We start from the raw sequence: 72089 nt of genomic DNA on the forward strand, positions 1-72089 counted from the left end.
ACCGCCACAAAAACACTCCCAGCTCGGTCGGTGAGTCCAACTCCATTTGGCACGCCGTAACAAGAGCCCACCGCCAACGGCCACCGCCACCAACGCGAAACATTGATTACACAACTCATTACGCGACAACTCAATTTGACATGTTTTCCATTAAACGCTACCAGCCAGACATGTGCACACATCAATCAAGCGGACGGATGAGAGACGGCGCCTGAAATGGAGACGTCTTCCTTTTATTAGAGGAAGCTGGTCTAGCCTGACGCCGACCCACCGCCCTGCAGGGGGCGATGGTGGGGCGGAGTAATCGGTTTTCCTCCAGGCCTCGCCACCGGATCAGTCGTTAATCTAATTCACTTTGTCTCAATGTCAGCCGCGTTTGTCGCTACTTTCATCTTCCGCACGGTGCCGGAAGTGTCTCCCACGGTGGCCCACGGATGTAGTGATTTCCGCCACTCGGGGATTCCTGAAGGGTGTAAGATTTTTGTTCATTTGCTCGTCCTTTCCGTACCGCACAACGATGACGTCCCTCGGCGTCCGATACAATTCCAATACCTCCAGGACGCTGTTTGTTGTTTGCTAATTCCGCTTTCCGTCGTCCACGCCGTTTGACAGTTGCCCTAGCGACGCTGATTCTTCCCGGATCGCGTGGTGTGGAGCGGGATTTAAAAGCATTCCACCACCACCAGCACCGTCGCCGCCCCAGCTGGAGGGCGGAAAGGGCTTCGTTGTCATTTCCATCTGCTCGTCTGGGCTAGGACCGTCTTAAGGAAGAGCTTTTCGCTCAAGTACCATAAGTCTGGTGGGGTGGCCGGGCACCCCACTCTGACATATACGCATATCCGCCCCGCCTCGCACTCCCGCTCGCATCCACCCCGCGTTGTCCCTAGTACGCGCGGGGCATCATCAATCCACGGACAGAATCCATTTATCTTCACCGGGTGGATGTGGCGAGTGTTCCCCGGTCTCTCTGGCGTTCGCTCTGTCTGCCGGTGTCTGTCGTAGTGCCGTGCGGGCTTCAAACATCAAGGGAGTGTTTGGGAATGCTTCGAGCGCCTTCGAGGTCGACCCGGAATGTCCTCCGTTCGCCCCCGGCGTACCCGGCGAAATATCCAAAATGCCAAAAGCGTGGGGCGTGGAGCAGTGCGTGCCAGCCAGCCAGAGGGTACAAAACATTTTGCAGCCCGACCCCCATCTTCCCCCGTCAACCCGCCCCTCCCCTAAACGGCATCCGGTGGGGCGGAGCGGCATTTGAATCACATTCAAAAATTATTAAGCAACTCCCGGATTGATGCTAACGATGCTCATCCTGCCGGTGCGATGCTCCGACCGTCAATCATCCCCGTGCCGAGTGGTGGGCGCACTCGGGACACTCTAGGCCGGCTCGATCGTCTTCTGCGTCACAGGTCACGTCCCGTGCAGTGGGTCCATTTTTCTGAGCCCGGCATTTGCATCAGAATTCTAGGCTTATTGTGGGGTTTTAACGTGGCCAACGATGGGATTTGGAACCACCAACCCATATGTAATGCATGGCGTGTCTGTACGGGCCTATCCGGGGGCCATCTCCTGTCGGTGCATCTGGCCGGGCCAAGGACCGATCGTGGGCCGAAGAATTGAAACAGATTTGAAGTGACAATACTACAGCTCTGCTAATGGGACGAAGGATTCCATCTAAATTTTCATACACCATTAGCCGTGCCCAACCATGCTTATCCTGTCGATGACTGAGGGCCCTAAAACGGGGTGGGTTAATTATTCATGGCCTAATCTAGCGCCAACGCCTACGGACCCTGAGAGTTTCATTTCCCCAAAGTGTGTCCCGAACCGTCCAAGATGCGAAGGACACTTGGCGTGGGCACTTCAAGTTCTGGCGGCCCAAAAAGCAAAACCGAAAAAAAAAACGAAATGGCCGTATCATTGCAGAACTCGTGTTGCTTGATGTTTGAGGTGTATGATATTTACTTTTTTCCCCTCCGAACCCGGACCTCTCCTCAGGCTTCCGAGTGGCGTCGACCGGGACGAAAGGTAGCTGGTAAATGGTTCGAAATAAAAATCAGTCACCAGCAGTGCAAGGCAGAAGGTTCCGCCATCGTCAACGATGATGATGGTGATGGTGATGACGGTGGTTTCAGTAATGATACGGCAAAGCAGGTCACCGCCAGTTACTCTGCGCCGGGCTCGATTGTGGCGCCACTTGCAATCTGACTGACTTCGGTGAATTCATTTACACGATGCTTCAGGTTTTTGCGGGCCCTTTTTTTGTCTCGGCCCCGTTTCCGTTTCCCTACCTTCGTGTCACCCGCTCCCTCTCTCTCTCGCCGGCAGCGCGTTTTTCCGGTACGAGTGCGATCATGTCCCAGTTTTTCCGGGCCATGCCGGGTGGGACGGTGGCGATGATAAATTAGCATCGTCCACATTTGTCTTCTTCGTCGCGCGGGGCTGCGGTTCGCTAGGGCTAGGTCCGGGTGGGCTAGGCCGGACGGAAGCCGGACAAGGCGCGGGCGGAAACGGAAAGTTCTGCTTTCATCTGGTCGCCGTGGTGGAGGCGGACCCGCTTCCAAATGCACAATCTTCTTGGGCAAAAAGTTTTCTTTTTAACCGTAAATCCCAAGCGACTCCCAGCGACTGTGCGCCGTGGGCCGGGCCGAGACGTTTGTTTAACTATGCCTTTTTCTTTCCCCTCTTGTTTCCCCTTCTTGCGCGTCTTTTCCTGCTTCTTTCTTGAGCTTCAGTTTGGCGGGTGTACTCGGAGTCGCAACCGAGTGACCAACGCCTACACGGCTAGCGCGTTCGTCAGCGCGCGGCCGACAGCAACCGTGTTCCGTTCGCCGACCATAATTCATTATGCAAACAACTGCGCCACCTCGCTCCGCCCGGTGGCTGTCACGGAGGCAGTTTCAAGGAGCTGTCCTTTTGCTGTCCTGCCGCCTGCAACAGTCAATACTCGACGGCGCTGCGAACGGGCCGAGAAGCAAACAAGTTCTTGGTCAATTTCTTCGAGATAGTTTACCACCAAACTGCGGACGGTTTTGGTCTGGTCAGCCCGTCTTTTGGTGGTCGCCATTTTGCTTTCCGTTTTTTTTTTAGTTTTTTTTTGTCCTCTTCGATCAACTTTTGCTCGTTCAGCTCAACCATCAGTCGGTTTCAAAGCAGTAAAAAAACACGACACGATGGCGGTTGAAAGTATACAAAATTAAGTTTGCTAAATTTCCTCATTATGCAGTGCAATCTCGGTGTTCTCGGGCGGCTTACGGTGGCGGGGTTGATATAATATCTACTTGAAATTCTCCGTCCGCCAACGACATCGAAGATCATGCGGAAAAAGTTCATTTAACGGATCATAACCGGCGGTCGACTGCGCCACCAAGAGAAAGAAAAGGAACAACGAAACGGTTACTTACCCCTTTTAACTTGCAAACGTATTTTAATTTTCCACCAACATCTGCCCGGTGCATATTTATGCTTTCCAGCCCCCGACTCCGGGGCTACAAAGTCCCGAGGTACGTTCCCGGCGGTAAACAAATCGGCCAGCACTGCTGCTGTCGGTGTTGATTTTGAAACCGGGCACCCATTTTCCGACCAATTCCACCAAGAATCGAGCGTCGAGAGATTGATAAACAGCTCGCTGCCATGTTTGTGTCAATATCATCAACCGCCGCGTGGAGCGTGGCGTTCGCACGCGCAAAGAAGTGAATAGATTCCCCATATTTGCCCCGAGTGGTTGCCCCGTGAACCTGTCACTCGAAATGGCAACAGCGAACAGCGGGTTCAGTAGGTTCAATGGGGGCGGCGGCTCCCAACGACCGACGCTTTCCCGGGTCCGGGTGGAATGCCCGGCTTCATGTTTCATTAGCATTTTGAGCTGAAAGGTGAGATTGTAGTTTAGCTAGACACCGAACAAACCGGTAGCTTCACACCTATCAATAAGCGCCGGGCGATGGAAAGTCATCGATCATTCCTCCATTCTGAAAGGGGGTTTGAACGTGGGGATTTTTCAACAACCATAGCAACACCTTCAACCAACAACCAACCCTATACCAGCCGACCGGTGCACCGGTTTGCGATGAATTGCGAATTTAATATAATTGACGGATCACTTTCCAGTGTCGATCGTAACGCACGTTACTTCCAGGGGCTTATTGATCAAACAGTTTTACACCGCAAATAGTGCCTTTTTCACCACATGGGCACTTTAGTACTACTTTTATGGGTAGGTGTTCAATATGATGACTACACTGTTTACAACTTACAAGAATTTCTATGGTGATAGCTTACAACATGTGAATTTTGCTAAATTTTAATGTTTCTGTATGGCAGCAATGAATTCAATATAACTTATATCAAAAGAAAGTTTTAGCCCCTATGTCAGTTTTGGATGTTACTGTAGCTCAATTAGAACGTTATCGTTCTTGCAGATGTATAATTCCGTCGGCACAATCGTTTGAATCGGATTTTTGATCATTAATTGGACTCAGAACTTTCTGGCATTGGTCTTACCGTTGGATCGTTAGATACACTAAAATATTTACATTTGAAATTCATTTTAGATTCGTAGTTCGTAGACGGCTAAAATAGTAATGGACCAAGTTAAGTCCACCGCCAAAAGGGATCAACGTCACCCGACGTCCGACAAAGGAAACAGTCAGTATCGTTTCCATTTCCGTTTCGTATGTACACGTACGCGATGCGATTGCTCTAACTAGAAGAGAACTTACAAGTTAACGGTCCCCGAGGACGTTAATAATTGAGCATCATTATTAACTGCATCAGCCGGTTTTATCAATTGCCAAAACTCCGGAAATCACCAAAGAATGAAATTCTCTGCAACGGACCAGTGCAATGGGGCCACAATAAAAGGGCAACCATATTGAAACGTTCACCACCCTTTAACAGGCGCCCAAATGCCCCACGATCAAGACATCAGTTTCCGAGGGCTCAAGACAAATTTATGGCCATCAACAAGCGCTCACCTTTCCTTTCCAGGACTTCATCCAGTGCTCAAAAGAGACAGAGAGAGAGAGACAGTGATCCGCTAGATTCTTGAGAGGACTGCTCGAAACCCAGCTACCAACACAAAAGGTCCTGCCGGCCAACGAATCACCTGCAAATATGGAGGAATTCCCCAAAAACTATGGCCACCGAATAAACACCGGAGACGCGACACGATAAATGGCGCCCCGGGGATCCTAGGGTTAGCGGGCAGCTCGGGCAACTCACCGTGGAAGTCAAAAGTCGCCGCACCACCGCATCCAGTGACCGCCGACAAGCGGACGTGCCGGACGTTCGGGCGGGCGGGCGGTCGGCCGCAAAGGAACCCATCTTACCCCGGGGCCGGGTTTGGCAGGGCGAAAGATTTATGGTGCAATAACCGTGCGCACCCGCGGGCCCTCCCGGCCCCGCGGTGCACCCTCGTCGTCGGTGACTGTTTCATCTCCTTTTAATGTACATCGCCAACGTCTCGTGTCACTTCATTCGCTGCTTCTGCCGCGCTGCGGATGCTAAATGACACCCTTCCACGCGAACCGGAAGTGCACCGGGCGTTCGGGGGGAAGTAATATAGAGAGAGCTCAATCAAAACGTAGCGCTCCGCTCCGGTGGAGGCGCCTGGTGGCCGCCATCGGCAGCCGTTGATTTAATGGAGACGCATGGTAGTTCATTTTAATGAAAATAAATAACTCTTCCGCTCGTAAATCCACTTCACTCCGATCCATCGGCGGGCCGGGCTAGGGGCCGGGAGTCATAAACCATCCGGCACACGCACACGGGCCCGAAGCCCTTCAAGGTCCGGGGGTTGGGTTGGGATCCAATAAACTATTCTTTTCAATTAACCACCCGCCGGAGTGGATCCAGCCTAATCCGGCGCACCCTTATCTATCGGAGATCAAGGTGATCTATTCACCCTCGCCCAGGCAAAGTTCAACCGATAAACGTGCGTCGCAGAAGGAATGTAATACTGTTGAACTGGCTGGCAATAAGAAGGAGCTCTCTAAAGTGGACCCACTGCAGTCCTGCTGCCCAGAAGACGTCAGAATGCCTACTGTATCGTAAACAGGCACACGGTTCATACCGGGAATCGCGGATGTTCCAGTAGGCATCTTTGTTACCCACCCAAAGTCGATTTCGGGTGGCGCTTTGGGTTCGTTATGCTGATAAACGTAAGCGCGTGAGTGTCTCAAATGAGCCATGGTTCGGATGAGGCGGCGTTCAGCTCAGCTTCGTTTCCATCGGTGACCGAGCTGCTACGCCATGATGCTGCATCATCTGTCCAAGAACCGCTGGGTCGCAGTATAACCCCAGCCAATAAGTGTTCCTCCATCATCTACAACAATGGCCGCAATGAATGTGTACGACGCACAAGAAAAAAAAAACAAGAATGAAACGAATGTAGCAAAGAAACAATACATCTGTAGAACACAGGAGCGAACATGGTGCGAGCGCCTGGCCCGATGCTGGCAAGATCTGTTGCGTTCGAGTGGCCGTTTTCGTACCACTTTTCCCGGTCCAAGACGTTTTTTTCGCTTCTTCGGCTTTCCTTCTTCGCCAGGGACCGGGACCGGAAACCGGAGTGTGCGGAATGGAGAAAAGGTAGAAAGCGCTTCGTCGGTCATATTGTTCGGCCGACCGACCTCGGCCTCGGCCCCTTGTCCAACATATGTTCCGGTCGTAATGACGACAATTGCTTATGGAAAGCGTGGCCCAACCATAAGTTGGGCAGCCGGGAGGCAGCCGGAGGCGCACACAAAGAGCCAGTGGACCCCTCGGGCTTGATATGGCTTTGGGTTATTGTCGTTCTTCTCCTGTTCGTTCCATTCCGACATCATTCTTCGTCTTCGGTGAAGGTGTGCCCCGGAGTGACACTTTCTACGTCGGCTCTGCGTAGATAGTGTCACATCTTCTAGGTCTCGGGGTTTGTGGTTTCATTTTGATTTTATTGGTAGCGACAGTTTACAGGCCAAATATATGTGTGTATATTTGGGAAGGTCTCATATCCTTTCGCCGGTTTACGACGGACGCTTGAGTCCAAATGGAGGGCAATACGTTGTGAGATGAACCCTGAACGTTTCATCCGAATTTGCCTATAAATATTGTCGCTCACAATCACCACTAAGCAATTGATGCCCGCGGTGCGAGACTCCGTTTACAGCGTCCTCTCGAGGCCCACAGCTTCCCCCACAGAAACGCATTACACCAACGCGCTACACGCTTCCGGTGGGTTGTTCATAAATTAAAGAAAATAATGGACCGTTGGGGTGTACAGTCGGCCGACACGGAGCATAAATCATCGGCAGCGAGCACTTTGCGCCTTTGGCGGGCAAAAAAGTTGCACAACCAAAAGGAACGCGTGGCGTGAGGCGCGAAAGAAAACTACACTCCGGAGGGCGCAAAGGTAGATAAAGTCTCACGACAAATGCACTCGGGCCGTAAAAAATGAGCCACGCGGCGTTCCCCGGCGTAAAAGGCTCGAGGCGCCGACGAGCGACGATGACGAACCAGTCAGCCAGTGAGGATAGCGTTTTGCAAATGTCATCAATAATACGCCCGGCCTACACAAGCACGCGGGTCCGGGTGAGCGAAGTGGCGCAGAAGGGTTGTTTGCACTAAAGGGTGGCCCACTCACCCAGCCCCTCCGTGACCCGGCTTCCCCACCGAAACAGTTGGAGGGCGGATTTTTGATGGTTCTTCCGCTTCTTTGCCGCATTTTTTTCTCGCGTTTTTCCCGCTCCAGCAAATGAATATGTCGCACGCCGAGCACGGAAGCGTAAGGAACGGTTGGTGACCGCGCTTCCGGTGCCCGGTGTCTCGCGAGGCAAAATACGTTCGAAAAAGTGATCAACATAATTTACGACGCCATACGCGACGGCGTTGTTTGAGTTCTCGTGCGGCTCCTTCGCGCAGTCACGCAGCAGGGCCGCTTATTTTACCCAAACCCCACTTCGCGAACATGCCGCTTCGCCGGGGCACTCAGCCTTCGGTGCGATGTATGTTCCGCACCGCGCCAGTCACGCTACGCCCGCGGGTGGGGCGGGGAACCGAAAAAGTTTGGGCAAAGTTTGCGAACGATTGAAAGTGTCGTTAGCCGCACACGCGGTCTAATGGTGCAATTGACTTTTTTTCCACAATTCCGAGTTTTGCCCATTTTCGATTACTTCGTTTCGAGAGTTCGAGCGCTCGTTTCGGTGTTTCTTTTGAATGGTTCTCAAACTTTCAGAAGCAACAGGTCGACGGGTCGATTTTATGTGTTTTATTTATAAACATTTTAATTGTAATTATTTATTACCGTTAGAACGGACAGAGCATTAGTAGTTTAACGCGATTAATCGGGACAGGCGTTCACGGATGATCGACGGATGAGCCCCCAAATGTAATGAAAACCCTGAAATTCATGGGCGTTTCCGTTTCCATTTAAATGCTCCCAGCAGTGGATGAGTTATGAGAACATTGTGCCACATTTAATTCGCAGCCCCCCGAACAGCAACAACTCATAGGCCAACCATTCCAGCCACCGGGTGAACCGATCGATCTGGAAACCGGTACACCACCGGTGGTCGCTTCGGTGCGTGCGCATCGCAACGCAAGCAAACAAACTACGCAGCCCGGCCACCCCGTTCAGCTATGTTGCGCGGCAAATGGGCTACGCAGTCAGTGTTTGTTGGTGGTCAAGGAAGACCCAGGGAACCAAGGCCGCCCCACGACCGTAAGCCAGCGCATCGCCGTCGTCATCATCACGCCGACAACCGCAACACTAATTTCGTATTCATTAGGTGTGTACACAACATAACTCACATCCCATTATTGAAACAAAATACGTGTATCAATAACTAACTAACCGAGCTCGGTTTCCGGTCCCCGGCGAAACCGGAAAGCTGGCCAGCCGACCGGCCCGGGGCCTGCGAGCTGAAAGGCGGATTAACGGACGATGACAGGGAGGCATGATAAAAGGGCACCCCACCCCGGGGGGAGGAAGAGCGAACGGACGTGGAAATGGGTGGAGGCCGTGGAAAACCATCGCACGGTCACTCCGATGGTGAGCGATTCGAAAGCGATCGATCGATGGATTGCTTCTGACGAGAGTAATGCTGGCTGGCACGCATGTTTGCACCCTATCTGACGCATGCATGTATGTGCGAAGTGTATGTGTCGTCGGGACGATGATGCGGCTGCTGCCGTTGAAAGCGTTCGGCGGAAACATTTACCAAACTGCGTCCGGTGGTCGGTCGCGTTGAGCCATCTGTTCCGGGTCCTGGTCATCGGCCTGGATGCAATCGGTGGGAAGCAGGAATGCCTCCTGCAGCGCCCGTTTCCCACCTGTGCAGTACTGCAAGTGATTACACACCCATCCATCAGCGGCAACTCACGACGGTCGGCCACATTATGCGATGATCGAGAATTCGAAATTGATATTAATCAATCGAACGCACTGGGCGTACTGGAAAACCGGTGGACAGTGGACTCGACAAACCGGACTGGAACCCGGTGACAGCGGTGCTATGTTGGAGATGTTTCGTTTAACGGTTGATCGAATAAATTTGGTCGCATATTTTACGATCCACTTTCCAATGGCCAGCCATTTGAACGCCATGCTGAAGCCTGTCAAGAGGGTCAACTCCATACCAAATAATACTCACTCACGATCGGTTGGAACTCGTGGATGGTACATAAGGTAATCTTCTGTCACGCAGCTGCATTGAACCGTATCTTCCACCACCGAAATGCAATACTTTGAATCAATTAATTAGGGCTTATAACATCCATTCGGCATTCGCTAATCCCCCAGCACCAGGAACTAATTCTAATTCAATAAATCTTTGTTCAAAATCCGCCTCAGAAGCATTACATGCCGCGACTACGTGGCCTCGGGAGGTGAAAAAAAAACAATTTGTAACGAGTTTAAGCTACGGTGCAGAAAGAGATTATTATCCGCCATATTTTCCCGTTACCCGTGGCACAATAAGCCCCGTTCCGGTGGCACGAAAGACAAATTTTTGCGAAATCCCTGTCCACAAGTTTGGGCAAAATATACGAGCGCACCCCGTGAGGCACCCCGGTTGGTGCGCTCCCGTTACGGTTCCTTGCGTACGCGCCGGACTCCCGGGCGGGATATCTTAATTAAGACCGATTACCCTTTAGTGTGTTTTACGGGTATTAATTTTAATTCGTTGCGGGTCCACTCGCCGTCATACCGACGCTGACCGAAAAATCCGCCGTCCTGTGGTGCAATGTGTGGCTACAAAGTACACTCAGCGCAGCAGGATTGAGCCTCGCAATGCTAATTAACGTTTTACCTCGTTTTTGACGGAACGCTATATTTATTAGCTCTTTAATCAAGTTCCAACGCACAAGCTGGGGGTAGAAACTAAGCGAAAACAATGTTTGACATTCCATATTTTATTAGCCACATCAGGGGACAAATTCGGAACACGCGCAAACGGATCCTTTAAAGTGGACTTCAATGTGGGAACTAATGATCAAACAGTAGACGGCTTCAAATTCGCTGGCCCGAAAACACTGACCAATATGAATGATTAAAAACAAACGCTAACAAAAATCATGGCCAAAAAGGTACTTAAGGGTAACGTTTTAAGTAATTGAAAAAAAGAAAACGCTACAAAACAGACCTTGGCCGGCCTTGCCAAAAGGGCACCGAAAAGGTATCTGGCCGGAGCGGCGGGAGGGACGTGAATTTTTAAGCTTCCACCAAGCACTTAATGTGCAGTCATGTTTCGTTCGTACTCCGAAATTTTTAATGTCACTCAATTAATTAACGTTATGATCATTATTCGGTGTGACCCGGCGCAGGTTGCTTGTACCGTAAGACGAGAACCGTGAAAAAAAAACACACCGGCACCACTCCGAAGGAGCCATCCTGCCGTCGGGGCTGTCCGTCTCTACCAAAGCGCCGAAAGCGGCACATCCTCAGAGCAATCCCCGAGCAACCTGGCTGCATGAATAAAATCTGCCTTATTATGCGGACGCGTTTCGAGCTACACAGCCACCCCTCGCTGTTCGATGCTGCATCCCCGGAGCTGAGGGGTTGCGGCAAATTGTCACGAAGCTCCCGACTGAGCCGGTCGAATGAGGTGTTGAGGTAGCGCCAAGAAACATGAGACACGATGGTATTGACGAAAATTAATTAATATTAATTATGTACACATTCTTACGCCGGTGCTCTGAGTCGCTTCTCCGAAAGTCGGCACCAGTCCCGGAAGGCTCATTTTTCAGCCACCCATAACCACCGGGATGGCCATGGGGATGAGGCCATCACGGAAGGGCGAGAACGAGCGAAACGAAAGTGAGAAAATAAGTGGCACGTAAAAGTAGTTGAAAGTTCGTTCTCTGACTTTCTTCGTCCCGAGCCGAACCATACTATCATAATAATAATCATCATCGTCGCCAGCACCATCACCGGCGTCATCAGCATCGGCCGGGAAGGCGAGGCCTTCAAAGAGAATGTATTATGACCCTGCTTCCATCCAGCAGGCAGGCCGAAGGTTAGGCTCGGGACAGGACGCAGCAGGACCTTTGCCGGGCCGGGTGCTTCCGGTCCATAGAAGTCGAATCAATTTTCCACCCATCAGCTGGCTTTGTTTGGGCCTAATTGTGTGGCGAAAAGAGGGGATCCTTTTTCCAGTGCCCTATCCGTCACCTATGCAGTGATTTGATAGCAACGGGAAGAAAGAGTGCAAATACATTACAAAAACACAAAAAGGGCGATAAAATTTAATTAAACGAAGCCTGTAAAAGGAAACAAACAAACAGATCATAAATTTGGCGTGCAGCTTAGCATAAAACGAACCCGAACTGGTGTCGTGTTCGATGAACGTCGAATGGAAAACGCACGCAACGCGCCCGCCTAAAATTACTCTCAAACAGCATTCCGGTGAACACCCCGGCGTTAGCTTGGGCGCATAAATCAACTTGGGCGCGCCAGTGACTTGGGGCCAAAATATCTTGCGAACAAATGCCCGCCTATCCATCGCCACGGCACCCGAAAATGAGCCCGACATTTGTAAATGACATTTATTATGCCAAAAAGCGTCGAAACAAAAAAAAGCACTTGAAGATAAAACGCACCCCGGACGTGCAATAATCAGCGAGGGACATAAAACGAGTAAGAAACAAGTAACACGCAAAAAAATAGGCTAAGAAATCCGGCTTGTCCAACGGACGCACCGGGGCGTGGAAAATGGAAATTCAATTTTGACCAAGACCGAGCGGCAAACGGAGCCCGTGAACCGGGGCCGGGCTGTCGTATCTTATTTATCTCGAACCGAACTCGAACTCGGTGCGTCGCGAAAGTTTCGAAGATTTATGGTGAAACATTTTTCTTGTGACACATTTTTTAAAATGTTTTTCCACCCGGCGGTACTTTCGATTTGCCCCGCTTTCCGGTGCTTAAGCGTTTTTATTTTCGCTCGTTCCTGCTTCCATCTAAGCATAAGCATCCGCTGCCATCGATCCTTCGATTAGCGGATTGCAACAAAACAAGCCGAAGGAAAAGGCTTCTCCGTGTGCCGCTCAATTTGGAGCAAACGGCTTGGCTCCGGTCCGAACAACATCGGAACCATTACGGTCCGTAATTTGCTGCCGCCCGTGCGTCAATTAGCCACGCCGCCGACGCGAGGACGCGAGGCTGTGCTGTGCGGGGAAATAATTTATGCTTCAAATCATTTTTCAACTCGATGACTTCGGGACGCCGCCGACCGAACGGGCTGGAAAACAAAAGCAACAAATCAATGGCACTAGAGGCCTGCGCTACTGATGAACCGGAGATGGGACGAAAAAAAAACGGGGCTGGCCGGAAAAATACGGCCATCCCTTTTCGGGCCGGTCGCGACCGAAAATCCCATTGAAAAATGGGCGTAAGTTAAAAATTAACGACCCAACGCAACGCACGTCGGGCTGTAATTGGCTAAAACGTCGCCGGCGGTTTGTCCCGGGCCGACCGCAGGCCGCCCGACCACGGTAATCCTGCCGGCCCACGGGAGTTGCGTGCTGACAATTGCAATCCCTACGCGATGCTGCGTTGCCTGACCCCCCCGGGTTGCGTGCATTTATGTTGCACGCCATTTCGGAGAACTTGGGCCGGGCTCCCGTGGCGTAGATTGCCGCCGGCGATAGTGGCCTTCACAGTTTAGCACCCGGCACCCCCGTCAGTAGTGGTGGCCGGTGGTAGTGGCCTGCATCCTGCACACTTAGCCAGTCTTGTTCCGCCGTCAAACCTGGTCAATATTGACACTGGGAAAGCAATTGAATTGAATTGAAATCGAATTGCGCCGATGATTGATGTCTGATTGTCTGCCTGCCACCCGGAGCGAGTGAACGAAAACGTTATGACGAGCCCGCCCGACGCCCGAAAGCATACTTTCTTGTGATGGCAGCGGCGTCGGCGGCCTGAGACCACTCGAAATGCCTGCCGCGTCGGTGGCCCGGAGAAGTGGCTTTGATTTATACCCACGCCCGGGCTCCTGCTCCGGCACTTTCCGCACACAATTCCACCGTCGATCGATTTTCCTTCACGCCCTCTCCGTGTGGGCCACTTTTTTTGTCCACGGCTCCCCGGGTTCCGGGGGTTGCTCCTGGCGGACGCTGAATGGCGCTTTTTTCCGCCCATGTTTCCGCGAACTTTTCTTTCGGTGATTGAAAGGAGTTGACGGCTGCTTCAAGAATGGCGCCCGTTTCACGTTCGCGCCTCGCATCACGCTTCAACCAACCGCTTGACTTTAGCCCAGGAGTCTGGAAGACGCGTGCCCAAACAGAAAACCCTCGCGTCACGCTGGCGGTGCGTACATGAGTGCGAAAGGGCGAACACTTCCTGGAGGATATGCCTTGGCCATCCCGATGCGATGCTTTAAGCGTCTCGTTTGACTGACGTCCTGTTGCCGGTATGGAAATCGAGAGTGCACTTTGGGAGCCGCACCGAATTTATTGGGGTTCATTGTGAGCGTAACGGACGAGATCGTCGTACACTCCGCAGTAACAATTGCAAGTGAAAGTTATTTTATCGAGCCATTTTTCCTTACTTCTAGTAAAAGAGGAAAAAAAAATAAAAGAAAAGGAAGTATAAAAGGAATGAATGAATGCCTTCAACAACTCTTTACGCAGGGAAAACTGAGGGACAAACACACTTGAACGAAAGGACCTTCGATACTTCGAACAGGAAACAAACACAATCCATTATGCTGATAAGCTTCTCGGCGCGTGATCACGGTCCCATGCGTCCCACCGGGCGCACTGATCCGGAAAGTTGCCCCATGTCCACCTCATCCCGTGCTCATTTCCTGTGCAACACCTGGCCCACAGGAGGCCAGGGCAGTTTGCATGAGGCTCACGTTTCACGTGTTGACGTTTGAATCAAGAATCCAAATCCAAATCTATCAACAAATGCCTGGGTCGCTCGCTGCGTTCCGTGCCAACCATAGCTAGCCTCCGACCGGCCGGCAAGGATTGGCTTCCTTTTTAATCAATCAACGTGACATATTAATTTCACACACAGCCAATAAAGGCCAATGTTCCCGGAAGGCGCCCGGAGTTTCGAAGCCCACCCTCCCGGATGGGGCAGGAGTCTCGCGGGACAGCTAAACGACTGACAGGTCCCCGCGGGACACTCTCGTGAACTATGCTGTGTGATGTTTCACCCCGTGCCCTACATTCCACCGGTGAGGAGAGGAGGAAAACCCACCTACTTCTCGGTTGCGAAACTACGCACCCCCATCGAGGGTGGCCTCAAAACCCACACGTGCGAGATAATGCCCACCGGATGGCAATGTAAGCAAATCACGCTCTTCCCATAAACATCACGGCCCACGGGAGCGCCCTCCACGATGTAGCGTCCACGAGGCACGGGCGCCCATTTTTTATGCCAAACATGCCGTGAAGATACTGGCGCGTGTTACTACCGACCAAAGGATATTCCCCGGATTTCCCCGAATGCTCCCCGTGTGAAAGAATTGTTTCTGACACTTACTTATTATGTCTGCCGTTCAAGCGCCCATCTCCGGTGTCGCACCGGCACCGGCACCACGGCCCACGCTAGTCCTTTGTCTCCCGCCCGGACCACTGGTAATTATGAAGATTGTAACTGTTATGCTTTGTAATGCGAACGGGCACCGCCGCACCGCATAATGATGATCGTGGAGCCGGATCGTGGTCCGGATTCACAGTACCTGCTCTTGGGCCGGCCGCTTTCGCTACGGCTAAAGTTTCGCAGCTCTCCAATGGCGATGCCAATTAATTACAGATCCTGACTGACAGCGGTCCAGCCTGCCCTGCTCTCGACAATCTGTGTATGTGCCGCATAACATCCTGGCTCCGATAAGGACACTCGCAAAAGATCCCAGCTTCGTGGAACAATCTAGCCGCGGGCCGCTCGGCGATCGTGTTGCGTGACTTCCAAGTGCGCCCCACACACCGATTCCACTAATCAATGAGGAAAGCCAACGGTGGAAAACTATTTCACAAGGCCCTCGCAGGAATCGCAAGAAATCGAAACCACCGCTGCGTGATAACTTCCGGGACAACGTCTGCTGTCCGTCGTCGGTCGTCCGGTCAGCGTAATAACAAAGCCACGATAATAGAATAATCTCGTATTACCTGATGCCAGCGCCAGTGTAGTTGCTGTGTAGTGGGACATGTTCCCTCTGAGAGTTCACTCAGCTCAGTGACGGGAAACTATTGTTTTCTGACACGAGGGAGAGAGAAGAAGGTGAGGTTTTCGAGTTGAATAAAGTTTCACAATTTAAAGCTACTTCAAATTACAACACTGTAAGAAAAGCTTCATAAAAAAATTTAAAGTATTTTTAACCCACAATAGTGACTCGCGGTTGGTTCGAAGAACCCTTCTTTTCTCATTCCCACTTGGCGTACTGACACACATATCCCAAGCTCGGCCAGCTTCGCAGCTGCTCCACAGTTTGATCCGCAGCCCTAACCATCCCGACGGACCCGACCCGGCTCGCTTCGACGCTCCTTCTACGTACGTCCGTAGCATCGAAATGCCATTAAAGTGTCCGTTTGAATCCCATTAACGTCCGTAAATATTTATTACGCAATAAATTATATTTCTCCACTGGCCGCACTGGCCGCCTGGCCATGCTCATTGCAAGCCGAAAACCCGATCCCGTTACGCTGCGTTACAGCCACTCCTCGTGTTGGAAGGGTTTATAACTCCCGAATTTGTTTCCATCGTTGCAGCGACGATGAACATTTATCAGTGGCTTCCGGTTCCGGCGATCATCGGACAGGAAAATGTCACAAAAAACAGACCAAAGGTGGAGGTATTTGCGAGAAAAGAAATGAGCACCTCGGGAAGGGTCGTTACTGTCGTTTGATCGGATTAACTCGGTCCGTTTCATTTACAGAACTTTCATTCACATCCACAAGTGCCCCTGGATGCACCTGGTTCTCTTCCACATGCTAACCGCCAAAGCCGGCTCCGGATCCGAAACACCGCCTTCAGGATGAACGGCGCAAAGTTTACATGTCTTCTGAGCAAAGCTGTGCTAATAGCAGAAGCACGGTTCCAAAGTTTAGTGTCAAAACAATCTACTCATTGATGTACGGCCAACACGACAGGCACACGACGACACACCATGGCCCGTGCATTGTTTTCCCACGCAGAAGCACTACCAGCCGCCACCCCAAGAAGTTCAACGTCTCGGGACGGTCTTCCGCAAGTCGGTAATGTTTTCCGTCGACCTGTTGCATGCGAGGCGTTCGATTTGCCCAAAGATGATGATGGCGAAGAAAGCGCCATCGCTCATCGACACCACGTCCGAACCACCCTTGGCATGGCGTGGCTGACGTGTCGTACATTGTGATGAAGAAAAGCATAGACCATAGCTGTGACAGGCAGCTTCCCGCCAGGGGGCCGTTCACTAGACGGTCGGAACACCGGAGTCTATAATTTCTTCCTGTGCCAGGCACAAGACACGGTCCAATTCACTTTGGCTCGATGATACTTGACGGAGCATCCGATATTATCAAAGTTTAGGTACGGCTCAAGTATCGGGAGTTTCACTTTAATTGCCTCACAAACGAGCGGATGATTACATTAACGTGACTGAAGGGGTCTGCTCCACGACTGTTAATTAAAATGGCTTTCTTGTTGTGATGGATATTAATAGAAATGATGTCGGCATCAAAATTAATCGCTCCCAGCCCGAGCAGTCACTTCAAACCGATGAATCTCTGATGGTATCTTCGGAGCTGAAACTCTAAACCCTCCAGAACATTATTCATCGAGTCGAGGTGCCTTCGGGTTCGGCGACACGACAGGAGATTATCGTTGCAAAAAAATTGCCAATTTCTGTCCGACACCGAATCCGACTCGATCTCTCTGTAATTCGACATAATCCAATTGTTTTTGGTACCATCCATCCGCCGAGCTCATGCTTCGGGCTACCATTGACCCCGCGACTATAAGCTAGCCCTCCGGCAGCATGAAAATGTGGATGGGAAAGATCCTTAATTAGTCCAGTCGCTAGGAGCATAAATTCGAAGCAACTGACCGAGATGGAGCCAGCGAAAACGTTCATTAGACAGTAAATAGTTTCCAAAGCAAGCTTCTGCATTCTGCAAACTGAAAACACCGACAGATCAGACGGCTCTGATTACGACGATTTTATTCCAGCGAAGCGGTAACAACCATTGAAAGTGCGGCGCGAAGTAATCAAATAACATTCCGCGCTACGAGCGGTTCGTTCGAATCGAGCGAACGTCGCTGTTGACCTACAAACTAAAGAAAACCACAATAAGTCTACTTGACGCAAAAGAAAGCAGACTTTCAAACAACAACGCGTAAGTGCGTATCCATACTCCCGGGGACCCATCTCTCGCTCGAAATCGTTCGAAAACAATCAATCCATCCGGCCAGTGTTTGCTTCTAAATTTTTGCAACATCGGACGCAGGACCGTCGTTGTCACCGGGATGAACACCGTCGTCGAAGGCGAGTGGCAAGTAAAGTTGGTTAGCACTTAGACAGCTTCCTTTCTGTCGCTGGAGCCGAAATAGAGAAGTGCTTCAGAACGCAATCAAGTCTTGTTATCTTGCTGCTGTTTTCTTTATATCTTGTCTTGTCTGGATAGTCAATCAAGTTGGCAAGAGATGCCGGGATAAAGTACACCACCGACCCGACCCCCGGGCGAACTTACATTCCCGTACTTCCGTTCGGAGGGTGCGACAGCGCCTCAAGCGTATGAATTAAAATTGTTTGCCCTTGTGCCCAGGTTCAACGCCGCAGCGAACGCTTCCCGGAACGGTTCTAAGGAATTTCTATAAACTCAAAAGCATCTTCTAGTGAGCCGGGAAAGTGCTGCTTCAGAGATTTTCGGCTCCAGCTTCTTTTTGCCGTTTCCGGTCACAAAGTGGTCAACGAATTGAAAAAGATTTGACGTTGAAGGACGCACCCAGGGCTGACGGGGCCTTATTCAGGGCAAGTGCCCTCTGTCGAGTGACGGGCCGACAGCAATATCTCCCGAAAGCGCTAAAAATCACTTATTCAAACGATGGAGCGATGAAACGTTTTTTTTTTGGTGGAAATGTGAGGACAAACATACAGCTGTTATGTCAATTTTAGCACAAAATATTGCATAAAAGTCTTGTCAGGTTCAACTGCCGCACGGGCAGCAACATCAGCATCGGCAGTCCTCTGAATCCGAAGCAAAGCGAAAACCATTACGAGACATCACATTTACATAAAGAAACAATGCCGTGGCCATTGTTTATTCTTTTATCGAAAACCACACAAAAGCTTACGGCCAAGGAGAAAGGATACAATAAAATACGATACTTTGTGGCCGTGATTGGGTGGTTCTAAGATAAAAGGATTTTCCCCGCCCGTGTTCCCTGTGTCATCGCCCTGTGCTCGGCCCAGACCGCACACCACACAATTGTAGTCTCATATTTGGAAAGGATTATCTATGGCAGCAAAATATTTATCAACACATGACTCGTTAGTTGGCCGAGCCCGGATCCGGTACCGGGAGGGATAACAACCGAGCCTGAGGAAACAATTGGCGCTCGGTGATCGGTGAGCCTAAGGGACCGTACAGTTTGCCTCCCTTGGGTAGGCCTTGTTCCAGGAAAATAGAAAAAAACCCGGTAAGACATACGGAAGCAAGATGCCCCGGTGCGAACCACTTGGTAGCTGCAACGGCACCGAATATCAAAGGGATATCCTGGGAGCCGAAGGCCGATGTTCTGCCCTCCCGTTAAACGCCAGGTGTGAGCTTTCATTTTCCAGCCACCCAACCGAACCCGACATTGAAGCCATTCCGAACGGTTCTGTGCCGGATGAATAAACATCCCATTCTCTCTAAGGCCTCAAACGGATCTCTTTGCTACAGCAGCATCCGGAGCATCCTTTCTTGAAGACACGGCAGCAAACAGGCACACCGAAGACCGGCCGCTCCCGGGCCTTTCAGAGTGTGCAATCGAAATGAATCTATTTTCGATTACCATTGCTAACTGGACAATGCTGGAAAACAAGTACAAATTATTGACCGGATTTCCCCCGGCCGCGTGGTGGCCACCTGGTACCCGTGTCGGCGGGATTGGCAAACAGGCAATTGAATAAATGAAAGAGGTTATGTTCTGTCGACCGGTGTCTCGTAATTGCTGCAGAACGACATCCACGACAATACGGGCCACTCAAATTTAAGGGCAGTCCGAACGGTGAACGATGCTTAGCTATGTTGTTGTGGGAAAGGATCAGACGTTCGTCCTGGGGGCACTCTGGCACATGCCGATAAGACTACGTTAAAACTATTTGCAATCGTTCGTCATTTGCCATGTGGTTGTGGGCTCGACAATAAACAACATTGTAACGCTTTCGGGTCGACTTTGTCGAGGGTCAAATAGGGTCCCTCTTTCGATTCGCTGCCCTGCCCGACGGTCTAATAAATGTCTGTCACCTAGGCCCTAGGCCGGCGAGGGACTCATCAAGTCCATCAGCGCTATCGCTGATAACCTATCAGCAACGTTGACGTTGAAAGTGCAACCCGTGTGCAAGTTAATTGAAGCTGACAGTGATTCCCATCTCTCGCTTCAGTCACGCCAACCACAGTCGACTCCACGCTACTATCCAACCCCAAGTCGGACGCCCCGCATAATTTCCAAATATCAATTATGGAAACACTCATTACTGGCCGGGGCTTACCGGTGCCCTTTGGCGGAAGTTGACAGCGAACGGTATTAACGTGCGCCGCGGTTGCAACAACTATCACCAACCTTGCCAAGGTCAGCCGGCGCACGGCGATTGAATGATTTATTAAATCGACCCGCGCCGGAAGTCACGTAAATGACGGTCGGCAACCATTGCGGGGCCAAAGCGGGCTTCGCGGAAAATTTATTTGCCAAATCGGAAAATCAACATTTCCCTCGAACACTGCTCAATACAATGTCCTTCCGCGGGGGTTGGGGTGCGTCGGAGTTCGCGGAGTTCCGAGGCCGAAGATTGCGTGTAACGTGCCGTGTTCGTGACATGCGACGTGCGGGAGTGGTTGCGCTGGACGAACCACCTTTGACACGCAAGTGCACCGAGCGACCCCGGCCGGGCCGTGTCGGATCAGTCGGAAGAATTTAACCCCAGGACCCAGCGCTGCCCCGACCCCACTACCACTTTTATGTCGAGAATCGAACCAACGGGCGTGTAGCCCACGCCTCACACGATCGAATTCGTCGCCGCCGCCGCCGCCGGTCTCGGGTAGGACTCCGGCGAACGGGAAAGTTTTCTATTTCAACATTTCCTGTTCCACGCTGCCCGTCGACAAGTGACGTGCCATCAACCCGCACACCGAGCCCCTTCGGAATCGGAAATAGACTCCTCACGACGTGGCTAATGCACCTCGAAGCGCGTGGCCCTACTTTCTGGTTTCAAAACCCGCACTCGAACCCTTCCGTGCGGGGGCTTCGTGCCGTGTCTGACGGTGTGCGGTTCACGACCGTTCGCCCTCGTCGTCGGCATAAAACTAACTTTCGGTGTCATAAAAAACGGAACCCCCCATCACCATACCGGAACCCACGGGCCCGGGCACGTCGAAGAAAACAATAAAACGCCGACCGAAAACACGACAATTAAAGGTATTTAATTTTTCATTTTCCTTCTCGGGGAAAACTTTATTATTAATACAGACACCATGCCGGGACCGGGCGGGGGTTGGTGGTTCGGTAAATACACCCGGCCCGGTTCCGGATTGTGGCCCTGATCGAGGGCCGGAGCCACAGGACCTCCAGCTCGGTGCGAGGCATTGGTTTTCGAATGGTTCGATGTTCTAGCTCAAAGTATATGGATATCAGCCGTACTGGAATTAGACATAATTCTTCGAGTTCAATGGAGATATGGAAATAAAATTTAAAAATACTTTCATCTGAGTATTACTTTGGTCTTCGCCAGATTCGAGACCTCCAAAATGCTCGGAAACCTCGATGATTTTTGACAAAATTGCCCCGGCGAGCTAAACAAGATATTCTTCCCCAGATCATATTGAATCCTTGTCCAGTTTAACTACCTAACCGTAACATCGGAACAGGAAACAGGAAAAAAACACTTTTTGAATGCATTTCCAGATGCTACCCAGCGCCAACGGCCATAAAATGCATCGATGTTAGCGCCATGGCCATCGTCAACTTTTGGCCATCTGGCCATACACCTAGCCGCATGTCGCTCAAAGTATCTTTACGCGTTGCTTGCTTTTTAATGACTGCCCGCTACCACCGGCCGGTGACGTTTATGTCCGCCATCGTCTCCAACGACGGACTTTGGGGCAAGAAACTTTTCCATCGCAAGCTTACGAGCCTCCCCCACTCGAGCCTAGTTCAGGAGTTTATGAGTTTTCCTTCACCATGCGCCCACCGCGGAAGTCCAAAGAAGTCGGCTGCTTTTGGAGTCCCCGAACATAATGGCCCCGGGGACCGGGCGGCCAGACCCGGGCCATTGTTCTTCCATTGTCTGCCAACAATAAACATCCCCGTGGTCGTGGTCCGGGGCTTTGGCAAAAGTGTAAAGTAAATCATACCAACACGGCCCATAAACTGTGAGCGGTGAGCAATGTTTCGGCCGTCGGAACACGCCCGCCGTAAATGGAGTGATGCGAGTCTGCGGTTCCACTAGGTGTGGCCGGTAGGACTTTCGATGCGGCACTCGATTGGAAAGTCTTTGGCCATCGAAACACCTCCAAACCGCAATCCAGCATCACCGGCTTACTGGAGGTAGCCCCGTTGAAAGGGAACTTTCCGTTTGCACAAGAAATATGTTTAATTTCAAAGCGAAACGAAAAGATTAATTGAAAAGTTTCCATTCGGCCAACAGTTGGTCTTTCGGAGGCTGGTGGGTTTTAGTCAGTACAACTTCACAACTAACACTGACCAAACAGAACAGAATAACAAACAAACAACCCTTGGCACGCTACCCTAACCACCGGGCCCATTAATAGCCCACTTCACTCATTCGCTACTCCACCCTTGCCAGAAGTTAGTAAATCAATGGATCGTGTCGTGTCTTGGGCGATGCAAAGTGTTCGGCCATCGCTCAATTTTCACGCTCCACGCCTGGTCCGTGCTCCCCCATTCCAGCGAGCCAAACATACGCGAGCCAGCAAATATGTTGCACGGCACCTAATGACCATATTCGAATCTCGGCCACCGTGCGGCCATTACCGTCACCGGAAGGAAGTGGTCAACAATCGTTGCCAGCGGGCCGTTAGAAAACTAAATCACTTAATAGTGCCCACGAACAGGGTGTGTGCCCTGCGACATGAGTTATGTTCTGGCCACGAAACTTCAATCGGAGCGTGAAAGTGGCGTACGGTGCGTCCTCCGCCGGGCCAATGCTGAATGCTGAACGGGTGTGTGTTGTGTGCGCAAATAATTTCGGGCCACGAAATATGGCCACTCATGACCCCATGATTAGTAGCCCGGCCTCCCGGGGCGGGGGTGGGTAGCATAAAATGAGTTCTCACGAGTTCTCGGGTGGTGGGTTAGGGACGTAAACGGTCCCGGCAGCTACACGGTCCCGTGGTCGGTGCTTCCTGAAGTGGGTCCAAAAATTATAGCCATTTTCTGTGCTTCGATGTTCCCGTAATTGGGAAAGTTTTGTTTCCGTACAACGCTTCCGCTATGTCAACTGTGTGTTCGCGTGTGTGAAAAACCGCACACAACTCGGGCAGACACTCGGAGAATGGGGCCAATTTTGGGACCACCAGCCCGAAAGGCACACTTCGCGCAACGCTTTTCGCCGCCAGCATAATGGCTTCCTTTGTTCCGCTCGCGCGCGTTATGCTGCGGTCCGGGCGATGGTTGGCGTCTGTCGCCACCGGTCGCTGGCAGGCGATGGATGATGGAACGCTGCTAAGAGTAGTCCGTAGTGGTCTGCAATTGATTGGCCCGTGTAATGGTGATGGCGATGGCAGCGCGACAACATCCATCGATGAGTGGTGCTGCTAAATCACGCCGAAATGGCGTCAATGATCCTCGATGGAACGGAAGCGTTTCGACATGATGATCACCCGAAGCACTTAAAAACATACGTTGGACTTCGGTACTTGATCTAAAAATCGAGAGCCTGTCAGGTTAGGACTTTTTTGAGCCCATTTTTTTCTTACTGTCTCGTCCGTCGTCATGAGCACGCATAATTAATTTATCCTTTTCCGTAACCCGTGGCCATTCTTCGTTGAGTGTAACAACCAACTTCGTAGCGTACCTGCGGGAAACCATTCAGAAACCGTCAATTAGCACCACGGGTGTACCGCAGCCGACGAAAAATTTCTCCAAGCCGGCGCCCGGTTCCAACAAGTTGCCAGAATGTTCCCTCGGGAACGGGGCCTGCCATCGTCCCTTTATCCTTTTATCTGTTAAACAGTAAAACCGTGGAGCTTTTCGCACCACAAACCCCAGGCCCAGCGTTTGAAGAACGGAGGCGTTAAAAGACGAATGCCCCGAAGGATTCCGGAAAGGTCTCAAGCAAGGTCGGCGCACTGAACCGGGACCAAAGTTTTTCCGGCCCACCCCGAACTGTCGTGCACTCTGCCCGCGCCAGGTGCCTGGTCGGGAGATTTGGGCACGATGTTTCTCGGTCTGGTTAACACCCCGCTTGGCTTAGCGCTTCCATCTCATCCGGCGAAGACATCCGAGTCTGGGCCTGAAAATGTCGGAACTTCCCGGCTCGCTAGGGAAAAATTCAATATCGCACGATGACGACGGCGGCGACGACGCTAATCTTTATGATACGCACCGCCCTGCATCCCTCGCCCCCTTGAACCCTCCGGCGGCAACCTTCCGACCGGTTGGTACGGTTGTCATGTCACCTCGTGGCTGACAGGAAGCCGCCGGCGCCGTCCTTATGGACGGGGTTTTATTTCTTACACATAACCAGTGCGTGCTCGTCGTAAAGGTGGCACAGCACGAAGGGAGTGTAAGATAAAAACCCGAGACCCCGAGACATGACGCCCGGACGCACGGCCGCCCCGAAACATAACCGCAACGCACCGCATAACGCTGTGGGCCGAGAAATTAAGAGTTGAAACAATGCCGCACATCATCAAACCGAGACGCGGTTTGCGGTTTGGGTGAAAATTCCTTCCCCATTTTCCCATTTCGCTGCTCGCGAAGCCCGGAACGTGAAGTTGGCCAAATTACTTTGGATAAGGATAATTAGATGGTACTCCTCAGTGGCCCTGGCTAATCCCCTTCGAAATTTAAACGCACACGCCTACCGGAAAGGCGCAGATTTTGCAGCACAGCACAGGGATAAAACCATTTTGAAAGATGAAAACTTAAGAGCAGCGAATGCTAGTTAGGATCGCTTCACTTCAGGTTCGTCATTGGTGCCAGCTTGAGAAGAACAGGACACTACAAGGGTTGAAGTCAAGGACCTGGTGACAAAGACAACAGCAAACTCTACCGAAGGAAATAAATCAACAATCACCAATCAAATTGCAAAATACGATATCTTAGGGAAGCCAATCTTAGGGAACTGTCATAAAATATGAAGCAAATAAACCAATAAATCAAAACGGATCAACAAATAATAAATCAAGTATAAACCAACAGTAAAAAAGATGAACGAAGCTCCATGCACAAAATGTTTCCAATAACCACAACATCAAAGAACTGGGGGACTAAAAACGTTGAGTACCGTGAGCGATAATTATTTTCCGATCCGATCATGATCGGATGTATTTGCATTGTAACCATCATACTGAGGGTCATACTTGTGTTGTGTTCGTCAACGCAAAGAAGCGCCAGAGCTGTCCTTCCGCCCAGTCCGTCGGCTTGACCGATCGGATTTGGGGCTCCAATAAAGACGTACGTATGGCGCAAACTTGATACGAAAACTCATTCCCCGAAGGCGACAGTACCCGGGGGCTGGCAGAGACCATCACTCACGTCCAACAGGTCACACCGGGCTTTTTTTTGCTGCGCCGGCACCGGGACGGAACCGAATTTCCAACGACATTGATTGATGATGTGCGTCGAGTTTGGCCGGGGAAGCGTACTTTTCTCGGTAATTTGCCCGACGTATGAAGTGTTTTTCTTTTGCGCTTTCCCGGGATTGCGTGCCCCGGGAAGGTATTTTAATGTTTTTCGGTGGATATCGCATCGCCATTTTTTTTTTGTTCACCCAAAAACTTTGAGCTCCCAAGACAATGGGAGGCGTAGGTAGACAGTCGGCACTCTAGTGCTCCAGGCCGTCCGAAATGTTGTGGAAATTCCCTCCCAGCGGTCATCCCGGGTGTTCATCGTTTGCAGGCCAAAAACCGCTCGCCTCTGATTGATGACTTTAAGTTTCCGTGTTTGTTCTTGAGGGTGTTGTTCTATTTTTGTTTAATTTCAAAGATCAGCATTTGTTGCGAGCTCCAGAATTTTCCTACCGGGAACTGGGTAAGATCAAACGAAGAAAATGTGTTTTATTCGAAATCGAAAGAGAAATCCTGTAAAGGATGTGTATGAAGCGAACAGAACATGAGTTCCTTTTCCTTAATTTCAACACCAGTCGCAACGAGCGAAAACACGTAATTAACATCTCTTCCATTGAAACGAGTGCTCTCGAGCTGCAAGCTGGGGGTCCTTTAGTTCACTCTGTGGAATGATTTTTTTCCTTTCCTTCGTTCAACTCACTCTTGGGGACTGCTTAGTAAAAAGCCAATTTTCAAACGACCGCTTTCTACACTTTCATGTGGCAGACTGCGTTCCGGTGCCGTTATGTGTATCATTACAATAATGGTACTGGAGCATGCGTGCCGGCCATGGCCGTGCGCATAAATTAAGTTCTTTGCACTGAATGAGAGTACCTTCTTTTGTGCGGACACTTCTGTTTTGTTCCAGACGCAGATGAAACACACCACTCTCCCGGTGATAATTAGTTACGAGCTCGGGTCCTGCTACTAATTGAGACAGAACAAAAGGCACATATCATGGCTTGATTTAATAACGAGTAGAAAAAAAAGCCCGTACCCTCTACCGTTACAGGTCGTCATAGCGAATGCTTCAGTTTGGCCCTCGTGTTGTAATTGAAGCAATTGGCACGTTGCAGCACTGCGAAGGTTTTCTAAGAAACAGAATAATGATGTACCAGTGTTGGCTGATTTTTCACATCACATGCTAACTAACCCACTGCTGTGGAATGTTATACTCATGGAAAACATGAGTATTGTCTACAAAGTATCACTGCGTGATCGGGACGTTTGAAGAAGCGTTCCGTTCTCATCAAAATAATTTAGCAACTGTAATACTCCGCCATAAAGTAAGGGGCTGCATTCTGCAAATGAATCTAATGTTCGGCACGTTGGGTTGGGCCACGGTTATTCGTCTCCAGCTTGTTTGCTGAAAATCTGTCCCAAAAAGATCGTAAACAAAATTTCCACGAGCATAATGCGATTCCATGGTCATAAAAGCAATTTTCGGCATTTTCACGGAGATCCATATCCCAAGGCCCAGCGTGACCGATGGTGGAATCAAATTTCCAAACCCCGAGACGCCCCGGTCGCTCGAATTGAATTGAGGAAACTCCTTGGGGGAAGCCAAGTTGCTACCGACTTGGTCCTTTTGCGCCCGCCCGAAAAGAAGACAATCGAATTTCACCACCACAATAAGATCGATATCAAATTTTAATACAATATCCTTCGCGTAGGAAAATCGATCAACCGAAACGCACATCGGACCGTCGGACATGGAAGGAACGGCCGAGGGCCGCCCAGCAAACCACCGAATTAGGGAGCGACACATATTCACGCGGACAGTGTATGATAATACATTTATCCGTCCAATTTGCGCATCGTCCATCGCTTGGCCCCACCCGATGCTTCCCGTTTTCGTCACTCGCTGGCAAATCGCATGACGCCTCTCGGTGCCAGCTTTAAACGACCGCTGGGACGAGCATAAAATTAGGGTACTAGCTAGTACCTCGAAGGTTTATCTCTACTGGAATCGATCACTTTTTTGTGCAATATAAAACTCGCTTTCATGGGCAACATTGCAGCAACATTAGAAGTTTATGCTCGCTGCCTTTCGCTTTACCACTATCGAAAAGGAGCAAAATAGAATCATGTGACACAAATGATGTGGCCCTTTGAATGGAAAAAAGGGGAAATTGTGCATTATCACAAACACAACAAGTACCTACACAAACGTCGATTATGCTTCACGCCACCCGAGTGGTAGCAGCAAACGGGGGACACCTCTTGCCACTTGCGAAACACACATTTTATGGCCACTTTTACACAAACAAACATCGCCCGAGCGTCTGCCGAAAGAAAGGACCAAACATAAAGCCGAATCCTGTGCCGAGCGGCTTCTGGGGACGAGTTTGATGGAACAAAAAAAGACGGAAAACCCCTACACAACTTTGTCCCGGTCCACTATGGAAAATTAGTATGCGGCTGGCGGACATTCAGTGGTTTCAGGAAGAATCTACGATTTTTAAAAAACTATTTTGCGTTTGCCCGTGGTTGTCGATCAACTTTATTTCTAATACACGCGTTCAGGAGTACTAAATTGGCAATTTTTCGATATTTTAAAGTAATTGAACGCCCGAAGTTATGCAATCGGCAGCGCAACTGCTAGGATATCAACCACCTTTATGACTTTTTAATGGATTGTCGAATATCGAAATTCGGACAAAAACCTTATTATTTAAGCGTGTAAAACTACAAAGGAATATTAATTAGTTGATTTCTTCGTTCAAACTCATATCAATATGGTCTACTTCCTAACAAGTAATCGTCTTGAGCGTCTTAACAAATGACGTCTATAATTGCCTTCTTTTCACACTATTTTCCTTGCCAAAACCAATCACTTCTTATAAATAAATTTTCCATTTCATTAATTTCCGTCGCTTTTGACGCTTACAAAACTGCTCCAGGGACATTGGTGCTCTACTCGGGCCCGGACGAACGTTTTCGATATATTGAATCTCAGAAGTACGTTCACGTTGATGAAATCAGTTCATTCACGTTCATTTTACACACCCTAAATTGCACAAAAGAACAATGGTATACTAATGTTATTATCTGACCTATTGACCTATATTATTCCAATAGAGAGAATAAAATGGACGCAAATGTATAAGAAATGTGAATATTTCATTTTCTTTATCAAAGAAGGATCTATTACCTTTCTAGTGATAGATGAAGGTACATTATCGTTTGAAAGCCGTGCAAACGATTGCTATGAAGTAGTCAATAAAAGTTGGCTTCAAAAAGCATTTTTAACACTCCTTTGCCTTTAACAGATCAATTCTCAGAATCTGCGCAACGCAGAAGGTTGCAAATTCGGTTTGACCATAGTTAACTTGTCTGTTTTAAGGAAATGTAACTGAATTCCTTAATCTTGAAAACTGCGGAATGTCCGCCTTTTTCCCATAGTGCTGTCGACTGCCCGGGTGGGGCTTTCGTTGTTTTTTGTTTTGCTCTTCCCCGCGAGGATTTCGGCTTCCAAGAAATGGTCCCGCTAGCCGGATCCAGAGTTCCGTTCGTCCAGCGGATGTCCTCGCGCGCGCATCTTCGGCGCCCCGCCGTAGGATGTCATCCGGTGCGGACGGGACGGGAACATTCCGTGCCCGGTATCGCCTGCCCGTTGTTTTAATCAAATGAAATTTTTATGCCACTCCGTCCCGTCGCAGCGTTTCCTTCCGTTAGGCCAGTAGGAGGGAGTTGAGTTTGTGTTCCCGCTGCCCTCTACCACCACCAGCCAGCGCGGTCGCTAGTTTCGCAATTTATGTGCCGATGCAGCAGAGGCGTTGCAGAACGGGATGAGATCATGCTTTATGATGATTTGATTTTGACATTTTTGTTTTCTTTCCTCGCAGTCTTCAGCCTTCGTCTTTGCCCAATATTCCTTCAAGCAGCCCGTGTCGAAGGATCGCACTCAGGCTGTGGCTGGAAATGATTAAATTCCGCAGTTCTACACGGTTCTTTCCGATCGTGCTACTCACCGCCTCAGAGGATGCCGATGGCTTGCGGTTATGATTGTCACTTACTGCATGAATCGCTCCTGCTAATGCTACCCATAACGCCCCATTAGGGCGATGAAGACGACCGACCGGCGCCGATGAAACAAATCGGTTGTATAATTTCCCAGGGCGCTCGAAAACTTAAATCAATGCAACCCCTAATGCCTAATTGAAGTGTCATCCCTCGTGGGACATACCACACGAAAGCATTACAGCAACAACCGACCGGAGTTGATTGCGATCGGGGGGGAAAAAACGCACCGAACGCCAAGCCGGGTCCGGCCAAGGGTTTTTCTTCTACTTCACCAGCGGCAGTTGTGTTGGCCGTTTCGGGCCCCGGGATATAGTGTCCGGGGTGTTCCAGCCCGCCTCCAGCAAAGTGGAACCAATTTCGTAAATTTCCTTTCGTCGACGACGCTATACTAGACGTCACTCAGCGGTTTGTGGCCCGTTTTTCCTCCCGTTTTCCTTCTTTTCCTTTTCCATCCACATCGCTCAGGTTGGGAAATGGTTTCTGAAGAAAATTGAAATAAATCATTTACCTGGCAGCGCAAAACTTTGACCAGAACTAGGGTTGGGTGAAAGAACGAGAAAAAAACACGGCGAACACTTCAAACTTCAACCGAAACCAAGCCCGAGCTCACTTCGGGCTCCGGCCAGCTTCAATGGGGCAGAAAGTTTCTGAGGAAAAGCGCAAAGAAAACACTTTTTCCTCGCTCGCTCTCGCGCCACCCATTAGAGGCGAAATCAAGAAACACTTTGAAGCAACCGATGCCACTATCTGCGGCCCGCTGGTCTTGTTTCGGTCCTACATTATTGATTCTCGTTTGCGGTTTGCCTGGGGGTCTTATTAGTTAATGTGTTTTCCACCACCCGAGCGAGCCGGCTGGCTGGCAGAAATTTCACATCCCGTTACGTTAGTTCCGTCGGTTCCGAAGGTAAATAAAAAATATCGATATCAAGTACCACTCAACGACCTCAACTCGGATTCGTGCACTGTTTGGTCCCTCCCGAGGTCCTTGTCCTCGGGAAATTCCTAGTCCAGCCAAAAATACTTACCAACCCCTTGTCAGCTCGCCCACCATAGGACCGATCCTCGGAGGACGACCGTCGATCAAGTCGTGCGTTGATTGATATGATATTTGTTTGTGGTTCACGTGGATCATTCGCAATTACTCTCTGACTGCTGGCTGACGTCACGGTGGCTACGGGACGGGCATCGTGTTTCACCACACAACCCAACCCATCATCCGATGCCTCGTGTTCTCCAGGGGGCTGAAATCAAACACTTTATTGGAGTTTGTGTCCTTTGATGGCATTCCTTCGACGAGGGCGCTTGCGTCTGTGCAAGGATGTAAACCGACACCGATGAACCGAGCCCCCGGGGTACATCGAACGTTAGGAGTCAGCGTTGCGAAACCTAAGAAGCGACCGCTCTTGACGCTCCTTACACCCTTTTGGCAGGCAGCAGGCTAAACCGGAGCGCCACATAAGGATATGCGGTCCTTGGAAGCCTCGCGCGCGCAGCCACCGACGGTGGTAATCTAGATTGGAAATTAGTTTATTGTGGCTCGTAAACATTACAAGAAATGAAAATTTATTTGCGCCACGATCGTGGCCAAACTCCAACAACAACAGCACACTTTCGTCGCCGTCGTCCGGGAACGATGGCTCTGTCCCGCATCCTGCCGGCCCCATCCTCCCGCCCCCCCACGATGCCAAAAAGTTTCGCGTCGCCGGCGGCCACCATAATTGGGGAGTGTGTTTTGCAAAGCCGAGCGACAGATTTTAACAGGCTGCCAGCCGCCAATTTGCCAATATCTCGTCGGTACGGCCTACGGAGCTCAGCGCGCTCATAATTATCACCACCATCATCATCATCATCATCATCGTTGTCGTCGTCAGAGGCACAGGCGCCGAAGGTTAATACGGGTGGCTTCGTGACTCGGCACCAGCCCATTCGGTACGGTTCTGCATCAATAGTTGTTTCTCAAATCAAATCCTCCTTTAGCGCTGTCCCAGCCACCGCACACCATCTTGGATCGCCATTTCGATAATGTCCCGCCCCGGCCTCGGCCCCGGCGTTGGCGAAGAATGACGAGGGTTTTACGATTATTTTCCTGTCGTTAAAATTATGAATACAATTATTGCACAGCGCACATTGTTTTCCCGATTCGCGCGAACTGCGCTGGCGTTCGTTTCTTTCCCGGTGCCAGCGATCCCCCGTTGTGGGCGCCATTTTTCCTCGGCCCATCCTGCCCGTACCGTGACAGAACAATCGAAATGGCGCATTGGGGCGGCCGCGGTCACCGGAACGCGCTATCGATGAAATGAAGCCGGCCCCGAACAGAGTGGAGTGGAGAGAAATTATTTGAAGCGGGACATTTTATGCTTTTCGTAACAGACACCCGGCGTGTCCCTGGCGCCCCTAGCGGGGGCCAGTAATTGTAATGATGATTGCGCATCCATGCTTTAAATGGTTCATAATTTAATTTCTTGTTTGGCCTCGTCCAAGGACGAGGACACACAAAGCCCGGGCCATGGCCACGAATCATGCAGCCGGCAGCCGTTACATCGTTATCGACGGCAGCACAAGCAATAAAATACAGCTATCTGCGCCGACAGGGCTTGGGTTTTCATTACCGAGTCTCAGGAACAGCCGACAAACGTTGACAAAGTAATCGAACAATAATACAAAACTCTAATCCCTTGATGGTGTGGAGCATCTGAGTTCCAGAAAAATTGTGGAACTATTGCAACATCTAGGCTAACTTGGCGCAATCGTGCTACTGAATTGCTTAAACTCAGTATCTCAGCTTCGCTAGAAACTCCTTGCTGGGGTGGCCTGAAATTTTCCTCCTTCGGAGCCGGGTGGCGAATCCTTTTTCAATCTCGCAAAATGAAGAATGTCACAATGGACACACTTTTCTTAATTACAACCCCCAAAAACAAGGGGTTGGCCAATAACAACATCATCGCAATCCATCATCCACGTCGGCCACCGCCCCCGGGGTCGGGGCGGTCAAGTCAGCGGTAGCGGATTAGGGAGTCGGGATAGACCCGGCCCGGCCGTTAGATCAATTTTCATCATCCACCCGAAATGGGTCATGGCAGCCCGCGGTGGCGGGTATTTCCCCCCGTTCCCCGAACCCGACCGGCCAGGGGGCCGGGGAGACCGCTCACATTGTTTTGTCGCGATGGAAGATTAATTTTTGACACTCCGTCGGATCCCGCCTCCGAACATTCACCGTGCGGCCATCTCGCGTTTCGCGCGTCCCACCGTTTTTGTGCGCCACCGCCCGAAGATTGATTGCCGCATCGAAACCCAGAATCAGGGACGCTGACGAACCGAGTCGAGTTTAGGGCTCACCGAAAAAAAGCAGAAGACTAACTGCGCTATCGGAAAATTTGCAGCGATTTTTCGCATTCGAATAATGAATTTCCGCACAAACAAGAGAGCGTAAAATTTACTGTTTCTTTTTTCGTTTTCCAGTTATCCGTCCTAATACAGACCCAGGGAGTGTGTTTCAATTAGTGCCTCGGTGCGCCATTACGCCTTTCATCCATTTAATTTACGAGTCTGGTGCATTATCAGGCACTTAAAAGGCAACGCGTCAGCCTTTCGGCCACCGAAGCAAGCTGTAATAATCCTTATTTTTCTTGCCCGGCTTCTGTGGAACCTGCTGCCGCCTGGATGGCTGCGACCCAAACGAACCGACCGATGGCGAAGAGAAAATATTGAACCGATAAAACACATAAAACAGCCGTCGTTATGCTTGGGAGAAGACCTTGAACGACATTTCGATGGCAGCGTTCCGAGGCCGGCGCGATCCCGTGTGAACCCTTGAACTACGAAGCAGGAAATTGCGTCGTCGGTTCGTTCGCCCTTTTACGCCCTTCGCCAGCATCGGCCCGGCGGTTTCCGGGCTGATTGACATGTTTGTCAAATTTCACGCTTTGCTTTTATTATGAGCAGGGCCTGGAACTTAATGCGAGGCATTATTTTGTCCGTCGTTGAATTGACACGGTCCGGAAAGCCGAAGGCCGCGCGATTGAACCTTAATCGAGCAGTTTCGAGCAGTTTGAACACTCAAACTTGTTGAGTGCTGTGAGTGCTGTGTGAGTAGCATAGCTTCAGGCGTTAAAAGCCAAGGCCCGAGCGAGAAACATTTGAAAAGAAAATGCCGATGTTTAAACGTTTTTGGTAAAAAACGAACATTAAAAGCACAAATTAAAACAATTCTCGTTGCTAATCTTCAATTATTTTTAGTGTTTTTCAAACGATGGATACCCCTAGCGACAGAGTGAAGGGTTTGGCTCTCAAATCTTCAAAGAACCTCGTTCGGTCCAAACATTCCGATCATTCGTTTAGTGTTACCGAGTGAAAAAAATGGAAAAAAACAATTTAGTTCTACGGGTAATCGTTCAGGCAAAAGTATGCTGCATTAATCAAGTCTGTGATCTTTTTCGTTCCTTTTCAACATTCTGCAATTTCATTTAGGCCTTAAACCTTCGAGAAGCGACTTCTAAGAAAGAAAGTAACTTTCAAAGCATCAATTTCTTGCAATTATTATAAGCAGCAGCTATCAGCGAAAGACGGGCCAACATTTCGCGACCAGCAACCGGCAGCAGATCTGCGCCGGAGTCGAGCGGATGAAAGCCATGTGGGCCAAGCGCAAACTGTATTTGATGTCCTACGGTGAAACCTTTGAACGGGTGGTATGGGTGAGATGTAAATTAATTTTCTTGCCATCAGCAGCGACACATCAGCCGGAGCAAAAGCAGCATCACTCGCAGCGAAAATATCTTGACTCGTAAACTGAGCTGGGTTTTACCAAAAATCTGTTATTGAGCTTTGCGATCGAGCCAGGCACGTTTCAAGCAGTTACCGAGAAACCTGACACTGCTCGTGGCCAGTGTTAGTTTCAAATGAATGAGAACTGCCAGTAGCTAAGTTCATTTTCACCCACCCATCAGCTTCTAGGAACGGTTCAGCCACAGAGTGTTCAAAACCTAAGCGAAATGATCCCACCTGCGCGGTCCCCTCATTAACCTCGAGTCGTTGACAACATGAGGCGGCATCCGAGAGCGGTACCGTCTGCACGACAAGCCCAGACACCGAACGCAACAATTTGGCAACAATTTGACCCAGACAAACGAGTCCTGTAGCCACAAATAATTGCCCAAGCTAATACGAAGAACCAAAACGAGCTTGTTGTTGGGACAGAAACACAAAAAAACGGTTACATTGTACCAACCAGACAGGCAGCCCCTGAGCAGGTTGGGCCAGCCAACGGGCGATGAAAACAATCAACTAACTTGAAGAGTCAAATTTTTCTTCAACCCCTAAAGTGGGCCCCGGCAAAATGGGCACACTGGGCGAACGCTAACTGAAACACTTGTTTATGACAGCTTTTGATGGCGGTTTTGTGGTGGAAGATGCGGCTTTGAAACCGTTCCGAATCCCGTCTGTAGCCGGTGGGCACCCGGCGGAGTCCCGGGTGGCGTCACAGAAGCGTAAGACAACATTCCCCGGGCCCGGTAAAAGCGGCACATACCGGTCCCGCCGCATAGATGTGGACCGAGGCACCGACGAAGAAAACATGGATTCTAAGTACATAATTGGATGAAGTTCAGCTTCAGCCCGCTCGACACATGTCATTTTGCTTGCACCGCGCGGCACCGGTAGACATCTTGTTTAATTGTTGTACCTCGCCCGGACTGTCGGAGCGGAGCGTTCTCCGAATGCCGTTTGGCACCGGTGCCGATGTAACCGACAATCCCGGAGCTCAGCTGGCGAGCTGGCGATTGCTGTCGGTGCCGCTCCGGGACCGGGACAACAAGGAGCCAGGGACTCTTGGTAGCTGCATAGGCCCACAGTCGCGCTGCTCCCTCGCTGAGAGAAACTTTCCCGTTTGCCACCCGTTCGAGATGATACATAATTGATACGTTTTCATCGCACCTGCCCAACCCGGGTGGGTTTGAGTTCGCGTCCGCGCGAAACTCCGCAAGGGATTGGTCGACGTGCGTCGAGTGGTCTCGTCTCGACGCAATCCGGATCCGGCAGTTTCGGTGCTGCTGGATGGTACCTTTTTCGTGTCGTGTTGCAAGGATTATAATTTCACCGTACACGACGGCACAGTCCACTTGCTGTGCAAAGCAGCCAGGTGGTGGTCGCTGCAAAATGGCTGTCAATTTTAATCGCGCAAAATGAACTTCGCCAACCGATTTCCGTGGCGCACCAATTGACAGTGCTGATTGAATTCACTAGAACCCTAAAGATGTTAAGGCTTTTGACAGCGCTAAGCGCACGAACATGACTGTTTCGAACTCGATTAGTGTACGTCATCGATGATCGACGATTAGAGTCCATTTCAACTGAGTTGAGTTGCTGAAAAACATTAATCCTAATCCAAACCCCTTTTCAGTATCACCTGCGCTTGGACACCAACAAATCTGGAACCCGTTATCGAACGAACTTATTACAAAAAAGGCATCCAATTATCACAGACGAAAACTTTAAAACTAGTGCATCTAAGCCATCTCATCCTGCCCGTTTGGGGCCAATTAGATACTTCTCTATGAGACGGGCCGGGACTTTGCAATCGGCTGATCCCAATCGCAGGAACGCTTGGAAACACTCGCCCCCATCCGGTTTCGCTTCCGGAAGGTTCCGGACCCATCGGAACCGGTTTTATTTTCTCCGGTCCCACTGTTGGAAAGTTGCTCCTGGACTGGAGAGATTAGGGCGAGCCGGACCGAACCGAGTGAAGGTTTTATTAGGCAACACATTGTAGCTTTCCGCAAAAATTCTCGCAGGAATTCCGCAGCCCGTGACGGCGGAAGTGAACCGGCGCGGACCGACCGGATTGGCTGGCTGGCAATGTACAGGGTACAAAACTAATTCCGTTCCGGATCGACTCGGCCCCGTCGGACGGACCATTTCAGTCCTCACCCAGCATTGAACTGCAGCTATTCGTCAGCGCGCCCCGAGCTACAGCCCCGGGTCCTGGACGGTCGATCTGCCAGTCAAACTGGCCACCAGTTGACACAAGGACGCACAGGTTCCGTTGGGAAATTCCCGGATTGCAATTTTCCCGCGCCACCACCGCCGCAGCTGGAAAACTACACTGCAGCCGGACATTTTCTAAATAATTTTCCAATTATTTCAATGTTAGCCGGGGCGATCGGGACATGTTGTAACCACCTGCCAACTTTTTCAATCACAGCCGTTCGATAACAAGCGATTCCCCCGTGGAATGAGCTAAGGCGGATCCGCAGGGCCAATATGGTACGCGTTTGATTGAATTCAACGATTCGCAAGGTATCCTGTCCCCGGGATGTTTCCCCGATTGGACGGGCATAATACGGAGCAGGTAGTTTGCGTGGAAGTAATTACATTTTTTTCCAATGAAGCACATAACCGAGGCTTTTTCGCTCACCCTGGCGAGCACTGGACATTTGAAAACCCAACCGAAGCATAAACTAATTGCGATTATGGCCCCCATTTCGGCTGGGCTCGTTACTAATACCCATGGGTTGTCCGGTGGAAAGCGGTGGCGCCCTTAAGTTACGTTCGAAAGGAGCTCAGCGGCCCATTGTTACAATTAAGCGACACGACAAAACGATCCTTTAAACAATGGCAAGTTCAAGAAAACTTCGCTCTAATTGGCTCAGATTCCAATCCGACCGTCGCCACCCGCCCGTCGGATGGCATCTGCTCGCCGAAAGTATGCACTTCCGTTGTGTGCGATCAAAAGGAATTAATCTTCTTACGAAAATTCAACGACCACAAACAACACCCCACAGACGGGCCACAACAGTGGACGGTACTTACTGCCAAGGCGTACGAAAAGTTTCACTTTCCTTCGGAGCCGGGGGGTCCGAGAAAAATGAGCCTCCACGCTGTCGGCATGGATTTTCTTCAAAACATTTCCCAGAATCTCGGCTTTCATGGACCGGTCCAAACAGCAACCGAATCTCAGGCCGCCGGAGGAGCTGGCTGGCTGGACACTATGGGCAAGGAGCGCGTTTGGGTCGCGAAGCTACTGTCGGGAAGACCCGAGGCAACCATCCGGTACCAGTGTCCGCAGGTGATGGGGTCCACGGGTGATCCGACACACCGTATCCAGAACATCGACTGGCCAATATATAACGAAAAGTTGATTGGATAGCAGGCAGCAGGCAAGTAACGGAAACTATACCAAAGGCACCACCATCACTCACAGGACTCTATCAATGCGGAATGAGTTCGAGGTCGCAGTGCCAAGGAGTGCAGGGAGCAAAGTTTCACAATCATCACCAGCGAACGAAGCGAGCGCATAAAAAGTTGCCTCATTGTCGCCACTGCCACCAGCGCCCGGGATGACCACGGAAGGTGCCAAATCATAAACTCTTTACAATTTGGTCACTTTTTTCGTTTCTAAATACAAAGCGCGAACACAGGATTCGAGAGTGCTTCGAGAAAGTTTAATCAAAAAGCGGGGGCCGAAAGTCAAAGCTCGGGCCGCCCACCGCGGCACCGGGTTTCCAAGTGACCAGGCGACCGACCAACCGATGCCCTTCGAGCAACATTGTTATGCTTTCATCTACTTCTGGGAACGAATCCTTCTGCCAAATTACTTTTGAAAGTAACGCTCCACGGGGACGGTGGGTTGCTTATTTCTTGTTTAGAGTACACCAAGTATAGAGTATCAGTGTTCGGGTTATCCGGTGTCTCCCAAGGTTTTCCGTTGGTTTCATTGTGGTAGTTTTTAAGCTTTTTTTCTGTTAAGTCTACATCAATGATCCAACAACCTTACCGTCCCTGTACGAAACATTGTGCGTAGGTTTCAGCACAACCGATAGCAAATTCGTATCATTCGGTGCATATGGATCGAAGTTTTGTGGAAAACATTGAACATCTGAATAAATTACAATAGTGTTATTAAAATAATTGGTACTAGGACTAGATAATGAATTTTAATTAACGTTCCCAAGAGCAACATTTTGATGACCAAACCGGATCATCGATCTACGCTGTCCCGATTAATCGGTTGCAGAAGACGTTAGTTCGCAGATAATTGTGCAATACGAAGCTTTTTCTAAGTTTATCCTTTTTTCAGATTCCATTTCATTATTTTGCTATATATTGACATTTCTAGAGTCGATTATGTCTTACATAAATTAGTATCACCTGATTTTTCGCTAATGCACTGTGGTCGATTTGAATGGATCGTAAGCTTGAAGGATAGCAAAACAAACCGAAACATCGTGAATTGTTCGTTCGTCAAATGGTCATAGAAAAATGCTTCCAACTTTTCTCAAACGCAGGACGCGATGGCTGCCATCACCTCATTGCCCGAGCCGTAATTATGACCTTTAAGGTCTCCAGTGGATGGAACAAAAATTGGGTGTGGAATTGGTTCAAACTACAGGATTCACAGAGCCTCTTCAGTCGCACGCGAAGCGTGTGAACGAACGTTGTCGTATTGGAAGATTGTTGTTCAACAATGAAGCCAACACGTGCTTTGGATATTACAATTTGGTTTGAGATAAGCTTTTAAGTTAAGGCTTTTCCAGGTGAGCAATCAGGATAATTTATTCCCCATCGATTCACACTAATCCTATCAACGGGATCGTCACAATAAACGGTTTGTAAACGACTATGAATCTCACCAGAATTCTCTTTCTCAGCAGTTCGTGTTGTTTAATTCGCATTGAGCACATGACGCCATACTTCCCCTACTCAACACAAACTTATGGAACAACGTTATCGAACTGCGCAGGTGAGCAGAAATAGTACTTCCACATGTCACCCAGCGCGCTTCTGAACCTTACTGAAGCATGTGTGCATTACTTATCAGCATGTCCACGTAAATAAAACTGAAGGTTGAACTCAAGGTGCTCGTATAAATGTTTGGCGTACGAAACTAGCTCTAAAGCTAATAGATAAACGTGAACTGAACATATCTACAGTCGTGAAAAAAATATTCCAAAACTTCAATTGGAACAGAAATAGGCCGCAGGCACAGGCAGGTTGGAATAAACCATAGAACTCGTTTTTAAACCGCGTTTGCTTCGTTTGTACAAAAATCAATCGAACTTGCGGCACCACCCAATCCGGGCGCTTTAAGCTATGCTGACGTCAAACGGGGTGCTTCGGGCGATCGCACCAACACCACCACGAGACGGGCCAGCTACCGGGTGGTGTCCACTTGCTCCAACTTGATGCTGCGCCGATGCTTTAAACTCCCATTCTGGCCGTGCACCGTGCGCTCTTTCTTGCGTCCATCCTCAGCTTTCCGAGGGTGCTTTCGCGCCTCCCGGTGGCCACCACACCGGTATGTACCGCTAGGTGCGTCCATTCTCCCGATTTGGCCTCCCCTTCTTTCTCTCTCTCTCTCCCTCTCTCTCGGGCTCCCGCGCTCTCTGGGAAGGGGTTGGCAGCGTGCCAGCTGCAGCCCGCGACAGTCAGTTCGAAGCGGGTTGCGCACCACGCAAGCCACGTAAGCCGCGAGCGCAGCGCGAACTTGGTGCGCGCGACGCATTAATCATCCGGTCGCCTTCCGCGAACGCGCGGTGCGACCGCCACCGGTTGCGTTGCACAGTTAGTTAGTGTTTCGTGCGTGATTGTGCGTTTGTTTTTGTGCGCCGTATTTTTATCGTGAGGTACGCCACCGAAGGCAGCAAAGTGTGTTGTGCACAACAATGCGCGCGAGTGTTTTTTGCTCGAGTTCGCACTCTGTCGGGCTATCCCGCCCGTAGTGATGACTTCAGCTGGCGCGATGACGAATCGTGCAGGCATTCGCGAGTGAATTTGAATAAAGCGGGTTTTTGGCGATCATGTGACGCGCGGGGGGTCCCGAAAGTGGAGCAGCCCATTAACGGGGGAGGGGGTCGAGGATAACCTGTTTCGATTGCATAGGGTTAAGGTTAATCTTTTTAGCCCGGTCTGGGCGGGTGGCGCGATCAACTCCACAGCATATTCAGCATGATTATCCAGAAGGTGGTTCGGCTTCCAGCCAATGACTTCACCAGCTGGTTGATGGTGCGCACAGTGCGCTGTCCAATCCGGCTTGCGACGGAATCCAGCGAAGTGGATCCTATGAGTTCCGATGCGATAAATTACTCGCTCGGCGAAGCTAAGGCGATGTAAAGAGATTAATTGGCGCGCACTTGACACTGCAAAGTCTACTGCCAGAAGCGTAATGCTACTATCGGGTGGACGGCCATTGCTATTGCTAGTGCAGTTCCTGCCCGATCAATAATTGATTTAACGCACAGCATTCCTTTCAGCAGTTGTTGGCTTCTGGACTGGGCGATAGGAAATTATGGCTTCCGCAGTGGCCCGCCTGGAATCGAAACTGTGGATCCACTTTCTTCGTTGGTTTTGATTTTTCTTGCCCCCACTGATGAACGGTGCTTCTGGTCCCGGGCGGGTGTGATCTATACCGAGTGTTGGGAAGAACGGGTCCCGGGCTGCTAGCCACACATACACGAGCTTCCCACAAGCAATCCCGGCTTACGGAATTGATTAAAAGAAATCAAGAACCCGCGAGAGCCCATCGTAATGCACGGCCCGCCGGCGCACCGCAGCCCACCGCAGAGCAATTATGCGCTTCCGGGAGCCGAAGTAATTACACTGAAGGAAGGCGTAAGCGTACGTGGCACACCGTGCGCACGTGAGCGCAAGGTGCGAACCGTGCCGGCCAAGAATTGGAGGCGATCCAATGGAGTGCACGGTTTCGGTGGAAGCAAGAAAAATCATATCGCACTAACGCAAAAGCGCTGATGACCGCAGCCGTACCTCCGGTGCATCCTTAGAGATAGCGATAGATTCGTGAGATTTAATTAACGTACAGTCCGGGTGCCGGCGGTCTTCTACAGGCGCTGCATTTCCAATCACCAAAAGCTTCCAGCAGTGCCCTGCAGGGCTCTATTAGTGTTGCGGCGTGTGCCGGCCACCGCCACATTTTAGAGCCAGTGTCCAGAAAACAAATAGAATTGAAACCAGAAGTGCAGAAAGTGCCACGAGCAGTGCTCCAAAAGTGCAAGTGACTTCCTGTGCCAGCGGCTCCCACAAAAACCGGCTGCGAGTCAGCGGGAAACCGGCCATTCCTTAGAAGGTGAGCGTTAGCGACTCGAGCCGAGGAGCCATATTGTGCCGAGGTGCGCATTACAAGCAGGTTATTTGCATTCCAAGCGTCACGTCACTCGAGTGCCACCCCCTCGAATCCCCGCCCCGAGTGGCCGCAACCCACCCCCGGGTATTCGTTTCGGTTTGATGAAAGTTTATGGTTACAGATTAACGATTCCCACCGTCCCGTCGGTCGGTCGGTCGGTCGGTCGGTCGGGTGCAGCATGCAACGGTGACTCCGCCGGCGCCGTCGTGACTCACCGCGGGTGATTGGTGGGTTGCGCCTGAGCCTGAGAGCATAGCACCCGCCCGGAGACGCTACTTAGCCGCAATCCGAAGATGTGGAGCGAACCGACCCCGGCGAAGAGCTTTCCATCTTGATGTCTACCACGGGGAAGGCTTTTGCACGACCAGGTTTTGGTTTTATTTCTGCACCGCCGGAGCAAGCTACCAAAAAAGGATCCCGCCACCGGAGACCGGGACCGGGACCGGGAATGCAGGTCCGGCCGGACTAGGTCACGCCGGGCACGGATTTCGCATTCGCCGATCCGCGGGCGGGAAACATTATTTCCATTCGAATCGATCGATCTCTCTCCGGCGCGCTCCGCTGTCCGGCTGGGCTCGAAATGAAATATCGAGAAATGTCACGTGAAAAACGGCTTACGTGCGCCATCGGGCCCGGAGACTTATCTTTCGCTCCACATAAAATCCGTGCTTAAGGATCGCTGCTCAAATAAACTCTTGCTAAGCGAAGTGCCCAAGTGGATGAAAGTTGAGAAAACAGCGCAAAATTATTTCCTTCCCCAGAAGCCCAGATAAATCAAACCCAATCGTAGCACCGACCGACCGGCTCTTTTTGTAGTAATTTAAAATCAACGGACTTTAAGCTCCTTAATCCGGTCGTCCGTGGGGACGACACACCATAATTCACGTATTGCGCAATCCCGGCCCGGCCAACAAGCCACCGGTGGATCCGTTGCAATGCCATGGTTCGCCTTTGCAATGGCACCGGTAATCCCGCGGTAAAGAAAGTGCCCGTGAAGGACGATTTCGGGAGGAGCGCCGAATAAAAGGAAAACGAGCGCAGAGGTATCCTTCCCGCAAAGCACCGAAAACCGAATGCCGAGGGACTTGTTTGGCTTGTCAATGGAGTGGTCCATTCAAATTAACCCGGGCTCGCGCCCGCCCCCGGAGCACCATTCTTCTTTCGGGCTGTCCGAGACAGATTATGATGGGATAAACGTCCCAGGACCCGCAGGAACGATCTCGTAACCAGGGCGATAGTGGTTGACGATCCGCGATGGTCCAACATTGGCGAACGACCGCAAGGCTCCTTCCTTCCTGAAGACGACGCTGTTCGCAGTTTGACCGCCGCACCGGCGGGAAGATCATTTTCTGCCCTCTCTCTTTCTTCGGAACGATTGTTGATCGGATAATGTGGCCCGTCTCGCCCCGCCCGTGCTGACCGAAATCTATTTATAGGGTAAATCCACCCGCCCCGTATTTGGGCATTATGCACCGCCGGCTGCACTCTTTGCCGGACGACGTCGGCGTCGTAATGCTTCCTTTTGTGGCCAAACCGACACCGAGCGGGAAACATCCGGTGGAAGCTTCGAGCGTAAGCTGCAGTCCATTCGTCCACAGGAGGAGGCGATTCAATGCGGACGATGTCCGCAAAGCTATTTGGTAAACGAAGATTGAATCGAGAAAAGAGTTGCACTGCGCGGAACGCAAACGAATGCGGTCAGGCAACGATTGCCACTGGGCCACGGAATTGTTGTCGTCGTTGTAAACGCAGACATCCACTTTAGCGCTGTGCGTTGATCCGGTTCATTCAGTCATCCATTTTTGAGCCATTTCAGGCCGAAACTAACCACCTAATTAGAGCAAGCATCCTGCCCGGTGCCCGATGGCCAAAGATTAATGCTTAAATGATCACTCGCCACCGAAGAACACCGAATGGTGGCAAAGAGCCAAACACGAGTCAATGTCGAAGAACAGCATAGCGAACACGGGTGCCGGGTTACAATTCGAACAACGTTTAACAAGCCGGCATGCAACAAGGAATTCGCTTACGGTCCGATTCCATGTTTCGGCCGTTGATACACCGATACGCGTTCTATACTCTATGACGTCACTCCATAGGGGAAAATATTTGTTTTTCTAAGTTTCAGATACCTGGCGCCATATCGGCCCGAGACTGTCGAGATACAGAGGCCAAACGTCGACCACTGATAAAGAGTGGGCTTTTAAGATATTTTCGTTCGGTCCGTGGCCGTGGCTGCGTCGGAGCCAGCCAATTCCTCCAAGCGAACGGAGCGTGAAACGCGCGTCAACGGAACGCCGTTTGAACTTGACATTCAGCAAAACTTCCCCTTCAAGACACGGTTGTTTGGATGGATGGTCAAAGTGCAACGTCAATTTGACTTCGAATTTTCGGTGCTTCTTTCGAGGTCGGATATACTACTGAGGACAAAAAATAGCAAGCGTTAAAAATAACAGATTTGTGAGAGAGACAATTCTTTTTTTAATTCCTTCATCCCATATTGCTCCGCTACCAATGTGTTGAAGACTATTCCCAAAAAGTATTTGAATAAATGTGGACATTGCTGTACTGCAAAGAGTAAACAGAATAAAGAAAGTAGAGGAATAAAGAAACAGTTTTCGAATTATAAATGAATTAGTTCCGAGATCCTTTGGCCACAGTAGTCGATCGGTGGTCTCCAGATGGCGACGGCTCGTGCATAGCCCAAGGCAATCCGCGTGGCCAAGTTTCGACGTTTGTCGAAATCGAAACGTTGGTCTCACCGCGCGCTCGGATCGACCTTCGACTGTCTCGTGCCTCGAATGTCCCAGCCACGGGGGTGCGTGGGTTTCCTTTCGAACCACTTTGCATATCCCCGAGACCAAACAAAACCGACCCAACCGACGAGCTGTGGACCCATATTCCACGAACTGCGCGGATGTTGAGGAACTTACCTGTCCCTGGTAATGCATTCGGAGATTTATGGCGAGTCTGCTGGTCCGCCAGCCTTCGGAGAAGCGCCCATTTACTCGATTGTATCGAGTGGAACCGCTTTTCGGTGGAATACCGTCACCGAGACCGACGGAACTGACAACGGCAATGGGGGCTACGCTGAGTAATTGAATAATTCAAACAACTAAACCATTCGCAACATGGAACCAGCCGGGGACTAACACATTCCAAGGAACCGTAGCAAAGCGTTGCTGCTAATGCGGTGTTGAGGCATTTTTATGCAATGGGCCAGTTGGTAGGGCCAATCTTTCGAAACGCCGTCCCACGTTCCAGTCGTCTGAGGTGATGATGGTGAAGTTGTTGCGTTTTTTACGAGTTAATCGCCCAACACCACCCGCCCCAAAAAGTGACCATATTTGCGAACAAAGCACGATTTGCATCTCATTAGCGGCCGTCAAACTATCGCAGGATGGTGGGAAACTTTTCATCCATCTTGCCCCACTCGGACTGCTCGGAAAGTAAATGACACTCTTTAGATCCGCTAGAGCAAAATGATTACTCCGTCAACTTGCCGGCCACATTGGGCCAGCGTCCACTTGTTGGTCGGCCAGCCGACGCCCAGCATCTTGCCGGCTAATAAGTGGGTTAATGAAATTTTCTGCCACCCTCTCTCCGTGGTCGGTGCTTTTCGGTGGTAGATTAGACAGCAGCAGCAACCGAAGAAGGAATAAAACAAGGGGCCCCCCTAAACCCAAGAGTATAAATCACTACCGCGCTGGGCGGCAGAGCGCGAAACGCAACACGCAGCCGCCACCACACACTTTGGGCTGGGCTGGGAAATTGAGCCATTTGTGGCCCCCTGGGCGCCGGTTAACGCACCTTGCGGCAAATGAAAAACGAAGGAAAAATCGAACCGGACGAAAAGTGGCCAAAAACCTTCAATCGGACGGTAAACGGTAACAATGGTGGCATAAAAGGCCAACGCCGAGCCCACAAACAACCAATAGCGCGATTGGCCGAAGCTCCACTTGCTGCGGCCGCGGCGGCCAATTGCTGGACCGCCCGACCGTACCAGAACACCGTGGCTACGGCCGACTGGGAATGGGCCCTCTTTCTTTATACACACTGTTTTTTTTTGCTTGTACCTTTCTTCGGACCATACACGAGCCCGGACTTCCGCGCTCGGGCGCCTCGGCCCAACCAATTATGGCCAGCTGGTCGAAAGTAGCCCAAGCGTAAAGTGTCTTTTAATTAAGAACCAGCTCCATACACGCGAACGGATCGCCAGTGTCGGTGATGACAGGCTGGCGCGTGAGAAATAGCACCGGGCCCTGTGACAATGTTGGTCCCGGCGAGAGTCGCGGAAACGGAAAACAAGACACCCGAAGCCCGGTGGATGCCGGAGACAAGCGTCTTACGACGACGCACTGCAGCAGGGAGGCAACAGTAGCCGATAAGATAAGCGTGATTCGCCAGCTAGTGACTTCGCCGGGACGCTGACTAACGGGTTCGGCGAAGGGTTTGATTACGGCCAGTGGCCACCGGGTGTAAGGGAAAAAAGGTGGGAACGCAAGATTTGCGATAACACCTGTCAGCGAACTCAGTGTCTTAGAGACAAACGCGAAACCCACCGCGGATTTGGATAGGTTCGATGTGCTTCAATGTAAAGTAAAGTAATAACATAGTTTTTTCATTGGTCTCTTACGTTACGGCATGTAAAAATTGTTCGCACTGTTTCACTTGTGTCTAAAATACCAGGCTGGCAGTGTTTGAATTTATATTTTTGAGAAGTTTAAGAACAAGGAAAAATTTGGAACGAATGTTTGAAAAAGTATAAGGGCTCTTCGCCTTTAATTACTACAGAGAGATGGATTGCTGAATCCAAACGTGTTCGTTCAAGCTTTGAAGACGATCCAAGTCAAGTACACCCAAAACCAGTACCAACACAGGAAATCATAGAAAAATATAGAATATCGTGTTGCAAAATCATCGAGTGACTGAAAGAGATTTATTAGAAGCCCTAGGCATCTCATTGAGTAGTGTAAGCAACATTTTGACTGTAGTATTGGGTTTCAGAAGCTCTATGGGGTGCCACATTCGCTAACTATCACCCTGATCCTGAATCAAAACAAGAGGATAAGAAGTGGTTCGAACCTAGTTCTTCGGCTCTGAAACGAGTTCGTGTCCAGAAATCGCCCAAAAAGGTGTTAGCATTAATTTTTTTGGGATGCGAGTGGAATTTTGTTAGCCGATTACTTGCAAACTGGTAAAACAATAAATTCCGATTATTATTGTAATTTTTTAGACCAGCTGAAGGAAAAAATAGTGAAAGAAGATCCGGCATACAACGTACCGTGTCACTAGAGCGTTTTGACAATGGCAAGTGAAGTGAATTAGTGAATCTAAGTTTAGTGAATGTTATCATTCCAACATAGGTCGGAAGAAGCGTGTTTAAGACGGTCCGATAAATCACACGATAAAGGTACTGACATTTTCCAGTCCGTTTGGCACAGCAAATAGGAGCTCATGTTGTTAGAAACCTATCGTCAGCTTTGTTGGCAAATTCTTCAAAGGTTTCAGCATTGCCAGATTTGATTAGTGTTTGGTTAGTGGCAATTAGTTTATCGAAATCGACGGTGCTCAGCATAGCTCATTTCAGGAGTCGATCGAATTCGTTATGTGTTTCACCGATGGAAATGCTGTCAATCAAATTTGTTCGGCCTTATTTTATCCGGCTTCCAACCGCTGAGCCTTGGCCCGTCGTGAGGCCTAGCGTTTGAAAAGGTTTCTAAAGTAGCGCATGGTTGATTACTAATATGTTGCCCAGCTCACGATAGTTCGCGATAGTGTTGTCCAGCTGCCTCGATTGGTTGGGAAATTACGCAAACCTTTCCAGGAATCGGCCAACCGAGGCTCTTTGATAGCAACCGACCAGCATCAGAATCGTAACAAAACAATTTGTGCATGTTTGTACATCGTTTTAGTGTCAGTTTATGGCAAAAACACATGATCATTGTTCCAGACGTTTTATGTTGCGAACAAACAGTATGGTTCTCAAGTATTGATTACGCAGCGTTGAGTGTAATGCAAAGCGCAACGCGAAAAAAGTTATGGCTTCCCCCGAAAGCAAGCCTAAATGAAGATACCAAAGGAAAACCACTTTCACTGCGTCCGATTCACGTCCACCGTGACGGAATGTTAACAATGTTTCGACCAACTTTAATTCGATCGTTTAAATTGGACAAATCGTCGCCGTTTTACAGGCTGTTAACTTGGGCACCTGCAAGTGATCCAGTAGCCAACTGAATCCAGCATAAAGCAATACACACCTTAGAATAGGCCTTACGATTACTTCCGAAACTCCGGCGTGCTTTCTCTCGCTCCCACTTTATTGTCTCGCAGTGAAAGCATATCAAAACATTGGACACAATCAAACTTTCAACCTTAAGCCGTACCGTAAAACATAATGGAAGCCGGCCAAGTGTCACGCGGGCCCAACAGGTGGGGTACCCGGACATCCGGGCCGCGCCCTGGACTAACGGTCGATGATGATAAAAATCGCCACCACCAGCGGGACCGGGAATTGCAGCATTGAAAATATTTATGAACTTCTCAGCGCACGGCGCTTGTTGCGAAGTTTGGGCTGCGCGTGCGAGGAAAACGCAACGAACCACCGGTAGGTGCGTTAATTTACATTTTTGATTGTTTTGACGCCACCGACGCCCAGTCATCCAATTTGGTCGTGCCGCACCCCACAGCTCATTAGCCATTCATTTCCCACCGCCCAAGAAAAGACTTACGAGCCCACGATCGCATTTCGTCGGGGTATTTTTCCGGCCAGCCACTTTAACAGCGTCGTCTCGGAAATGTTCACACAGGCCGTCCTCGTCCGCATTCTTCTTCACGCGACCCCTGGCCAAGATGATACTCCGGCCCACGCCGGGATCCAATTACTTCATCATCGCTGGTGGTTATTTGGTTTTTGGCGAATTGATTTACCGGTTCTTTGCAGTGCCTCGCGACGGCGCCCGTCGCATAAGACCGCGCCGGGGCCCGGGACTCTGGCCTGGGCCCAGAATGATAATTAAGTTTGGCTGGTGCGCGGGGAAAAGCAACAGTCGGTACACCACTTGCAAAACTTCTCGGAAAGCCGAGGCGGTGAAAACAAACAGAACGGCAAGGCGAAACGACGACGAATGAGGCTGAGGTTCGAGATTTTTTTCTTCTCGCGGGCAAAACGGAACGGAAAGCATAAGGCGCCGAAAATCAAACACACAAACCCACGCCCCGGCCGCTGCTTAACGGCGCCCGGAAGCTGATCGGGAAAAGGAAGTTCCAGTTTCCCGGTGCACCGGTTCCGGTTCCGGTTCCGGAGCAAATGGCTGAGCTGAGAGAAACTGAAACCGAAAGCAACACCGAGGCCGGTTGTGTTGTTTGAAGCATCTTGAGGCCACGTTCGGAACGATCGGTACGAACGTAAAGGAAGTGCAAAGCAGGCAAATAATCAGCCAAATTATGCTGAAAACGAGGGCAGAGAACACGGCGCAAACTACGGTGAAGAGCAATCATAACTGTTCCTAGCGGGCCGCAAAAGCGCGAGAATTACTGCCACCGCACCACTCCGATCTCGATCTCGGAGTGCCAATGAAGTTGTCAGTGCGATAAATGGAATGTGAAACAGTCCCTAAGAATTACTGCAAACAAGCTAAATTAGCTAACATTTGAGCTTTGTTTAATAGAAACTACAGAATTAACCTCAAAGACATTCACTGCAACGAACACGCGTTCGGTGAATGTAAATGTTCCGGCCGAGAATGTTTCAAAGTTGAACCTCCGCAAATTACCACCATCGGTGTAATTTCACTTTCTGTTGTCCCGTACGCAGAGCCACGTGCCGTACGTGGGCGCAACGAACTGCGACTGGTCCTGACGACTGAGAAGCACGTTCCTTCTTAACGGCTTCCTTCTCGGCTTCACGTACGGCGAGCGGTGCGATAGCCCCTTGTTGGTTCTCACACGCCCAGCCGCCCCAGAAGGCGCCAGAACATTAGCCACGGGGCGGACGGGACACAGACACACGCCCACAGGAAATAATTCGACCCGGCCAAGTGTTGCTCGCATCGTTCATTGGCTCGCGCTAGCCTCGGCCCGCGGTGTGCTATCGGCGCGATGCATAAATGAGCAAATAGAGTGGCGGACGGGCACACCAGGACGCTTTCCCGACCGTCTCGGGAGCAGTGGTGCCGTCGAGTTGGCCAGAAAGCTGCAACTGCAACATGCAATTTGTATGCGATAATGTATCGTGGAATCGCATGCTGCCGCCACTAAGCCGTCGCGCTGAGATATGATACCGGTGGTGATCCTGGAGAGTTGGGTGATACGGACAAGATACCAACGCTCCCCAGACGCTGCCCATTGGCAAAATGAAAACAAATCGGCCCATCAGCCGAACAGTGCCATTTTGTGTAGAGAAGCAGAATCAATTGAACGGCATCCTGCGACAGTCCCAAATCACAGTGCTTCCCGTGGGTAATCAACCGAGGACCGAGGACTTCGTCGCTCGCTCGTGCTGCTAATTAAAAGTCGAACCACAAAAATGTTTCTGATTTTCACCCATGAAACGTTCGCCGGAGCGACATTCCGCCGGGCGGTTTTGCCTCGGGGACCCATTCCAAACAAGGCAAGGGCCAGTGTTTGGGAAGCCAACAATAACCGAGCTAGCGGGACACCGATGCTGCATGCTGCACGTCCCACGGACACATACACAGCCGCATAAAGCCGTAATCTTTGGGACCGACAGCGTACGTCCTAATCCTCGCACGTACGGCATGTAAACAGGCGTGTCCGGTCCGTTGGTCCCTGTTTGCGTGGCCGATTCGGGCAAGGAAGCTTTGGAGCCGGGAGTCTACACCGCAAATCCTCTCTTCGATGTGCACACAAGCAACCCTGCAACCTGCTGGAGTCGTTCCGTCCGAGATCGAACCGTGGGGAGCATATGCCGAATATTTATCGGAAAAAATGGAGCCGACTTGAGGTACCGAAAAAAAAAGCTGAAGCTACGGGGCACCTTTGTTCTTCCGATTGGACGTTTCTGAACGATGGGGTTGCTCAGCCTTTTCGGGCCGCCCAGTCGCCCCGTAGCCCGGAATGTTGGACATGGAAACTCATCGGCCCAAATGCCCTCGTTAGGTCCGACAGAAGTTCTGTGAATGTACGCAACGCGCGAATGATGCAACCCTGGGGATGCAAGGATATCGTCCCGCTATCGCTCGACCACACCTGAATGTGGACCACTCTATGGCATTGTAATTCCACGATTCCTACCATCCGTCAATGGTTGGGACGAGTTTTTCTTTCTGTTTGAATTTTCGTACCCATTTCTCGACTCGAGAACACGGCTGGCGAGGGCACTGTTGCGCGCCCTGCCCGACGTTACACATACCGGCACTGGCCTCCCGGCTCCCGAAGGACCCGATCAAAGCACACAAAGTTGCAGACCTACACCGTCCGGCGGGGGTCACTTCTGAGCACGCGATTCGATAATTGACAAGCGTGATCAACGTGACACCTTTTCATCAAATCACGCTCCGTAATTGAGACGATGCTTTGGCACGGAAAAAACCTGTACAGACAATCCGCGGTGGCATTACCGACCCGGGTGGGCCATAATCCTTCCAGTTTTTTTTTCTTTCACAATGCTGGTGAGAAAAAAACCGGCGCTCCTCGAAAGCCGGAGGCCACCACTAAATGATGCAAGCGTTTGGTTATTTTCGCTGTGTCTTTATGTTACTGAGCCCGGACGATTCAGGATTCAATTATTCCGCAAGTGTCCATCACGCGCTAGAGCGCCCCTAGCCAGCCCCTAGCGCGATGGTCCTGGATCCTGTGGAAGGAAAAAAGGACCCGTAACTCCCGTCGGTAGTTCGCGAGCGTTCTCTCACTTAGGTTATGATTTTTGGTCGTCGCCGTCGTTCGCAAACATGGCGCGGGGAGTGCACCGCGGGCCCAAAAGGTGGTTCGCGCCAAACTGTTTTAAAACATTGACGGCACGACGGCTTGGCGTGTGCGGCTCGACACGAGTGCCATGCCGTGCAACAGAATGAACCAAACTAACCCAAAAAAAACGGGACACCAAAGCCTAGGCGAGGGCCCTTCATTCGTCGTCCGCAATCTCGGACGGACGGGTTTGACGTTGATTTGACTACGTTTGTAACACTTCACAGCGGCGGAAAGCGGTGGACCATCGAAGCGAACCGCTAAACGTACGAACGTGCCGGCGATCCCGCGAGCGAACTTATGGGCGGTTTTGTGTTTTAATTGTTCCCCGGGAACGGGACAAACCATTTCACTTACTCGCTCAAACGGTGCGCTTAATTAAGCTCGGCTGACCCCGGGAAAGCGTGGGCTTTCCTTTCGGTTAACCCGAAGAAAGCTACAACATCGTGCCCTGACAGGTCCGTAACGCACCCAGCACGCTCACAGTTGAATGGCCGTGGCCGAGATTCCAAGTCCAAATCGAACAAATCATCCCAAGCCCTCGATCCAACCACGCATCAAGCAATCACCCCCCGGGGGATCTACGGGGCTCGGGACATGGGTTTTTTCCATCTCCAGTAATTCGTCTTCGCACGGCGTCGGAATAGCCCACGGTGGAGGCCCCACTTTACTGTCGAAGTTCCCATTTTATGCATTTTAGTTCCTCCCTTCCGAGGAAGGTCCGAGGTCCGTTTTTCTTCGCTCTCGAGCAAACTGGGCCGACCTGACTGGAAGCCAGCACAATTAATTGACCAATTATGGGCTGGGCGGAGGGCAGTGATTAGCTGGTGGGGCTGGAGCCCGGTGGTAAATGTCTTGATTAGGCCCAGGGTGACGGCATCGCGATGTGTGCGTGTATTGTTTGGTCAACGTTCGCAACGGAAGCCTCGGTCGCAGCTTCCTTCGGCCCGGCCAACGTCGCACCCAAACACCGCAAGGGGCCCAATCAGCACGGAAGTTCGCGAGCAAAGAAGACATCGCATAAAGCGCCTCAACAACTCAATTACGCTGCTCCATACGCTACGGGCGCAAACCCGAGAGACGGACGCGTGTTCGGCATTTTAAGCCGGCTCCCGAAAAAGTTTCCAGTTTAATTAATTATAATTTCGTCATCAGCCACTTGCCGGGTGCGGGGATGCGGCCTCGACGTGCGATGCAACGCAAGCCACTTTTCATGCATGAAAACTCGTTCTCGGGAAACGGATTTCAATTAGCCATTTTTCTTCGGACCGAAGTTGAGCGATGAAGTTGAAACGCACACCGCCGAAACGGGGCGCCCAGTGCGGTCCCGCGTGCCCGGTGTCCTTGCGCGGTGCGTCCTCCGCGAGAGAGAGCGGCTTACAGTTCGACTAGATTCGCCAGTTTTTCGCCGGTTTCAATTAAATAAAAATTTCGCGCAGCTGCCGGAGCCCGCGATGGGCGAGTCCTCAGCGATGGAATATTAAACCCAAATTATGCCAAGTGCGCCCGGCAAGTGGATAACTATGCGCTATTCAACGAATAATGGTGATATGTTAGAAAATGGCACCCTCACCGGGGAGGTCGCCTGCATGATAAGTTACAGGTGGAGCGTCTTCGGAGTTCGTAAAGGCAAAACTGAAGAAGCCTATCGGCCAGCAAATTCACGCCTATCGGACCCTCGTTTCTCAATGGCGCTTTAAAAGCATAAAAAAGGACGATAAACAATCGTTATCGGTGATCGGAGTCAACGAGCCGGCGAGAGTAATTAACTTATCACTTCGTTCAAATTAGTGCTCGGCAGCGTCCAAAATTTTATGTCCGAAACTGTTCAAAACCCAATTTGTCACCGGCGACAACAAGTCGCCGGCTTTCGGCGAAGCCAAGGCCTACATGGTTCCCCCCGCGATCGTGGCAACTGGTCACCGGGCGAAGAACCGACCGAAAATGTGACCCGCAGCATAAAGCGTTACGCCGGTTGGTTCACGCGACATAAATCCCGCGACGGCGGCACTCCGATAACGATGATGAGATTAAAGTTTTATTTGGAGCCGCCCCGGAGTGGAACATAAATTATTTTTCAATTTGCATCCACGTGACGAAGTTGTTGGAAGTTGGCGGCCTGTTGGAGGAATGTTTCGTTTCTTTTCTTTTTGGGACTATTGATAAAAGAAGTCCTAGAAAGCATACGCAATCCTTCACAGAACAGTCGGACCCGAGTTTTAGTCTGTTCCTGTGAACGGCCTAAGATGACTTTGCGGGCTGTCATTCTCATGACATGACCAACCCATCGGAGCCTGGCGAAGCGTATGCGTTACCCGTTTATCGTACAGTGCGTACAGCTCGTTGTTGTGGTGACTCTTCCTTTGTTTCTAAACGCTTACGAGACCAAGTATCAATCTGAGCATCTTTCTTCGAGAGGGTTTTTCTTCAGTTTTCCATGGGGGTCCATGCCTAAAACAAAACAAAAGAATGATACAGAAAGCAATAGAACCCAACACATTCAGCTAATTGAATTTTCACCAACTTCACCCCCTGAACAAGTGTGATACGAAACCAACCACACGCCTCATCAACTAAAGTCCCTGTGTCCAGCTAAAACCGGTCCAGTCGGTCGGAGCTGATGGTTAATTGTGCGGGGTTGAAAAACGAGGAATCAATCCTTTTAATCCATTAATTGAGCCAGCTCAACGGTTCCGAGAGCGTTTATGGAGCGTTTTATTTGGTGCCGGTTCGCCCATCCCCCCCAAAATGCCGCCGTCGCCCTGGCCGTTCTGGACCGTTCTAGGCGCTAATGGTCGCTCTTGTTACCATTTTATGATGACCATTATTAGCGTCTTTCAGCTACAACAACCCTCGGAGGGCTCGGGCTTTCTGGCCACCCCACGAACCTGCGAGAGAAGTGTTTGCACAACAACTTGTGCCGTGCCCCAAGTGTTTCGCCAATAAGAGTGCGAGGTTCCCCGCTTCCCCATGGCACATGTAGCGCATGATTTGGTATGCAAAAGAAAAGCGAACAGAAGGGCAAAAAAAGGAACCCGGCATTCGGCGGTGGTGAAGAATAAATAATGGATTTTCTTCTCCACATCGTGTGTTTTTTTTTTTCGCCCTCTTTCTCCGTGTGTTTCGGTCGTCGGTTTCCCACATCTTTCACTCTCGGAATCCACCGACCATCCGCCGGAGATCACAGCGCACCCCCCGCTTGTTAACACTAATCCAACACATTGTTGTACACTTATTGTTCAGTTTTGCATTCCGAGGGCGAGTGGATGCTGGCGAGTGGATGCTGGCGAGTGGTGTTGTATGCATTTCAAATAACGTCGTGTTCGCGCACCATTGTTGGTGGCCGTTTTTCGCACGTGCCGTGGAAACTGCAGCGCCCCGGAACAAGGGGTGGTTTGGACTAGAAGAAGTGATAAGATAGGAAAATTGCATGTAAAATCGGTACCTTGACACGATGCACGGCCAAACATCACCGCCAGCCGTGTGCATGTGTTGGTGACGGGGGCGAGAGTATTTTTATTTTCCATTCACCATGCTCCGAGCGAAGCCGAGCATAACATAACAAGCCACGGGGCCTCGGGCTTCCTGCGGGAAACGGTCGAAGCTGAAGATGGTGCGTGGCCGCAGCTTGAGCCGGATAGATGGATTGCGTCATGCACGGTGCATTACGAATGCTTTTCCGAAGCCAAATCAGTGAAAGTGCGGCTACAGATTACGGAACACACGGAACCGGTGGGCCGCGCAGCTCACTGCCCATCGTGAGTCGCGCGCTCGGTCACACCGAATGCTGCCCGAGGGGGTCGACATTGAAAACGGAGGGAATTATGAAGCAGCCATCATGCGTTCTGCGTTCCCGTTCTAATTGAAAAGAATATCCACACAAACAAACAAAGACCAATGGGAAGTTAGGGAAAGAAAAGAAAAACTAAACGAAGCCAACGAAAAGAATCGTCTGAAAGTTTCATTCAACAACCTAGTTCTTTTCTCGCGGAAGGAAAAAGGAAAGCTTTCTTGGCCATTTCCTTGTGCGAAAGGGTTGCTGCTCCATTGTTTTACGCGATATTGAAATTAAGGACACGTTTAGGTCCAAATAATGAGCAGAAATATTATTATTGCGACTTATTCAATGTTTTTGACCACTTGTATCATTTCTTTTCTTGAACCAAATTTTGTTTCGCTAACCATCGTATTACCGAATGGTGCCACCCGCTAATATTTTCTTATTTTTTATTTTCTCTCAATAGAACCGACACGCATCGCAGTAAGTAATATCGTCCCGGTGAGCTGCCATCTGCACAACTCACGATCCCTCGCTCTCCCAAGGTGTTGGTGATTATTCGCATCCAAATCGTCCTTCCACAACATTCTTCCGCAAATGCATCCTGTATCCGAATTCGAAGCCACGTCCACCGTACATCACCCCTCAATCGACAGACCCGGAGAAGAAAGCCCCTCAAGACTAGAAGAAAGTGTGGTGCTCGAATCCTTATGCACCGACAAGGTGCCCACAACCCCTTTGGCACCATTCATCTCGATGGGTCTCGATGATCCTTCTGTCGGCACCTGCTTTTTGTGCGTTTTATGTTCAACAGTCGACATAAAACGCAAACCTCGGCCGGGGCTGGGAGCAATCGAAAGAAAAAACAGGACACTCCTCAGCCCGGTGTGTTGCAATCCATTCCCAGAAAAGCAAAACACGGTGCACCCCTTATCGTAATGATGCACGCAGAGTGAAACGTTTCCGTTACAGAGGATCGCCCTGCAACACTTTTAGCGCAGCGCGATCCCCAGCATAAAGGCTCCCCGGTCTGTGTTTTTTTTTTTTTCGTCCACCGTCATCGTCCTCGACGAGGACACGGCCTTCCAGGGAGTGGTCCCCGTTGGGTTGTGCGTTTTTTTTTTTCGTTTATGCGACGACCCTAAACGCTGACAGCGGAAGGCTGCATGCGATGACATATCCTGTGGGCGCACCACACCGGCGCACACCGATGTCATTTCATTTCTTTCATCTCGACTTTCATTAAAAGTGTAATAAGAGCGGAAAACTGATTTCCCCAGAGCGAAGCCGTCCGGCGATGGCGGCCGAAAGCGGGCCCAGACCGCTGGCCTCAAATCAACCGCTGCGTGGACCAACGGACGCAGGAAAATATGGCAACGGTCCGGGAGGCTCCTTGACGCTTCGCTCAGGCTGCACATTGTTGTTCGATGCGATGGACGAAATTCAAACGAAACACAACAAGCCGGCGCACGGCCGAATGCCGGGTCATTCGCGTCCGCTTCAGCGAAAATGGAGTGCTCCTCAGCTCTGGTCCCCAGGTTTTCACTATTTGTCAAACCGAGCGCCAGCAAGGATAATGGAAAGAATATTGCGAAACGAAACTATCGACGGCACAAAACCGGGATGCCATCGGAATCCAGTTATTACAAAGCGAGTCCAGAAAGCGGATCGATCGGAACGGATCGCGTCGTTCACGGACTGTCCCGTAGAGCACCGTACCCCGGCAGGACCTTTATCAAATGGTGGGCCACCGGAAAGTTTCGTGAAAATTAACCCACACTTTGGTCGGTTAACTTCGGGTGAACTTCGGGCCACCAACTTCCCGGCGATGATGCATCGATAAGTTTGATGAAGGTCCCTACCATACACCACCGGGGCTGTAAAGTTTGACGTTTGTCAGTCCTCGATGCCGGCCCCGATGTTGCATTGTAACGCAATTTGTCGTAGCCGAAGGAGACACGTCGCAGGAAATCGCCGGAACGGGAACATCTTTTGTCCCGTGGACCACACTAGGCCGGGGCTGGACTTCATCCGGAATTCCCCAAGCATATGGCTCATAAATAATGGCCAAAAATTGGGAAACAAATTGCACACACCATCACATGGGGCCTGAATATTCACCACAAAGCGTTCAGTGCGCACAATATGGAACCGGTGTCATCCCTCGGTCCAGCTGCGGACAGATGTCCGGAACATTTATCGCATGTTAAACATTGGGGAATTGGGCGTATGGACCGAAATTGGGGCCCAGATTTGACCGCCCGGTCTTGTGGGGGCCGTCAAGAAATGGAAACGTCTGCTCCTAATCAAGTGGAAACCGACGGCCGCAGACGGTCCTTCGGTTCGCCGGACTTACGCACTTTTCCCCTTTTTGTTTCCCTGCCATTTTTTCTCTCTATTCTATCATTTTTTTTCTGTTCTCCAGTCCCCGCTGGAGTCCAGCACGGAAATGAAAACAAACCGGGAGTGGGGCAAAAATCAGGGATCCTTCAGGGGTCACAGATAAGAAAAACCTACCCGGAACCACGCGGGAAAACAAAAACTCCACAACCACAAAGACAAGCAGCCATTTTCGAGAAAGGTGTCGACTTTCGTGTCGATCGCGTGGAACGGGTGCCGGGCTGAAATCCGAAACCCGAGTTACCTATAACCGTGGGCCGCCGTAGAATGCCCGAAGAGATATTCATTTATTGTGGCATCGCAGCGAGGAAATGAATTTTTCCCGGGGCCATCCCATCCCGGTGGGGGCCGTTGATTTCTTCTAGATTGGTGCGTGTATTTGCTGCGAATTGACGACTATTGGTTGGGGCCAGGGCCGCTGCTTCCTTTCTTGCTCGGGTGGTTGGGTCGGAGAGGCAGAAGGAACCTTAATTCCCGGGAAATATTTTTTTACATTTGATTCGTGTTTGTTTTCCGCCATCTTGTTCTCTGGCACACCGTAATGCCTTTGAAGCGGAGAGCATCCGATCTTTATTTGTCCCATTTTTTTGTTCGCCGGCACAGCGATGAGTGTTGAGTTGCCGTCGTCCTCGTCGTCGTCGGATATCGTTTTGAGTGTTGGTTGACCAACCGTCAGCACTCCTCAGATAACACTTCGGCCCCGCGCATCGCCGTCGTCGGAGGTGAGCAACCTTCCATCACTCCGAAATCCATTTTTGGGGGCCCCAATAGGCCCGGTTCCCGTGGAAATCTAAACCTATTTCGGTGGCGTTTTCTTTCTTTATCCCTTTTTTTATATTTATTTTGGTGGTCGTTTGCCTTCCGCGAACGGAGCAGAAAGGGTAGCTCGGGAAGGTGTATTTCAACCCTCCGCCTTTTTTCATCCGCTTCTCGGAAGATTTTTCTTGATTGAAACACCTTCCGATTAAATCCGATCGGCCACCGGTGCTACGTTTCCGATTCGGTTTCTCGGGGGGGTGCCGAAAGTGCTACCTCTTTCGGCATCGCCAAAAAGGAAAGCAAAAGGACTCCAGTTTTTGGCGGAGGAAAGAATAAGAAAGTCGAACGAATCGTAACGTGATACTCGCCCACCGAAAGGTCTGTTGTCGATTCGCGTTCCTTCAGTGCCACAGTGCCGCACAAAGGGTATCTGAGGGTGCGAGTACTCCCCGGTCGGTAATGAAATCGACTCGATCCTGCCGCCTCTAAATGCAGCCACTGTAATGCCCACCCGGCGTCCGAGTCAATATTTGTTCTAGGTATTAATTTTCTGCTGCTTCCAAAACAAGACCACTGCCCACGAGGATCAATTTCCATGCATGGCCCCTTGGCCGACGGCTGCACCTGGTCTCGGGTTCCTCGGCTCGGTAGATAAATCATGTCCCAAAGTGCAATTTTCCGGCCAGCGTCGGAAACCCCGAAACGGGAGTGATTTCGACACGTGTCAGCACAAATGTCCAAGAAAATAACCCTTACCTCACCCAACGGCCACACTGCCCGAGGTACCCGTAATCCATCATACACTTTACTGCACCCCAGCGAGGACCCGCGGCTCGCGTCTTGGAGTCGGTGTTATTGAAAAGCAGCAAACCGAGCCCGCCATGGCCCGGTCGTGAAAGGATAAATCTTCATTCCACCGAATCGGACTCGGTGCAACGATCAAGAAGCGGGTTCTTTGCGGCACTTTTCGCACCTCCTTTCGCCCTTCACGATCGCCGTCATCATCAATCAAGTCGGGTCCATTCAAATAAAGGTTGTTGGGCGCCCCGCGTTCTTGAAGTCGCGCCATTCGGTGTGTCGGTGTCTTAATTGAATGATATACTGAATTCATCGGCATCATTATGACAACGGTTTGCGGCCAATTACTAGAGCAACGTGAGCCAGGAGGGACATGCGGATGTCTCAAGGTGTCACCGATTCTTGAAAGTGTCCACACTTCCAGTCTGGTGTGGAAAGTTGCATAAACACAACCACCAACCACCAGGGAGGTAGCAGATGATAAATTTATCATTCTTCGGTGCGGGAACCACCGGAGGAACATACGGACGAACTCTGTGAAGTCGGGAACAGTTATTACATTTTTATCTTCATAAAAGCAGAGGAGACCCTCTGTGGAAAGGCTCGTTCAACTAGCCCCGGAACTACGTAACGCTCCGTGTTATGAATATATCAGAATAAACGCTGAAAAGGATAAGTGTCATTTCACCTCATTCAATTTCGCCGTGCTCCTCGGTGGGCCGCGTGCTCGAAACGCAAATGAAGTGGTCTGCTCTGCTGGTGGCTCGCTTTGTCGGCGAGGCAGTCGAAGGGGGAGCACAGGACTGGAACGCGGGATCAGACTGCCACGCGCACCCTAGCGCTCCTTGCGGTTAGGTGCATTTATTTATGTTATGTCTCTGCCCATTCACGGTCCCGTGAGAAGCGGCTACGTATTTGTGGCACATCTTTCAAACGCTTCCCCGTCTCGGATCGGAGCAGAGTGCGCCGGCCCAGCTCATCCATCATCCTCGTGAGCTTAAGCCGCAGCCCCCGCTGGCATCCGGTCCACTGGCAACAAGCCGCCGAACCGAATGAAACACATACACCCCGAAACAGGACCAAAACAGCTCCGGGAAACCGCAACTGGAAACCGGCTAATCATGGCCAGTATATTTATCATCTCCGGGACGCGCGAACGAACTGCTTCGGGACACCATTAGCGGGGAAAAGGACACCCCGGATTGGCCGAACCGCCGGTTCTGGGATTTGTTCCCGCAAAAGATTAAGGGAAGCCCGGGATGGGACCGAGGATGTTTGACGCTTCTGCAATTTTGTCCCAAAACGACATCGGAAACCGCTTCATCCGCGCGTTCTCCGGCGAGAACGGAACCAAATTAACATATCTCAGCACACGCTTGGCAAGGCGCTCCACCCCGGGACAAGCTTTGTCCGCGGCTCCCGCAAAGTGATCCACTCAATCACCAGTGCCTGTAACGAGCGAAGGAAGTAATTTGATCGATGAGCGATGATGACAACAAATTTCTTGTCAAAATCGAAAGAAGGCCGGCCACGTCACTAGCTCACGGAATTAACCGCTGTTACGCTGGTCACCGGCACTGTGACCCAGCGGCTTTCTTTCTGAACCGAAGCTTGACGCGAGATCTTTTAACCGTCTCTGAACCGAGTGGTTCAAAAATTGCTCGCGTTACTCGGGCAACGGTCGGAAAGCACAGAGACCGTCGCACCGATTCGCGCGCTTATTTATTACAGTTTCTTACTCGCGGTCATTACCCCGACCGGTACTTCGTCCTACACTTTCGGGTCCCGCTGGTGCCGAAGACCGATCGCTGTCACGGCCTAACGAAGCTTCGGCCGCCAGCGTGACTTAACGAAGCTCGACGCGCCGACGACCGGGCCGGCAGCGTCGCCTGGCGGCTGGCTTTCTACGCGGTTGTCATACGTCATGTTTGTTGTGACAACCGCTCTCCAGGCTTTAATAGCCGTTTAGAGAGCCGATTAATCCGTCGGAACAAGGGTACGGACCACTTCGGTTCTCGGTGTCTGACAACAAACGACAACAACGGTGTATCGGATGTCGGCACCGGAAAGACGATGCCTACGCCGCACGACAAATTGGGCCACTAATCCGGCGATCAAATGCCAAATTGAACGGCCACTCGAACCGGGCCGTGGGCCGATCCGGAGGCACTTCGATACCTGAGCAGCGATACTCCGGGCATTCCATTCCGGCAAGGCAAGTCAATCAGCACCCGGCCCGGTGTGTTTGATGTTGCCAAAGCTCGTCTTTGCGATGGGCGAGGGCTTTTTGTTATCTTTTTCGAGTGGTTTTACACTGATCCGCGGCTTTTCATTAGCCGAGCGCTTATCGAACTCGACACAGGATCCCCACAGCACACTGACAGAAAATCGATCCACCGGCGAACCCGGCGTTCCAGGTTTTTCCGTTCCCTCAACTCCAAAATCAGGCGAGTCTGGCCCGGGTTAATGCTCATTAGCGATGCAATTGTTATGCAAATAACTTCTAATTGGCTGCCATCCTGACGCCGGCATCGGCCGGTAACACGGTTACAGCCTGGTGTGCCAGGCGGCCCCACCCTGGGCATTCGCACCTGGCCCATTACGGTGGCCGGCTGGAGCGGCATCCGGTTGCACCGGCCGGGCTGCATGGCGCAGGATAATAGATTTCGTTACAGAACCCGCCCGCCGAAAGGCCCACGGAGAGCAATTTGATTTCACTCGCTGCGCATTCAAAATGCATCAGCATCAATTAACGGCCGCGCCATCGCGCACCGAAAAGGCACCCGGCGCGGGAATCAAAACTTCATACGGCTTAGAATCCGAATGCGTTTACAGTGCGTCGACTGTACGGGTGTCGTTTTCAGGCAAGGCGTCAACAAATCGCATCGCGGTATCTATTTGTCCATCCATCCTGATGGAGAGCGACCCGGGCTAAAGAATAGCGAATTGATTATGTTCATTATGCAGCACGGGCCCGCTGGGCCACGTGGAGCCCAACAAGCCCCCGGACCCGGGTCCTGTGTGGGTGCTGTGATTTGATTTTTAACTCCCAGCGCAGCACAGCACCGGGACCGGTGTCCGGACCCCGGCTCGACACAGTTCTGGGAGCCCCTTTTTTGCGCCACCCGGCGCAAAGACCCGGCTGCCCGGTTGTTTTCATTCCGCTCAACGCCCGGCCGTCGTGGGGATCGGTATCGTCGAACTGCAATCTCACCGACGGGCTCCAGGACACGCAAAATCAATAGTCGCAACGACGACCACCGAGCACACTGCGGAGGAGTGTAGCTCGGGGCGCTCGAAATGACCGCCAGTCATCGTACCAGATGCACACCAGGCCCGAAGAGTCCGACCGAAGGTCAGAGAGCGCCCCCCAAGGACTCGTGGGGCGCAACGAATCGATTGTTCCGTTCAGGAATTTGTAACTCCGGGCCCACACCAGACAGTGCGGTGCGTGACATTCACCCGATGTGCCCGGGAGCTCGCTCGCACTGAACGAGCATCCTTGCGGCAAACGGAACCCTTCACAACCACTGTACTGCCATCGGCAACATCGGAAGCCGGAGCGCAGTGCACGAATTCAAAACAATCAGAGTAATTATCGAGCACTGTGAATTGATTAAAACTAACACGAAGAAATGTCGGTTGATTAGAGCGGCGGCGGCGATGGAGGCGGCCACGGCGGACGAAGGGATCATAACCGGTTCGCAGCGCGAAGGTGACGCGTCCGGTGGTGTCCTGCGCCGGTGCACTGCACTCCCGAGTCAGAAATTAATAAGCTTTTATTTACAAATCAAATGCAAATGCATAATTAGCAATGCCATCGATAGGGCCCGAGGCCCGAGGCTGCGTGTCCTGCACGGAGGCGGTGGTGGCAGGATCTCGATATTCCAATCAACACACCCCGACATTCCGACACCTAACCCCTCCGAGCCCAAGCGGATACTAACGAGCGTGTAGACATCGAGAGACCATCGGGTCGCAGTGACCGGAACTCGGAAGTCAGCCCATCGGAGGCTCCTGTCGAACTCCGGGCAATCATTCGAACGGTCCACATTGTTTCAAAACATGTGATAATGAATTTATGCAATTCCATATTCCATCGGCCAATCGGGGTGGCCCGAGGCACCGGGGCACCACCACCACTTCTTACGGCGTACGACTTTTGCCGTCGTTTTAATGCGCTTTACAATGAATTCGTAATGCAACTCCTTCGCCCAGCAGGCCCCCCCGGGCAGGAACCACCGAGGGAATCGTTTAAATAGTCATTCGAGTTGTGCCATTGTTGTAAGTGTAACTAAGACCAGGGGGACCGTCCGAGTTGAGCAACAATCAATTGTGCATGCATGATGCCTTCTGGAAGTCTCCCAGGTCCAGGACCTCCCCGGGACGGATAAATGTCTGTTAATCATTCGATTGCATTGACGTTTGCTAAGCCCTCAGGCAATAGCTGCTACTGCTGCTTTCCAGGCTCATGTCAAAGGCAAGTTTTAAACAATTCCACATCTGATTGCATGATGATGATGATGATGACGATGTAAAGTGGAGAACTCAAAACGCCCATAAATAGATTTATCCACGAGCCACGGCATGGAAAAAAGACGACTAAACGAACTTTACAATATTCCCCGAAATTGGAACCATCGTGCAGCGTGCTCGCGTCCCAAGGAAGCGGAACCAATCGTCGCGCACCAACACCAACACACACGGGCGGCGCACCGTTCCGGTAATCCTTGGAGGCCCGTTGGCGCGCCGGAACCAAATGGGACTTTTATCAGCCTGTTGACGACATTTATCAGCAAATTTTCACACAGTTCACTAATTTTACGCTCGGCAACAACGGCAAATAAACTTTCTGGCGGCAACGGCGGCGGCGGCGGTCCTACACCCCGCCCCGGGGGAGCCATCCGAGTTCGGTCACCTCCGCTCCGGGGACGCGCCGGCCTAGACCGGAATATTGGGCGGACAGCAAAACTCCAGCATATTTCGGCCCCCAAAAAGGGGGGGCCCGAATTCACATAAACACACGCCCCACCCCCTTCCGATTACCGCCCGCCGACATGTGTGTGTGCGGGTGCGTCCTCCCGCCGGGGGTGGACTCGGAAAGCAAATCAAGCGCACCAAATTGGTACCCTTTTCAAAATGGCAAAACTTTTCTAATTCTCTTCCCCGGGAGCGGCGGCGGAGCCCCGTCTCCCCGGTGTGTGCTTGGAACCTTCGGCCCTCCGCGAAAGGACCTCAACAGTGGGAACCCCACGCACAGATACAAAAAAGGGACGATGCCACCCCCAAAAGTGTCGGGTTAGTGGGCGCACACGGCCTCGGGAGGGTCCAAGGGGCTGGCGAGTGGCAGGATTCGATCCCCCGAGCCCCCGTATTGGCCGTCGACTACTTCAATCGTCGACAGGCCATTCGGAATTATCGTCTCACTTTCGGTGCTCACGATAGAAAAATGAAGCCTCAGCCTCATGTTTGCGGTGTTGTTCCTTAGGTGCGGCATCGAAGTGTCAAGTGTCCCGGGGTTCGGCTCCGGAATCCTGGGGACGTCATGGGAAACCGTTTTTCAATTTCCTGCGCAGCATCCAATAAATCAGTGCACCCTGAGCGCTCCCAGTGTGACCCCGGTGAGACCCTTTACCTTCGAAGATCAATCCTCTCTCTCACTCTCAGCCCCTCTCTCTCTCTCCTCTCCTTCTCTCTCTGCTTCGCTCCATCTCTCTCTATGATGTTGATGGATGGAATGGGCTGAAAAGTCCCGGGTCTAAGAAAGAAAGCGCCACTCTCCATAAAGAGCCTCACTGTGGGGCTACATGAGGTGTTCCGTAATGTTTTTGACGTTAACGATTAATGCCAAACTGCTGCGCCTCTGTCAAAACGTTTACGCCTCGCGCGAGCCGTAAACCCGAGCGTAATTATTTTTTTCATACGCTTTGCTTACAAACAGAGGATAATTTATGTTCTTATTTGCTGGTATAGCAACAATATCGGAAAAAACACATAAAAAAATTCAGAAATCAATTAATATCTCTTCGATTTCTATTTTCTTGGACCAAAAACACGAACGTAAACACGTTTCACATTTCGTTTTTAATTTTTTGCTGTCACACGAAGCGTAAACGTTTTGACGTTACAAATTAATTTTACGCTAGTTTTCACGCTTCGTGTAGCCGCCTAGTCACAATCATTCCGCTGCTCTAAAATTTCAATAATTGCAATTTAAGACTTCAAACGCTCCAAAAATAACACTAAATAATGTTCACTCTTGATGGTATTTCTCTTCTAAAGATAGATTACACCACGCTCATTCCTAAATAGAGAGGTAATAACCTTTTTGGCTGATTCTTGAGCTTTCGGGAGCTTTGGACGAAGGTCAACAGTTGCTCGCTCCACTTAGATTTCCTTATAACTCTGAGTCCTCATACTCCTTTTCTCAAGCCCTTGCTTCGTTTGGACGGCTTTTTTCCCGAGACTTTTCAGCCCACGTGCCCAGAGCGAGGCGACCATCATTACACGCCGTACACCGGCAACGGGAAAAAAAATAAGAAAACATGGAAAAGGCAAAGCCTTTGACTTCATTTCCGTCCGTGGCTTTGGCAACGACTACTTGCCGTTCCCTCCGGTACCATCCGGGCTGCAATTGAACGGCGGCCGGCGGGGCCGGAAATAACCAGGAATAAGGAAGTGGCGTAGGAACGCCAGCGGTGCGCGCGTCCGTAAGGACCGATTCGTTATCGGGTCGCCTTGGAAGCGTGTGCGACACGCAAAAAAAAACGAGGCCGGATCAAGATTGCGTGGTGACGTGGCTGTGTCGAAAAGGCTCACCGATCGCTATCCTCTCGGGGCTGCCGTCGATAATGCCATGGGTGACGACCGTCAATTCGATTCACCCGATTCGGGCCCTCCGCACGGCACCCGTGGTGCCTATTTATCATTTTATGATTGAATATATATTCAATAAAATCTCGTTACCCCGTAAACCCGAAACATACGTCGTCCGTGTGGTCCCAGCGACTAATGGGAGCGGCCCCTGGCCAATGCCGGCGTCCTGGCCTGGCCAGGACGACGACAATTACGGCGTCCACCGGAGCGTGCTATTTCCTCCGGCGGCACCGGGATCAGAAAAGACAAGCGACAAGCGGACATCTATAATGCATAATGTCGAGGACATTCGCCCACGGCCCGCTGGGTCGTTGAACTGGCACACGCAACTTGGCATCGGGCCTTAATCATTCGTTACGCCAAAAATCACTCGCGTAGGTCCGAAACATTCGGTCCACCTTACCCGGAAACCGGGGCCGCCGTGGGCTGGAGCAAGTGTCAGCAAGTGGCGCGTGTCGGACGGTCGGTCGGAAATCTGACAGCACGGGACGTGCACCGAATCGGTGATCAGTTTGGTCGATAAGTAACGCCCCGGATTGACATTATCGGCAATCACATGCGACAAAGTTGAGCCGCCCCCGGAAGGGGACTTAACGGGCGTCCACAAACAAACGGCAACAAACATAAATCCCTATGCTCACTGTCTTATGATTTGATTTGCAGCGCGCCCTCTGCGGGTCGTTGGACCCCTGGGGGTGACCTGAGGGAGCGATGCTTGAGATATGTCACATTCTTCGATTCCTTCCGATTCGCTCCCAAATGAAGTGGAAATCGCTATCGGATGTAACCGGGACCGGGTGTCCTGTGTTAATAATTTATTCCATTTTCTGGAAGGGAACGCGGAAAATTAACACGAATCAATCCGATTAAGATTTGTATTACAGCGCGCAAATGCAAACCAAACTCGCGATTCGTTGCCCAAAGATTGACCTTGAAGAGGATTTCTCAGCACCCAACCCGACCTGTGCCACTTGTCGCGCAAGGGCACGCAATAAATCCACGTTCTTCGATTTTGTTTGCCGAAGTTTCGTCGAAGCAATCGAATTTTGTGTCCCCACGTCCCCACCAGCATGCCTCTCCGGAAGGTGTTAAAATCATTCGGATCGGCCCAGGAAGGTCTTCCGTCAGTGGGTCGCGTAACACTTTTGGCCGCGCGCGTCTCGTAAGACGCTCGTAAGCCGGGATTACAGGCTCCGAGGGGGCCTTTTGCGATCCGATCGATTGCCGAGCGATTGTTTGCTGAGTGGCTCAGCGAAACAGATTATTTATTTACTTTCGATTGGCAGTGCATCGATGTCCCTGTTTGTGAGCCCGATTGGTCTGCAGGATCCCGTCCCGCGCCGTACGCAAAGTTGCCAGGGATACGCAGCGATAACGAGATCCTTCAAAGCGTCGTCCTCGAAGATGGCCAGCCCACTCGAGATAGGGGACTGCAGCACATCCGCTAGAGATCTTTCTTCCCGGTGGCCCTAATGTCCTTCGACGCTCGTCCCCGGGGTCGTTTGTATAAATTTTCCAGTAAACCTATCGGACTGACCGCGCACACAGCCACACGTCCGAAGTCGTGGCCGGAACACGGAACAGTGGCAGGCAGACAATGGGAGCAACCGTATAAGCCGAGGCTTGATTGGAAATGTGTCCCCGACGGACCATGGCGACCGAGGACGTTTATTTATGCTTCCGGCTATGATTAGATCTTCTTTTATTGGTATTATCTGTATGGGAAATGTACTGAAAATTGGGTTTACTTTCCGTGCCCCATGGGGGAGGTGCTTTTCTACCCACTCAGCGCGGCGTCCCCGCACCAATCGGGATAATAAGATGGGTTCGTATGTCCGAATGGGGCACCATGAGCGCCGGCAAAGTGTAAGGATTAGGGGGTTGCTGCTAAGGAGATCGGATCCTAGTGGGAAAGGCGCAAGACTGCTCTGGGAACTCTTTGGAACCCGAAAGAAGCGGCCACACAATGTCTCGTCCGTTAGCAGATGTGTCCATTTATTCCAAAACGATTAAAGCCATTATCAATCAAGCCGACGGAATGTCGTTCCGGAACATCAAGAAACATCATTTTATCGCCTTCTCCACTTCGGCCGAAGAAGGATGACTCCTCGGAGGCATTCGGGCACCGGTGCTGCCTCGGGACGATGAATTTAAACAACAATTCCGAAGCGTACACGTAGAAGCGCCAGTCCATAAATGGCCATCTTGGCCGCTTCATTTATTAATTCGCCCTCTCCGTTGGCTTTTTCCCGAATGCGGAAAAGAAATTCCCCGTGAGCCCGGTTCCCTCGGTGGCGATCCGTTGGAATTCTGGGTAGCGGGAGGCACCCCGGTGAGATGTCCTTCCGTTTGTTAGATGTTAGATCTAACGGCGGAAAGTGCCTGAAGATCGAATCAGAGCCCAGCCCGTCGGCGGCTCGGTCCTTTCGGTTCTCGATGCGACGATGACAAAATTGGAGACGCTTGCTCGGCAAGTGGATTACAGCCCGGCGGCGGCATCCTGACGCCCGTTCGAACGAAGACATTTTATTTCCCCTTATCTGTTCGTGAATATCTTTATGGATAGTTGGAAGAAAATAACTATTCCGACCGGAAGCGAACGGGCCAAAGTGTGGCCCACGAAGCAAAGAGCCAAAGAGCCAACGAGCCGTCAAGCTGACCGGTTGGCGGGTTTGAAATGAAGCAATAAACTAGAGAACGGTTCGTTAGCTCTCGGCTCCTGCTGCTGCTGCTGCTGCGGGAGAGCGAAGCCGTAATGTAATGTGTGTTTTAAAAGACAACGCAAGAAAGCGGACAGCGGGAAACTTATTTAACATCTCGCTAGCGATTGGAAACGAGTATCGCGCCCGAGATCTGGCTCCGATTCCGGGAAATGAGCCAAAAGACAGTACGCCCTGCTACGGTGCTGTTACGGAGCACTCCGAGCACATTGGGTAATAAGCCGAAAAGATCTTTTACCACAACACCGTAAGCTATTGAATTGCTTTTTATTTCGCCACGGTAATCTTCTTCGACAGTAATACAATCATTTGAATCCTTTTTTCAGCATATCCGCACGAGGCTTCTAGAACTACTATATAAATTAAATTACTATATAAATAACTTTACGAACAATTTAAAGAAACTGCTACTACTACTACTGCTACTACTACTACTAAGACGTCGTTTGATGGTTGCCACTTGCAAAAGCAAATCATGGCGATTCCCGAGTGGCGGACTCCTTTATCAACAATCGAACCCGGGGGCTCGCGTAAGGAGAAATAGTAATTCCGTTCGGCGGTCAAAAGTCGCGCTGTTGCCAAAACCCAACGCACGCCACCACCGCCCCATACACAACAAACACTGTCCGCCTGCCGAGGAGAGCACACAGAGAAGGATATGAAACGCAAACACGGGACGAGAAATTAGGAACAGCGCAGCTCCTTGCAATAAAATGTAAATAAGAAAATGAACCAAATTTCAGTGGCCCTACGGAACGGAAAGGACACTCCGCGACCGAGAGTGTCAGGAGAACCGCTGGTGGTGGCAATGTTTTTCTTTCCCTCCTCCCCGCTGAGGGCTTTCCCCCGGGGGCACCACTAGAACCGTTTCGGTGACGATGAAAAATGTTTGAAGACGAAGACAAATACCACGTCGTTCGGTGGAGGGCACAAAATGAAAAAGGCGCCAAAGCGGCCAAAACTTTTTCCCCCGTTCCACCGGGGCCACCGGGGAAACCTATCCCGGTACGCGTTAGAGCATAATCGTTGCCGCCAGGCGGGCGGCCTGTAACCTGCGGGCCCAACCATCAAACCGCTAGCTCGCTAAATGGTAAAGTTAAATAAAGAAAAACAAATCGCTGCCAAGGTGGCGTCTCGCGCCAACAGCCCACCCTCACGCTTGCTCTTGACTCCCTCGGCTTGGCACTGCAAATTATGCAAAAATTAAACCAATAATCGGCAAACACAAACGGCGTGTAAAGTGAGTGTTGTGGTGTGGCAGCAACTTGCGCGAGCGGCCGATCCGTGCGTTAATTTGTCCGACGGGTTCTTGTTTTCCGATGCCGGTCTGGGGGCTTGGTTCTAACGCGCCTTCCTAGAGCTTTCCACGGCTGCATTTGCATGCGAATGAAAAAACGGCCTGTCTCCATCCGCATGACTGCACCCCGAGCGTGCCATTCCAGGAAATCCGTCCGAATCCCTTGATCTCCCGTTCCCAATCAGGCCAACAAAGGAAGGAAAGCTCTGCACCACCTCGAGTCGGGTGCACTGCGAACGGTCGGAACGGAAAAGAAATCACTGACACTGAGATGCGCGTGTAGATGTCGGCCATTGGCAGAAGCCTCCGAGCCTCCTTTTTGCACCGGCGCCGAGCATAACTTGCGGAGCCAAGGGAGAGAAAAAACTAATTGAATTCATCTTGATCGACGTGAAGAATGATTGTCGAGCTGGGCCCGGAGAATCCGCTCGCTCGTCTTCGAGTGCCCCTTCTGTCGAGTCTTATCATGCCCGGTTTGTGTGTCATGGTTCCCCGTGGCCCCCAGGCCGCCCGTGAATGCACCGGATCCGGGTCCAGGACTCCTCTCCTAACCTCAACCGTCGATGGGTGGGTCTTCGGATGGGTGCCCTCGGTCCCGCATCAACCGCACGGGACGTCAAGGTAACCGACCTGGACTGGTCACACGGCGTAGGCTCACAATCATAATCAGATCAGATGATAGACAGGCGCCTAGCGAACCAGGCCGGGCAAACCGCTTCGATCTGCAGCGTCCGGGGCCGGGCCCTCATCGCTTTATCGATCTTCGATTCGCATCCGCCCCTTCCGGGCCGGGCTTGATTGACGTTCTTGCGAATGGCTCCGATGGCTTTCGTTCACCAGAAACCCGTTCCATTCACACTCGGCCCACCCCCACCCCCCGGCCGGTGCTCGGTGAACCATTTTACACACACCGGATGTTGCAGGATGCCTCTTAAAGCCTCGGCCGGGCGGGCACCGGTATATTGGGGCGAAGATTAAAATACAATACGCGGAGCAGCGAGAAGACGCAAGATACGCGTCCGATTACATCCCCGAACGCCAACACGTAAACTTCCGGCGCTGCGGATTGTTCGAACGGCTTCAGCGCACTGGCCGCAATCGTCCACACCGCAATCGGCGCGAGTGTCGAAGCGTAATGGAGTTAGATTACTGGCCTGCACCGATGCACTCCGAAGGCTCCGAAGGCCGCCTTCGAGTCCGGCTAGGGCTCGGGACGAAACCGGGCGGGAATGGTAGTGAAAAGTGAAAACGCCGTGACCGGTGCCGATGATCATTAAACTCGAGCGCCCTCGCGTCAAGTCGTCCGAAATGCTCGTCTCCGCCCATGGGAACGACCGTCGGGCGGAGCGAGAAGATTTCCCCGGAAAGCCAGTCGGAGAATATTATCCGACAATTTTCCATCGATCGGCGCTCTTGCGTAGGCTTATGCTGTGTGGGTCTGGGCGCCCGGACAAGCCTTTACTGGCCACTCGAGTAACCCGGCGGAGTGCTTTCGAGACGGGCAGCAAATGAACACGCTTTGTGGTAAGCAACGGCACTGGCACTGCGGCACTACAGCCCGTAGCGCTCTATGCTGCAACTTTATGCTGATTGATTGTGCTGTAGAGTCCGGCCACTGCCACAACAATGGGTTGCAATCGGATGCAATCGATGCTGGGCTGGTCGGTGGGTGCATTAAAAATGAGTGATTAACATGCAGCCATGCACCCTGTGCCATCGGCCGGAAGGATGGACGCATGATACCACCCATCCGGGTGGGTGGCAGATAACGATAATAATGGGGTAGGAAAATGTGGGAACTTACCATGCACAATGAATGTCAAATAAGACTGGCCCAGACCGCCTTGAGGAAAATCGAATTTCTACAGTCGCTTTGAGAGAGGTGAATGCGAAATTATGCTGTTCTGCCAGCCCTTCCAAGGACACGAT

Source organism: Anopheles bellator, chromosome 1, assembly GCF_943735745.2.
Source record: "Anopheles bellator chromosome 1, idAnoBellAS_SP24_06.2, whole genome shotgun sequence".
NCBI classification, from domain to species: Eukaryota; Metazoa; Arthropoda; class Insecta; order Diptera; family Culicidae; genus Anopheles; species Anopheles bellator.